This window comes from Vipera berus (genome assembly GCF_964194415.1).
Source record: "Vipera berus genome assembly, chromosome: 6".
Lineage (NCBI taxonomy): Eukaryota > Metazoa > Chordata > Lepidosauria > Squamata > Viperidae > Vipera > Vipera berus.
In genome coordinates this window covers 50,102,621-50,174,709 of record NC_138208.1, presented here as the reverse complement: position 1 = coordinate 50,174,709, position 72,089 = coordinate 50,102,621, and the positions used below count along the sequence as shown (strand labels likewise).

Sequence of the window (72,089 nt, the reverse complement as noted above, 5' to 3'; positions counted from 1 at the left end):
AACAGGGATATGATTTAATTCATACCTGAGTGGCCTAGTGCTTTTCCCTACTTTCTTCAGTTTAAGCCTAAACTTTGCAACGAGAAGCTCATGGTCTGAGCCACAGTCAGCTCCTGGTCTTGTTTTTACTGACTGTATAGAGCTTCTCCATCTTTGGCTGCAGAGCACATAGTCAATCTGATTTCTGTGTTGACCGTCTGGTGATGTCCATGTGTAGAGCCGTCTCTTGGGTTGTTGGAAAAGAGTGTTTGCTATCACCATTGTATTCTCTTGACAAAATTCTATCAGCCTGTGCCCTGCTTCATTTTGTACTCCAAGGCCAAACTTGCCTGTTATTCCGGTTATCTTTTGGCTTCCTACTTTAGCATTCCAATCCCCCATGATGATAAGGACATCATTTTTTGGTGTTAGTTCTATAAGGTGCTGTAGGGCGTCATAGAGCCGGTCAATTTCATCCTCTTCAGCACTGGTGGTTGGGGCATAGACTTGGACTACTGTGATATTGAATGGTTTGCCTTGGATTCGAACTGAGATCATTCTGTCATTTTGAGGATTGTATCCCAGTATTGCTTTTCCTACTCTTTTATTGACTATGAATCCCTCCATTTCTTCTGAGGGCTTCTTGCCAGCAGTAGCATACCTGATGGTCATCTGATTCACGCATTCCTGTCCATTTTAGTTCACTGATACCTAAGATGTCGATGTTCAGTCTTGTCATCTCGTTTGACCACGTCCAGCTTTCCTTGATTCATGGATCTTATATTCCAGGTTCCTATGGAGAAAAAATCTTTACAGCATTGGACTTTCCTTTCACCACCAGACACATCCACAGCTGAGTGTCCTTTCGGCTTTGACCCAGTCGCTTCATTCTTTCTGGCGCTACTAGTACTAGCCCTCTGCTCTTTCCCAGTAGCATATTGGATGCCTTCCAACCTGAGGGGCTCATCTTCCAGCATCATATCGTTTTGCCTTTTGGTATTCTCCATAGGGTTTTCATGGCAAAGATACTGGAGTGGGTTGCCATTTCCTTCTCCAATGGATCACGTTTTGTCTGAACTCTCTGCTATGACCTTTCCATCTTGGGTGGCCCTGTACGGCATAGCTCATAGCTTCATTGAATTATGCAAGCCCCTTCACCACGACAAGGCAGTAATCCATGAAGGGGAAATATTTAATTAAAGATATGTTAAATGTTTTTATAAATATCCTAGCTAGGGGGAGAGCTAAGATATTAGAATCTACGACTTTTTAGACTTCATTCCCTCCCAGCCTGTTTTACTCATTTCCATTTTATGAAAAAAAAGAACAATTCACTGAGAAGGATGAATTCACTGGAAAAAAGATTTAAATAGTTAAATCCTTTTTTGGACCAAATAGGATAATTTTCCATGTAGTTTCTTTAAAAATGTCACAAAGATATATATAGCAAATGAGTGCTAAAGTTCAAATGCATTAACAATGCCTGAAAGGGATTTGTTTCACCTGCATAAAATTTCTGAAAAAAGTGAAAAAGAGAAGCAATATATTCAGAGCGTGAAAGGGAATCTAAGTATTCTATACATATGCCATTATGTATTTCAGATACTGAAAGGAATTAAACAGTTGAATATGAACTCTGAAGCAGGTTACAAGTTGGCACAGAATAATTCTATAAGGGTTTTCACATGAGGGAAAAGAGTTTGAATCTCAAAAGCTTCACTTTCATTTTCTCACTGTGTGCTTGGAGCACAATTTATTCTTGAAAACTGTATAAAGTAAGAAAGTGGTTTAGGACAGATGTGATTTCTCAAGGAATTGAATTTGTAAAGCAATCTGAAGTACAACTGAGAAAGGATATATATCTTACAGTACCATAATGCATAATGTAAATTCTCACATTTTTCTTTTCCCCAGATGTATTCAATCAGAACTACCAATACTGGCCAAGGATAACAAAAAATGATTCTTCAAGATACTGGAAGAACTAATTTGGGCATGGCTGAGTTACAATATTCAACAGGGACTCTTCAACTTGTAAATCAACTATTATCCTTCATTAGCTAGAGTATACTGTGTTGATTTGTAATATGGTTTGTTTGATTTGCCACTGAACTTTGTGAAAGATATTACACATATTACCCTATCTGACAGTTTCATAATAAATCATGATTTTAAAAAAAATGATCGACATGACCTGAATTAGTTTTAATCTAAGATACTTTAGACCAGCGTTCCCCAATCTTTCTGGCTCTGCAGACTGGCGATGGCAGTAGGCAGTGGCAGCAGGGTGGAGGGGTTGCTTTTGAGCATACAACCTAATCTCAAAAATGTGCAAATGGAGCTGTGTGTGTTCATTTGCCGCTTGCGTGGCCCATTTCCCATTGGGCAATGGACCTTTACCGGTCCGTGGACCGGGGGTTAGTGACCCCTGTTTTAAACTAAAGGAAGGACAGCATAGGCTACTATAAATCTTTTGGAGAAATATAGATAACAGTTTTTATGTTATTTTAATTACTAAATTAAATAAAACAAGATCACTTCTTTAAAAAGACTGCATTTCTAGCCACACTTGAAATCATTTCTGATCTATTTTTGTTTCCCTTTTTCAATAAAACATTTTTGCTGTGTAAAAAACAATCAGATAATCCTGAAATAGTTACAGTCCATGATCTGGAAAAGGTGACTGCATCAAATGCTAATTGAGTTAATTAACTATAAATCATTGCTCTCACAAAATATTCTCACCAGCTGGACTATTAAAAATTATTTGCAACTGGAGGAATAAGTACTTTGCTTTGGAAAACAACTAATGACTATAGATTTTTACACTCATTTATCAGACATTGTGGTTAAAAGAAACAACACAAACTATGTAAAAATGTTTCAAAAGGAACCCTTTTATTAGATTCTCATTTCCTATCAAAGTAAAATAATTTCTCACCCACTATAATTATTAATATGACGTTTATATGAATTGAGCACAGAAAAGCATTATACTAAAACTATACTAATACTAAAACTGATATATCTTTTATTAATTCATTAACATTTTGAGAATATGTAGAAAACATTGAGGATTTGCTTAATTTTTCAATTACTACTTACCGTACAATATTTAATTTCACTAAATGACAGCATACTTTTAACACAGTAGCACTCTGTGAGTGTTGAGATTTTTTTTTTAAAAAAAATGATCAAATCTTGAAGAATGTCAGAAAACAGTATTTTAGATTCTGGCGACGAGTTCATAACTATATCATCCATTTGCTTTTATTTTGCTTTAAAGTAAAATAGAGAAAAATTCTCATTGTTCTCATGAGAAACGTACTGTATCTGTATACTTACTGTATACTTACTTACAAGTATATTTGGATGTATGTATAATGGTATGAAAGCACAAGATTTGTTGGAACCAGAACGTTTAGATTTACCCCCCCCCAAAAAAAACACCAAAAAACTACCCACAGAATTTTCTAAGTCAAAAGTGCAGAATAGCTAATTAATTGTAGAGAAGTAATTTAAACCTCTAATGCCTACTGAAAGGTCATAAGAATTCTTCAATTAGCCAAAACAGCACACAAAACAATGAATAGAATTTCTGATAATTCATTAGCTGGTACTATCAGGTTTAGACTTCTTCCCCTTCTCCCAACAGCCAGCTAAAATCTTGTTAATTATGGCACATTCCCCTAAAGTTTATCTTTTTTAAAAAAAATGTTACCATGATTTTGTGCTCTTTTTAAACAGCCATGTTATTTTTTTTAACATTTTTAATGTTTTTATATTATTGCTTTTATTGTATTTTAAGGTGCCCAGAGTCATTCCAATAGTGAGATGGGTAGCATATAAAATACATGAAATAAATAAAACAATGCTGTTTCCCAAAATGGAAATTTAAATGTATCATATCCAATATAGTTTGGGGTATTCCTCATATATGTCAAAGTACTTAGCCATCTTTAACAACTATTACAGTATCTCTTGTTATATTCTCTAACTATCAAATTAATTACCAAAATAACTCTTGTAGCAACTTTTCTGAGTAATCAGTTAAGAGGCACATACAGAAAATAAATGTCAGAAAAAGGGCTACCATAATCTTGGTGGTTGTTGTTGTTTTGCCTCTATAGACCAACACTGTTCTTTTGAGTACTCTTGATCATCAGGAAAGCAATATAAAAATACACATACTTCTTTTCAGAGGCACAGGTTTACACTTTGGGAAATAAAAAATTACTGAAATACATATGTTGAATAGTCTATTTAGAATTTTTTTAGGTTTATCTAGTTAACAGTGAAATGTATGGATCAATAAATTTCTCTGAATGTTACCTGGTAATTCAGAAAATAATCCAATTTAGTTTGGAAAGTGCTCAACAGCCTAATCCAAATTTGGATTTAAAATACAGAGGTTTGGGCCTCTTGCTTGCTTTCATTGCAAATCAACCTGCGTACTCACCGTTTCTGTCTGACAAAATTGGATGGAATGTCCAGTGTTATTCCATTCCTTATGCAGAAGTCTGTGAAATGTCAATAAAGTATAAAATCTTTTTGAATCAGTGGCCTTTACATTGTGACCTTTAATTAAAAAAAAAGTGGTGTATTTTCTGAAATTTATGGGCATTCTTGCCATGCTAAGAGGATCAAGGATTTAAGTTAAAAGTTTGAAGGGGGGATGTGCTACAAATGTTGTCCTTTTAAAGATGTTTGGTTTTTTCCCCTAGGCAACTCTTATAGAAATGTCAGTCACTTTCCCTAAGAGATTTATGAGATTAACCTAGTTTGCTAAAGCAAACAGAATATTCTTTTCTGATTGGTAGATTAATAATTCTACCAATTTTTAATAGGTAGATTAATAGTCTTTTCTTTTTCTCTTCCCCAGTGTAATTTATGTATTACAGAGTTTCATGTATGCCTTCCCTTAAAAATGAGATGAGAGCAAATTGGGATGTTGTTATAGAATTGCCTGTTGAAACTCAATAAAAACAAAGTAGCAGCTGAACCAGCACTAGTCTCTGCAACATCTTCAGACCCTCTTGGGAATTTTAATCTCTGACCTAGAGCATCTGAACTCCAAGGAGCACCACCACAACCAGATAGACTCGGACAGGTCTTTGTATAGTGGAGGAATTTTAAAAGACAAGGTCAAACTCTCAGGATGCAGAGAACCACTAACCTTGGTGAAAGAATACAATTACAGTTAGCAAAAAAAGAATTAAATCAGGAAGGGAAGAAGATATCAGAAATAAAAATTAACGTGATCCACACTGACTCTTTGCTACAAGATGGACAGAAAGAAAAAAAAATATTGTTGCCAAGATTTTGAGATTCTGTTACTGTAGACTGTAACAAGAAAGCAGAATTCCCGTATTTCTTGTCGAGTCTGCTTTCTGCCTATCTTGAGAAATTGACATGGGGAAAAATTATCTTGGAAATCAGAATAATGATAAACATGATGAATCTTGGAGGCCAGATCCTGGATCGTTCTTGCAGACAGACTTTCAAGCCCCACATGACTGTGCCATTTGCCTCAGATATACTGAATTTCACCTGGATCTCCTGCCAACCTAGCAGTTCGAAAGCATACAAATGCAAATAGATAAATAGGTACCACTTTAGTGGGAAGGTAACAGTGTTCCATGCACCTTTGGCGTATAGTCATGCCAGCTACATGACTACATGAAGTGTCTTCAGACAATGCTGGCTCCCTTGGCTAGGAAACAGAAAAGAGTATCACTCCCTAGAGTGAAACACGAATGGACAGGGGAAACTTTTACTTTTTAATAGTGATTTTTAAACTTTACATTCCTTATATCCCATATGGATGGGGAACAACAGATTTCAGCTGAACCCCAGTAAGATTGAGAAGCTGTGGGTGAACCTCTCTGTATCCAGGGCTTTATAAATTCAGTAGTAAGTATCTTACTGTCTTTGGATCCACATACTAAAGTGGGTAATTCTTTCTCTAATATTCTAGTATATCTTAGCTGTCAACCTTGGTTGACTCTTATCTCTCTTTCTCTCAATTCTGCAGTTCCCCAAAATATCAATGATTCCTCCAGGCAAGAAACTGGCAATTTTAAAAAACAAACAGTAAAGTTGCAAATGAGTTATGAGTGGAAATTTCTTTCTGGTGATGGTTTTTGTGTTGCCCAATTTGCACTACGTTATTGGAAAGTGTGGTATTACAGAATATACGATGGATGTGGGACATACAAAGCAGAAGGGCATGCTCATTTTAGTGCCACAAATACTATCAACTCTGAATTAGAACATCCTCTGATATATTACTTCAGCTTCCTTGTCCCAAGGCACCGACTGAAAAATGCTGGAAAAAAACATTCATTACAATTAGAAGCCAGAGCTATCAATCATGGACTATGTCTTTATCATTTCAATTTATACTCCATCTTTGAAGCCACTAATGGCCAATACCTTAATTATATGGATGAAAATAATGGTCAGATAAAATGTAGAAAACATCCTCTTACAGACAGTCTGGGGAGAAATATATCACATTCTGTTTCTGTCCCACTCTCCATTGTTATTCAGATTAGGATTTCAGCTGCTCTTCAATTTGGATAGTTCAAAGATTTTGTCAATGAACCCTATACAATATTAAACCCAGGATTTAGTTATACTCAATGAACAATTTTATTAATGAACTCTTAAGAGGATTGTGAAGAATTATACTGTAAAGAATTCCAAATCTGAAGGAAGAGCCTTCTCTGTGGGAGCGCCAGCCCTGTGGAACCAGCTCCCCCCTGAGCTTCGGATGGCCCAAGATCTCCAGTCCTTTCGCCGCGGCCTCAAAACACTCCTTTTCCACCTGGCTGACCTAGACTGACAGGGATTTTAATTATATTTACAATTCTAACTTTATTCTTTAATTTATTTTAATTTATTTCAAATTTTATTTTTTAATTTACTGTACAGAGACCTTTAAGTTTTGATGTTGTTAGCCGCCCTGAGTCCCTCGGGAGATAGGGCGGGATATAAATCCCATTAATAAATAAATAATAAATAAATGATTGGGAGTGGGATAATTTGCACATATGAAAACCTGAAAAATAAATTTTTAAAATAGTTTTGAATATCAACATGCATTTTATGTCCGTTATTCAACAGACTAGTTCCCAGAATTCTTTTCTTTAACATTCTGTTTATAGTTAATATGGTCATATAAAATATTACTTTGTATTTATTATAAGTAGTACAAAACAATGGTAAAGAAACAGTTGCTATGTCTGTACACAAAAAGAAAGAAAAAACTGTAAAATTACCACTGTTACAAACTGGTAACACTTATTTTTAGATTTACTGAAGAAATTTCATAAGAATTGTTTCCCAACGGCCCTGATAATAGTTCTGTAATTTAAACAGTGGTGATTTGGATGACCCATAGTCTTTTAAAGACCATTTAAAAATTCTAACAAAGCACATGAAAATACTAATACTGTCAGAATGTCCATTTGTAATCATACCTTCGTATGAGGGGTGGGGAGAAGGAATAGTAGTAAAGTGAAAATTCAATTTTGAATAGATTTGAGTCTACAGGTAGGAACATGAGTGAACAGCTAAGGGCACTATTTTCACAGGCTATATTTTATATGACTTCCTTAATCACAGTTGCTGAATGGATAAGACATCATGATAAGGCATCTCTATAATATTGAATAATGAAAGCTGTACAACAAATATTCAACCTAACAGACTATTTGGGAAGAGATCATTTGTTGTAGCTGAATGTCTGAAAAATGGGATTTTATTACTTGCATAAAATGTATGTAATATACCTTGTTGGGGAGAAAATCTGAAATTTAGACTTGGTCTATTGTATAAAAAGTTCACTGAAATGATTTACAAATGTGTCCCGAACATAAATACTGCATATTATAGTCACTGACCACAATATAAAAGTCAGCAATGGACAGAACAAAATAAGTTACAATTCATCAAAATATACCTAATTTTGTAAACAGTGTAACAAAATAACCTCTTTTCCAGCTCCTGAATCAATGTTCTAACTGTATTCTAAAATATACTCTTTTCAGAATTTTGTAATGTTTTGCTCCACAAAAATATGCAGATATTAATATTTATATTAATATTATATATTAAGGAGTACAGCCACATATCATTTAGTGGCGACCTCTTTTAGCAACCGTTCACAAATACAATGGTAATTTTGAAAAATATTTTTCCAACCAATCTGCACATTTCTGACCAAATTTTGTGAGCCTGACAACTAAAGCTTTAATGTGAAACTGTTAAGTTCTGGCCAGTTTCAGGCAGCAGCTGAGGATTCTAATGGACTAATTAAGGCACAGAGCTGAGCATGTTAACTTGAGGTTAACCCTTTTAACAGAGGTGCTGTGCTGGTGGGGAAAAAAGCAGCTGAGGAAGAGAGCGCTATACCGTGAGAGGGCAAAAAAGGGGAAAAAAATCATGTCAGGCACAGGAAACTCTTTGTGAGAACTTTATCTGAATGAGACAGGACATAAGAATATTTGATATCAATAGGAATGTTATATTGATACGAGGAAGACCAAGACTAGAATACCAATTTCTCAGCAACATATTTTAGAGGTCATATAGAACTCAGTTGCTTCGAAGCAACTTCAAATGTTTATGAATTTTATTCTGGAAGAAAAAATCATGAATCCAAAAGTGACTGACCCAGACTGAATCCTGCAACATTATCCTGGGACATGTATGCTTGGTTTTATTTATGAATTTTATGTATTTTTCAATGTTTTTCACTATTTCAGAATTTTAAAATTCATAAAAGAAATCAAATACATCCTTTCTGGCTGAGAAAGGTCCTGGGACTTTTGCGTTGTCAATTAATTTAGGCAACTTAGTCCTCAAACCTATTATTTAGATTATAGCCAACAAAATTTATCATGTAGTGTTCAGCTTTCATATACAACTGAAAAATAACCCCTTTATTAATTAAGGCACAGCTTTGGACTGTCACTGCTTTGGACTCAAATTCTAAACATTAGAATTATTTGTTCATTGCTTCCTAGATATTTTGAGATATTACTTGTGATGTTCCAAGTGAATAATGCTGCATTAGTTTGTTATTGCACAATGCCTTCATTCTGTACTCAGGAAAAATTCCACAGCCTAGTTTTCACAAACAGCAGTTCAACAGGCAATGCTGTGTCTACAGTAGTCCACACCACTTAAAGCTGCAGTGGGAAGCCAACATGATTAAATGAGCCTCTATACAAAAACAGTTCCCTGGATGTTGAGAAATTGTACTTCAGAGACAGCTTAGCTTATTCTTCAGTATGCCAATTCTTATCTACGTGCAAAGAATTAATTGAAGAGGGTTTAGTCATGTTTATTTCATTTCAGCATTGTTTTTAAAGAAGGCTACCTATGATGAAATGAATGATGTCTAACAATCTACAATTTCTAATTTTTATATATTCATCAGTGCCAATTATTACTTGATGTTACAATCCTCTGGTGATGATGATAATACTATGTCTGAAATTTCTTTCCATTCTTAAAATGTGAAGTATTTGGTCATGCTAAAGATTTATTGCACTCACTAGCTTACTAAACAAACTTGGGACTTCTGTCTGCAGGTAAAATGCTTTGCAAGTGTCAAGTTTAATTTTTTGTTTTATTCTCCTAAGAATCTTTGAACCCCATGTTTTGATGAAAACATGTAAATTCAATAATACTTAATACAAAGTATCTATGAAGATTCTTGGTGCTTTTTTATTTTTTGAAAAGGCAACCTGACTGATTTTTTGAGGAAGTTTCTTCCTAGAATAAATAAATAAATAAATCCAGTTTGCCTTTGCAAAAAATAAAAAGCAGTTTTGATTAATACAGAATACTTAAACACAATTTTTAAAGCTATGTCAATCTAACTTTGTTTCAAGTGAATACTTTATGTTAAAATGAGGCAGCAGCAGTTTTCATATACTAACTGATGCATAATTACCATTGCTGAGGACCCGTTTTTCAGGGGGGAAAAGGATTGTCGTTTTGAAGAGGTGCTGCTCTCAAGCATCCCAAAGTCTTCTGAATAATTTCGACATTACTAAATAGTACTATTTTCTTCAATAAAGATAAGGAAAACCTACATCACCTAGAGACCTAGCAGATTAAATCAACAGCACAAAGTTTTAGAACAGGGGTGTCAAACTGCTGGCCCGTGGGCCGCATGCATGATAACAAAACCACGCCCACCCCATTGCCGGGAATGGCAAAAAAGTCATGATACATCGTGACACATCGCATGACATTGCAAGTTTGACACCCCTGTTTTAGAAGATTCACTAAATATCATTAAAAAGAGCTTTCTCTGAAAATCCAGCTGCCTTCCTTTATTAATTTCACACTTTGAATTTAGCAATTTCATTATCATACTTCTGGGTCAATTTACAAAAGAAAAAAAAATCTTAACAAATGAAAACATCTATATTTTCCTTTTTCTGTATGAGGCTGTTTCCCTAAGAGTCTTTTTGCCATAAGAAAAAAGGTTATGATAGAAAACGCAATAGCAGAATTCTCTATCTTGGATTAATTACTTTTTAAATATAGACAATGGATTGCTCATTCTTTTGTCATGATATCATTATGTCAAACCACCAGACAAGAACTTTTTAAAGTCTTTCTCTCTCTCTGTATGTATGTATATGTATATGCTATGTATATATACGTAGCAAGTTATCATTTACATTAATAATTTTACATTTACATTAATAAAGTATTAGTATTTAAATCAGATTTTATGCATGGAAATAGTGAGTTCCCTGTTCTACATGAAATCTTGGAAAAATCCAATAAAATAAAAATAGCTGTGCACTTTCTCATTTACTTCCTGCTGACAAAAATCTGTAGGCTTGAGTTTATTCTTAAAATAAACATATATCAATTATAAATCCTCATGCATGCGGTCTGTAGAATCCAGTTATAGTTTAGTTCCTAACACGTAAATATTTTATCTAGCAAAATCTCAATGAATTTGCATTTCTTCCTTTGTTACCATGTGGTATACATCCCCACACATACTATTGCGTCAATTCACAGATTCTAACATTCAGCACTGAAAAGCTCTATGGAAACAACTATTACAGAAAGTAATGCATAAGATGTGTAACCATTACAGGGCAACTTCCTGATATTAAACCATAAAAATGTAAAGCATGTAGCAAGAACAATTAATTCAATGCCTCCACCCATCCCATCTTTCAGTGGCCATTCTATAAGCGAATGAATCAGTCTACACAATCTACTTGGTTCTTGTTATACAAATGTACCATTTCCCAATTATTTCAGTAACATAGTAAGACCAGTTTCTTGATAAAGTTCCACAGGTTAACAGAAAAAAAGTTTAATTACCAGAGCTCTGAGTATATGTATACATACCAAAATAAATTAAAGCAAATATTTTCCACTATTTACTTTTAAACAATTAATTTTAACATCTTTAACAAATCATAGTAATCCTCCATGAATTTAATTTTAACATACAAGAATAGAATACATATACAGAAAAGAGATTAGGAGAGTGAAAGAGACAGGAAGGGGAATTGGAATACGTTATTCCACGTAATGGTCCCAGGGGTAGAGAGTCTTCAGCAGTTTGCAGAAGAGAGTCCTGCACAGTATCACTAGCTGAGCACCAATGCATTGTGACCAGGTCAGCTAAGCAAACATAAACTCAACAAGCATGTGGTTTTCCAAACCCAGGGTCGCCCTGAAGTCAAGGGCTCAGATTCATTCAGAGAACAGGCATTTGTATCTTAATCTGATTCAAGAAAACCTGGGTGGCTCTTTCAGCCTGTTAAAGAGACTTGAAATTTGCCTCAAAGAACTTCTGAAGTAAGTGAAGACTGGCACAGTTGGAATCTCAGCTCCTGCATCTCCCATGATTTACTTCAGCCTAGAATAGAGATAAGATCTCAACATGAGATTTCTTTCACCCTAAGAAGGCTTTAAAAAGCAGGACTTTTCGACTAGGTTCCTCCAATGTAGACAAATCAGAGGGGCCGCTAAATTATCCCATTACCTAGCTCCAAAATAAAAAAGACCTCCTAGTTCTTAGAAAGATGCTTGGATAGTCGGGTGTGAGTCTCTCTTTTTGAGATTTGGTCCAGGGGCGCAGTTGGGCTTGCTGCTGGTGTACTTTTCGCCTAGTCGCGCAGCGGCAGCCCTGCCTGAGCTACTCGATGTCCTCTCTGGGTTGGTGGTTGAGTTCCCCAAGCTCATAGTCTTGGGTGACTTCAATCTACCATCCCTTGGAGGTTCATCTGAGTTAGCTCGGGAGTTCATGGCTTCCATGACGGCCATGGACCTGACGCAGGTAATTTCTGAACCAACTCATGAGGGAGGCCACACCCTTGACTTGGTTTTTTTATCTGGACGGTGGTTTGATGATCTTGGTGGGGGCTCTCCAATTATCATGCCCCTGTCATGGACCGATCATCACCTCCTGCGGCTGGTCTTCCGTTTTGCCACCCCCCGCCGTGGGGGTACGGAGCCAATTAGATGGTACCGCCCCAGGCGCTTAATGGATCCTGATAGGTTCCAGGCAGCGCTGGGGTCCGCACCTGCCTCCGTTGCTCACAACTCGGCGGATGCCCTAGTGGAAGCCTGGGAAAGGGCGGCCACTGAGGCACTTGACCAAGTTGTACCCTTGCGGCCCCTAACCCGGTGCAGATCCCAACGAGCTCCATGGTTTACTGCGGAGCTCCGGGAGATGAAGCGTCGGAGACGGGGCCTAGAGAGCTGTTGGAGGTCCAGCCAATCCGAATCCGACCGGTTGCGACTAAGAACCCATATTAGGTCTTATCTCGCAGCGATGAGGGTGGCGAGGTGTAATTACTTCTCTGCCCTCATCGCGTCTGCAGATAATCGCCTGGCCGCCCTGTTCAGGGTGACCCGCTCCCTCCTTAATCAGGAGGTGAGGGAGGAACCCTTGCAGGGTCGTGCCGAGGAGTTTGGTCAACATCTGTTGGATAAAATCGCTCGGATTCGGACCGGTCTGGACTCCAACTGGGCAGAGTCCGACGATCAGGACACGGGCGGTCTTGTCGATGTTATCTGGGAGGAGTTTGATTTTGTGACCCCTGAGGAAGTGGACAGGATTATGGGGAGGTTGAGCTCCACCACATGTTTATTGGACCCGTGCCCTTCTTGGCTGGTCTATGCAGCTCGGGAGGGGACACGAGGCTGGTTCCAGGCGGTTATATCGGCTTCTCTGAGTGAGGGTAATTTCCCCACCGTCTTGAAGGAGGCGGTGGTGAGACCTCTCCTCAAGAAGCCCGCCCTGGACCCAGCTGTATTGAATAACTTTCGTCCGGTCTCCAACCTTCGCTTTCTTGCGAAGGTTGTTGAGAGTGTGGTGGCGCATCAGCTCCCCCTGGTCCTGGATGAAGCGGATTATCTAGACCCGTCCCAATCGGGTTTCAGGCCCGGGTACAGCACGGAGACGGCATTGGTCGCTCTGGTGAATGATCTCTGGAGGGCCCGGGACAGGGGATATTCCTCTGTCCTAGTCCTATTAGACCTCTCGGCGGCTTTCGATACCATCGACCATGGTATCCTGCTGTGGCGTCTCAGGGCATTGGGAGTGGGAGGCACAGTTCTTCGGTGGTTCTCCTCCTATCTCCTGGGACGCTCGCAGTCGGTGTTGGCAGGGGGGCAGAGGTCGACCCCAAGGACTCTCGTTTGTGGAGTTCCTCAGGGGTCGGTCCTCTCGCCTCTCCTGTTCAACATCTATATGAAACCGCTGGGTGAGATCATTCGTGGTTTTGGAGTTGGGTATCATCAGTACGCCGATACCCAGCTTTTTATTTCGACCCCAAACCACCCCAGTGATGCCCTCGATGTGATGTCCCGTTGCCTGGAGGCGGTTCGGGTCTGGATGGGGAGGAACAGACTTCAGCTCAACCCTGACAAGACTGAGTGGCTGTGCATTCCGGCATCCCGGGACATTCAAAATATTCCATCTCTTTCTATGGGGGGTGAGCTTTTACCCCCCGTAGATAGGGCTCGCAACTTGGGAGTCCTCCTAGATTCACGGCTTACTCTGGAAGACCATATAGTGGCCGTGACTAGGGGGGCTTTCGCCCAGGTTCGCCTGGTGCGCCAGTTGCGGCCCTATCTAGACCAGGATGCCCTGTGTACGGTCACTCATGCGCTCGTGACCTCTCGTCTGGACTACTGCAATGCTCTTTACATGGGGCTTCCCTTGAAGACCACTCGGAGGCTCCAACTGGTACAGAATGCGGCCACAAGAGTTGTCTTGGGAGTTTCCCGGTACTCCCATGTTACACCTTTGCTCCGTGAGCTACATTGGTTACCAGTTGTCTTCCGGGAGAGGTTCAAGGTTCTAGTTATGGTCTTTAAGTCCCTACATGGCATGGGTCCGGAGTACCTTGGGGACCACCTGCTGCCGGCGTCAACTTCCCTCCGCCCCGTGCGTTCCCACAGAGAGGGCCTCCTCAGGGTGCCTCCGGTCAGAGAATGTCGGCTGGCGGCCCCCAGGGGGAGGGCCTTCTCTGTGGGCGCTCCGGCTTTATGGAACCAGCTGCCGGTCGAGCTCCGGATGGCACCGGACCTTCGCTCCTTCCGACGCGGTCTGAAGACCCACTTATTCGAACAAGCTGGCCTGGCCTGATGGGGGGATTTTAGGGTTTTTAATGGGTTTTTATATTGTATTGTTTTATTGGGCGATTATTTAATTCTTTTTTTAATTTTTGTATTCGCTATTTATATGTGCCCTGTTCACCGCCCTGAGTCCCTCGGGATAAGGGCGGTATATAAATTTAATAAAAAAAAATATTTACAAGATCATCCTCTTCTTTTTTCATTCACATTCACATTCATTTAGATTCATGGCATGGATTATATTTCTAATGCTATTAACCTTTCAATAGCATTACAACCTCTGGGCTACATGACTCTAGATGACTATTAGATGGAAGCAAAAATGTATAGAAAACTTCAATTCTTTTCTGTCAATTAATAATCATTTAGGGTTTTGCAACCAAGTTATGAAAGCATTTTCAGCAGAATGTCCAATGCTGCTTCCATCTCTCCAAAACTGATATTCCTGGTTAAACATCACCATATAACATCACTAGCATCAAACCTGATAAATAGTGATGTTTGCTAATGGAGGGATGGAGAATGAAAACAAGGCAAAGAGGATCGCTCATAAGAATTGTTCTCCAGTTATCCCATATCTCTCCAATGTCTACTAGGTTGTGACAGCTTTTCTTCCTATATAAGGCCAATGTGGTGCAATATTAAGATTGCAGAAGTAAGAGTAGAAACATCAGGAAGAATTTTAAAAGTGAAGATGGTAGCTGTGATCACGGGATCAAAGTCTGTGCTCCCTTTTTAAGTGAGTCACACATGCAACATACTATACATAAAGAGGTTGCAGGGCTTTAATCAATCATGCAACTGCAGCCACCATTTTGACTTTTTCAACACTTCCACCCCTCCAATAGATGCAAGTTTCTCAAGACAAGTTGAAAAGCAAAGCTTTTTGATCAAACTGGAATTATGACACTCCCTTTCCTAGCCATTGATATGCCATTTTCATCGTTTTAATTAGATGCGACAATCACAAATATTGTATATTATCTTTTTTTCATTATGTTTGCTGAATTTTTATGAAGGTATGGTATTTCTCTTCAGATATCTGCATATGGCAAGATGAATTGTTACATGTTATGATAAGCTAATAATTTATAATATATCAGCACTGGAAGGATAAACTTTATTTTTATATTTCATTTGTCATAATCTATAAATACATCAGTAATAAAAATACACAAATAATGGAATTCTTAATCATGCAATAGAGTTGTAAAAAACAAAACAAATTTACAATATTTTTTCCAAATTTTACTTTATCCTGCATGTGAAAAGTCTTTCTTCAAAGCCACAACTGCATAGCATCTGGGGGATTTTATGGGATCAAATAACTTTACCAGTCCAGACCAGGCAATGTTGTCCTGTAATATTTGATCAGATATTCGATCAGAAAACATCAAAAGGAGATTAACTTAATAGCAATACACTGAAATCTAAGGAAAATCTATGTTATAAATAAAACATGAACAATAATTAATCCCCTAATATAGATCAACTGGTACAAAGGCTGCATGAAAGAAACTTTTCAAAAATGGTTATTTCTGTTCTGCTAGACTCGATTTTTTTGCCCCCAAAGACTAACATGGCTTTCCTCCTACATAAACTTTGCATATGGAGAACCAAAACTGGAGACTCAATACAATAGTAGCAGTATAAAAATATGCACTGAAAAATAAAAACATCAACCAAAACGTCAATAATCTCAGATGAGAGAAGAAATAAAAACCTCTTGTTCAGAATTAAAGAATCATTAGAATAAAAAAAAGTTTACACCCCCAGGTTTGCATCCCACCAGGCTCAAGGTTGACTCAGCCTTCCATCCTTCCGAGGTAGGTAAAATGATGACCCAGATTGTTGGGGGCAATAAGCTGACTTTGTAATAATGCCGCTTGGGGGGGGCGAAAGCCCTAATAAGCAGGCATATACATAGAATGAAGGCTATTGCTAAGCACATTGATTTGTGCTTTAGATTGTAAGCCGCCCTGAGTCTTCGGAGAAGGGCGGGATATAAATAGGATTAAAAAAAAATCTATTACAGATTTTTCTGACAACTGTTGTTATACAACATCCTTTTCAGAACATTCTTTGCTGACAAAGATCGAAGACATTCTTCAGTGGGTTTGACAAAACTAAACTAGATTGTACCTATTCTACCTACATGTATCATATCACCTTTCCATGAATAAATAAAATGTCTTGATTACTTAGAAAAATAAGACAATACAATGTATTTGATGATTGTTAAAAAGAAAAGCAAAATCAGACTATCTTTGGAAAAGTCTAATGATCACCATTCATAATCTTAAATAATAAGACTGTAAAACCCTTTATTGGTTTTTCACTCAAGCCAATGGGAAATGTATCTTTTATATGCTACTGGAGTTAAATAATCATGAATCAAGTAGCATGAATCTTAAATAATCATGAATCAAATAAAATGAATCTTAAGTCAAATGTATCTGTCATAGACAGACACTGGGTTAATATTCAAGAAAGTATATTCTTTAATTCTAAATCCTTAACTTAGAGCAATCAGTAATTCACAAAATCATTTTACAGTCACTTAGTAAAAATTATCTAGGATCCACAAAGTATACAAATATTTTTCAAACATAAATATAAATTCTTAAAGAAAACAACAGTTGCACAAAAGTCATTTACTGTTTCAATTATTAATAATTAAATTTTCTATGTAGACAATATCACTTCATTACTAGTAATTTAATATGCAATTTAAAATACATAAAAACTTTATTACAGGAAATTTTCCCAAAATAAAAACATTTGCTAGTAATGATGGATATGATAGATTGGACTTCAAAATTTTGGCAAACACATGAAAACAATTATTCGTTTCTTTTAATATGAAGGAGACATAATTTGTTTCAAATACTTAAAAAAAACCTATAGCATGGATAAATCCACCAAGAATTACCTGTTCTTTGAGATAGCAGAGACGATCTAGAAGTATCAACCCCTCTATGCAAGGTCCTAGAACAACTTTCAGCTGAAAATTAAACTGAAAATTAAACTGAGTAACATTTCTAAAATGCACACTCAAGAACAAAGAAAAAAAACCCTACAACACAGATTTAGATCTTATTTAAATATGTAAAGGTAAACTCTCTTATTATCCCTTTACTTCAAGTATATTAATTATTAGAAACATAAGAATCAGCTCCAATCCAGTTCAGATTATTGATCTCGTTTGGATTGTTAGTTTAATTCATAAGACCAAGGCTATGTAAGAAATGGCTCTTAGAAATAGATAAAAGACAATATATTCTCAATTAGATTTGAAAAGCTTATTTGACTGGGAGATCAACTGAATGACTTTTTCATCAAACCTCTACAAAGGATACTAAGCAGGATTTTCGAAGTGGCTAGGCCAAAACAATTTTAACTGCTGTCAAAAAGATATATTTGGTAAAGCAGGGTTTGTTCATGACTAATTATTAACTATTTAATACAATCATGTAAATGTTGTACAATTATTTTGTGAATGCACATAAAAACTCTACGATATTTTTGTTTCATGAAAATTTCTGAAATCGTTTTTGGCATTTATCATTTTACTGCTGAAGAGAAAATTGCTACATTTTTCTACTGAACTATTGAAGAACATGCAAAATTTATCTTTTAAAAAACAATGTATTTATCTTGCCAATTCCATTTTATTGGACATCTTTTTAAAAAGGAGCATAATCTTGATCAAAATCTATGAAAGACATTATGATATTTGTTACTTAGTAGCTGTGAGGTATAACTCAGCATAAAAAAACACTTAAGTTTTTAGCAATTTTGTTAAAAGTTAAACAAAGTAATGTATTAAAAGGAATACAGAAATAACAAGGTGGGTCCAAAACCAGCCCAACATTTCTGACACTTATTTGAAAGGAAAAAAGAATCTTCATATGTTCTCAGTGAGTGTTTATAATTTTGGAAGAAAATATACTCCTAGTTAAAGGATATTTGGTTTGTTTCCTTTGCAGAAAATATCAAACACAAAATGACCTACTTCATCTTAAAATGTTAGCACAAGTATTATTCATGCCATGCCCTAGAAAAAATATTCCAATATTTCAATGTTACCATATTAAACGCTTCCAGTTCATTCATTCTGTGCTTGTATTTTTTAAAATATTCCAATATGAGGCTGTCTGAAATCTGCAACAGCAAGAACATTGATGATGGCAATTAACATTTGCCTGAGGCATATACTAAAATTATTTTTATAATTAAAACAGTTCAAAAACCAAAACAATTATTTTACAATCAACATTTTCTAATTTCTTATAATGGCTTCTCAAACTTTTTTCAAACACACATAACAATACGTAAGGAACTATATTTAAAATGTTCAAAAAACAGTCTGGTTTTAGTATCTGCATCTTTAAAACATACAGAAATTATTATAAATCAGTGCAACTTTATCAAGCCTTACCACAATATTCTCACATCACTATTTTTGAAAAAATCAGGTAATTTCTGAATATTCAATGAACATAGTAATAGTGATTTATCAACTGAATATGAAACAGTATAGCATGACTGTAAAAAAAGGAAATGCAATTTTAAGTCACATTAATAGAAGCATAGTTTCTTATTAAATACTTAAATCAACAATGTTTGGAAATCTGTGGCTAGACCTCAGTACCCAATTAGATTCAAGAAGCATGAACAGTGATAAAACTACCGTAGTTTCCGCCGTATAAGACTACTTTTTAACCCATGCAAATCTTCTCAAAAGTCAGGGGTCGTCTTATACCGGGTGCTGAAAATTTAGGGACAGGGCTGGCTGGAAAACCTGGAGCGGATCTCCCATTTAGTCTGCGCAGGGAAAGCGGGACCAATTGGAGAAGAAGCTGCAGTCTGTGATTTTTTACAGGCTGGGGTCTGGGCGTCTTTTCTTCTAAAGTTGAAGAGCAGCTGTAGTATATCCCAACTTGAAAGGCAGGTGGGGAAGGCAGCAGCCAGAGCAGCGGCTTAGCTCTAAGGACACATTTGACTCAGGAACTGGGCGGGCTGGCTGGAAAACCTGGAGCGGATCTCCCATTTGGTCTTTTTTTTAAAAAATCCCATTTATATCCTGCCCTTCTCCGAAGACTCAGGGTGGCTTACAATTTAAAGCACAAATCAATGTGCTTAGCAATAGCCTTCATTCTGTGTACATGCCTGTTTATTAGGGCTTTCACACACCCCCAAGCAGCATTATTACAAAGTCAGCTTATTGCCCCCAACAATCTGGGTCCTCATTTTACCTACCTTGGAAGGATGGAAAGCTGAGTCAACCTTGATCCTGGTGGGATGTGAACCTGCACTAATTGCAGGCAGCTGGTGTTACTTAAGGCACTGCACAGGGAAAGCTTTAGAGTGAATTAGGAAAAGTGAAAAAGTGAATTAGGAAAATAGGGAATGGTTGCTGGAATCAGGGGCTGCCACAAAGAAGAGGGAGTCAAGCTATTCTCCAAAGCACCTGAAAGCAGGACAAGAAGTAATGGATGGAAACTAATCAAGGAGAGAAGCAACCTAGAACTAAGGAGAAACTTCCTGACAGTTAGAACAATTAACCAGTGGAACAACCTGCCTCCAGAAGTGGTGAATGCTCCAACACTGGAAGTTTTTAAGAAGAGACTGGACAGCCATTTGTCTGAAATGGTATAGGGTTTCCTGCCTTAGCAGGGGGTTGGACTAGATGACCTCCAAGGTCCCTTCCAACTTCTTCTTCTTCTTCTTCTTCTTCTTCTTCTTCTTCTTCTTCTTCTTCTTCTTATTCTTATTATTATTATTATTATTATAGTTTAATCCACTTGCACTGTTTTATGTTTACATGTTTGATGACAAACAGCCTTATGTTTATAAGTGACAGTTTTCCTACTAAGCACCTGCATGTCATAAGCATTTGAATTAAAATTACCATATTAAAATAAAATCTGATGTTTTTTAATTTTTATTTGGTGTGCGTTGGAAGAGGGGTAGTCTTATACGGCGAGTATAGCCCAAACCCTATAATTTAACAGGAAATGTAGGGGGTCGTCTTATACGCCCAGTCGTCTTATACGCCGGAAAATACGGTAGCGCATGAAAGTGTTTGCTGTTTTAACCATTTACGGGTACTACCTTAGAGCATATACTATATATATGGTTATTTACATAGTTTTGAAACTCCTTTTCAATGAATAATTCAAAACTTAAAAAGTAAAAGCAAAGAATGAGCAAAAAGCTTTCATGTACTGATCCAATAATAACAGTCAAAGAATGTGCTGCTGTTCTGTCTCCGTATCTTAATTTGCACTGACTTTATCTGGAAATTATAATTTTAGCCAAATTTCTAGGTTAGAAGCAAATGATGGTTTACACCATCTATATTTTTAGATATAACTGATCTGCTAAAACATGGAGGCACAGAAAACAACTCACACAGGAAGGAAAAACATGATTACTGAATCGATTCTTCTTGGACATCCAAGAACTGTCCACTATGCCTAAAGTAGGAGATGCAAACGTCAATGATCTTTTCATGCAACTGTATAATACCTTCTGAAGAACTGAAGGAGAACCTTGTATCTCCAAATTACTAAAACTTTAGAATGTAAATACAAGGTTACATGCATTTTTTATCAAGGACTTGCCATACATATGTTCACATAAAAGAGGTCATCAACTCTTGACAGTGAAAAAATACCAATAATAAAAGTCCATGCTTATTTGATCTTGAATGTTTATCTGTCAGAGACATGTTCCTTCTTCTCCAACACCTTACTAAATTTTCAGTTTGCTTACTTTAAACTGATGTCTGTAGCTTGTCAGTTGATTCGTGTAGCTATTAACAGCTGTTACAACTGTCAGATTAAACTGAAATTTGGCACTAGGATCATTAATATTGCATGTGAGTTTATATTTAAAGTACAGTTATCCTTGAAATATTGCATAAATAAAAGATTTTACAACTATGCTATCAGCCTTTTATAATCACACTTGACAACTGAACTATACTGTCCTGTCCACAAATGCCTAATAAATATTTTTACTGAGATGCTTATTATAATTTAAGATTTAGATTACCTATTTGTATTAAAACTCAAGCTAATAAGAAGCAGGCAAACCAAATTTTAAACAGCTGCAAATAATTTCATACTAAAGTTTTCTTGATAATAGGTTCTGTTGAATATGACCAGGTTTACCTCTAAGTAAACTATTGCTAGAATTGCACCATTGCTATTGAAGAGAATTTCACCAGCAGAAACTGAAGGTTTGTTTTTTTTAAATTCAGCTGTTTCTCATTAATTAGTTCTAGAAATGTATATGAATGTGTATATAAAACACTATGCAGGACCCAGATTAAATAAAATAGATAAACAGTAATTCCTGCTGAAAGGCCAACTTGTATCTTATATATATAATAAAAGCCATTGTTACTGCTGAGTAAGCAGACAAATAAATGGAAGATAAAAATATTCTCCTCCCTGAGATTTCATCTATTCCCTGAATGTTCCTTTCTCAGATTTTGCCCTATGAGTTTTTACAGCTGACAAGATTTTTCCTTTCCTTTGCAGAGAAAAAGTTTCCTTCAAAAAGGCAGCTCCATTCCAATAAACAGAACAATTGTTTTAGAAGGCAACTATTTATTTAAGAAACCAAAATGCTCTGGAATACTGGACTCTTATCACTATTTAAACTAAATTATAAATAGCATCTCTCAGAATTTGATCACCTATGAGGAACTCAAATTATAGATATTTTCAGGGCTTTTTTGTCATAGAACGCTCAGAACTGAGTTCCGGCACCTTTTTTGGATAGAACCTTGTAGGGTAGGCAAGGCGGGTTGTATGACATGTGTGAGTTCCGGCACCTTTTTCTTTTACAAAAAAAGCACTGGATATTTTTTATTAGAGATAGTTTTAACATATAGTTTTTAAAAATGTCTAAGTAAATAAGATAACCAGAATAACAGGCAAGTTTGGCCTTGGATTACAAAATGAAGCAGGGCACAGGCTGATAGAATTTTGTCAAGAGAATACGATGGTGACAGCAAACACTCTTTTCCAACAACCCAAGAGACGGCTCTACACATGGACATCACCAGACGGTCAACACACAAATCAGATTGACTACGTGCTCTGCAGCCAAAGATGGAGAAGCTCTATACAGTCAGTAAAAACAAGACCAGGAGCTGACTGTGGCTCAGACCATGAGCTTCTCGTTGCAAAGTTTAGGCTTAAACTGAAGAAAGTAGGGAAAAGCACTAGGCCACTCAGGTATGAACTAAATCATATCCCTGACGAATATACAGTAGAGGTGACAAAAAGATTTAAGGAATTAGATCTGATAGACAGAGTGCCTGAAGAACTATGGACAGAGGTTCACAACATTGTACAAAAAGTAGCAACTAAAACCATCCCAAAGAAAAAGAAATGCAAAAAAGCAAAATGGCTGTCTGAGGAAGCTTTGCAAATAGCTGAGGAAAGGAGGGAAGGGACAGGAAGGAAGCGAAAGGCAAGGGAGAAAAAGAAAGATACAAAAAGAGAAAGAAAGAAATGGAGGTAGTGACAGATTTTATTTTCCTGGGCTCCAAGGTCACTGCAGATGGGGACTGTAGCCAAGAAATTAAAAGACGCTTGCTCCTGGGGAGGAAAGCCATGGCAAATCTAGACAGCACATTAAAAAGCAGAGACATCACCCTGTCAACAAAAGTGCGTATAGTCAAGGCTATGGTCTTCCCAGTGGCAATGTATGGCAGTGAAAGCTGGACCATAAAAAGGCTGAGCGCCAAAGAATTGAGGCCTTTGAACTCTGGTGCTGGAGAAGACTCCTGCGAGTCCCTTGGACTGCAAGGCGATCAAACCGGTCAGTCCTAGAGGAAATCAACCCTGATTGCTGTTTAGAAGGCCAGATCCTGAAGCTAAAACTCAAATACTTTGGCCACCTAATGAGAAGGAAGGACTCACTGGAGAAGAGCCTAATGCTGGGAAAGATCGAGGGCAATAGAAGAAGGGGACGACAGAGAATGAGGTGGCTGGATGGAGTCACTGAAGCAGTAGGCATGAGCTTAAATGGACTCCAGAAGATGGTAGAGGACAGGAAGGCCTGGAGGAACGTTGTCCATAGGGTCGCGATGAGTCGGACACGACTTCGCAACTAACAACAACAATATTTTGCATATCTCTTTTTTTAGTAGATCATGTTTTATTTCAGATTATGGTAGCAAAACTCATTCATATTACAGGCTGCTAAACTAAAAGAAACATAGGAATTTCCTGTTCTTCAAAATATCACACCTGTTTCTTACTTACTACTGCTTGTCAAAGTGAACTTACCTGTTTCCTTGTATTTGATATGGTCAATTGACGATAATAAAGTATACTACATTACTGTTACTACTACTACTACTACTGCTGCTACTACCACTGCCTCCTTGTGATTTCAAGAGAAGCAGAAAGACTTCAAACTGTATAAACAATATTGATAAATGCTTATTTAAATTTCCACTGAATTAGAAGACATGTTGCACTGGCATTGGGTATGCAATGTCCCAACATTTTTTGTAATTGCTGTTCTAGCATCATTTATCTATGACATTTTACTTAACTACAGTAGATTAAATGCAGAGTGGGAAAATATTCCTCAGATAAATATTAATCTGTTAGAAGTTGGCAATGACTATTATATGTAACTTAGATTTAATTTTCTGCATTTACAAAACTGTATTTTCTCCTTGATCTCAGCATAATTTATATTACCAAACAAATCACTGAAATAATTTGCAGTGTATTCACTATATGAATTTCAATTCACAACCAAATATTTACCTTTGATTCATCTAGTTCAAGCTTTTTCAAGGAAATTCTAACATAATCCAAAAATGAAGATGACTTAGAATATACTTTTCCAATATTACGATCACTGAAATGACAAATTATTTCTTTTGTTATTTTTGCAACATCACACAAACAGAGACACTCAGTCCATGAAGAACAATTCTGCAGTCTTTTGAAAAACTGTCTTGGCTTATCTTCCTCAGTCTGATTTACCAGAGATGTAAAATGGGCTGTAACTCACTGGCATCTAGTATGAAATTCTGGAGAATCATTGCCATTTTTACTCAGTACATGCTAGCTTCCTATCATTTTATGAGCTAGACTACAGATGTGCTGGCTAAAGGATTATAGGATGTATATATTAACACTACTGGAAACTTGGTTTGATGAAGGAAAGTCTAGAAAAGGTCTAGAGAAATGCAGAATGTCTACACTTGTACAATTAAGGGTTTAGAGAACTGGTTATGGTCTGTGGTCTGCTAACGTTTAGTTAAGAGACTACTTCTTCTCATTGACAAAGATATGTTATAAGTGGAATTTAATCAAAAACAAAAATAAAAAATTATGTATCATATGTAATGGCAATCAGGTGACTCAGGTGTTGTGAGGGTTATAAATAAGCTGTAAAGTTTTTTTTCCAGCAGTTGTAATTTTGAGCAATCACTGAATGAATGGTGAATAAGCAAGGACTATCTCTATTCTTAAACTCAATTCTCAGTCTGAAGTGATGACGACCGATCTTACAATTCTACAATTCAACCATGAGCCACATATATTCTCTTTTAGGGGGTACCATTGAATTAAAGCATATTTCAAAAGGTTAGCTTGCTGGCAAAGCTCAAGACAAATGTACAGGTAGATTTTTTTTTCAAATAGACAAAAATAGCTTTTCTTTTAATAAATGCACTGTTCTCAGATTTCAACATCAAAAGAATCAAATGTTCTGTTTCTATAACAATGTATAAAATTGTAGCACATTACTTTCTCTTGATACCATAACATTCTTCTACAATAACCTGCAGCACAGCCCGATAAAACAAAGATTCTGTAGGTAGCTAGAACAAATCAAAGAACAAGAAGTTAAATTGCAACCATATACCACAATTAAAACAGCAAAATTTATTAGCTATCTTCTAACACTATTTGTAGTCATTTCATCTAAAGTTACTAGGAGGTTTGTAATTATTAAAATAAAATATTGCTCTACTAATATATTGCTGCCAAGGGGAAAAATAAGCACAACCAGCAGAAAAGGTTCTGCAGAATTGAAAAGAAAGCTGTAAGAATAATAAAGCCACATTGATCAAATTATGCTAATAGATATTTAGGTTGGACCGCAGAGATGAGCCCATTTAATCTCCCTAAAATCAGGGGAAAAACACATTGTAAATAATTGTCTTTTTTTCTCCTTAATAACTTCATCTTTTCTCCTTGGTAAAAGCAGTACTATGTTTCTAAAAGCAACCCAAAGTATTGAAGAATATCTAGGAAAGATAATTTTTTAGCCTTTTTAAAATTCGGGGTCAAATTCATCCTGCATAAATTCCATCAAGATCTATAGTTTTGTAATTAGAACACAATGGTTTATATTATAAAACTGCTGAACTGAAGACTCAGTTTTTGTACATATTTCAAAATGGATGATAAATGATGTAGTACTTATTTAACTTCTCCATAAAATAAATTTAGCTGGCGATTTAAAAAGAAAGAATATTTAGAGTCCTGCCAATATCTAGCATTTGTAGCAAATCAAAGTAAATTCTTCCAAATTTTTACTATTGTTATATCTTCAGAAATGAAAGAATAATATCTAGGAAAAGTGATTTATTGGGGGTTTTGGCCAAGATTAAGAAACCATTTCAATCTAACCAGTCTGTTTCTGTTTAAATGTTGGAAAATGAATTAGATGATGAATAATCTAGCTTTAAATTAATTTTATCCCGGTCTAGAAAGAAACATTTTGTAACCATTCTTATGAAAACAGCAGCATCACATTATAAGAAAATACAGGCAGCTCCCTGGACAAGAATATTCATTTAAAGAAACAATTTATGAACTTTGACTACATTACAGGTAAAATATGAAAGAAGTCAAATGTAAATAATTCACTACATTTATGATATGCCCAACTAGAGGAAATTTCCCCATAGCAATAAGTATTCAGAACATAAAAAGCATCAATTTGCATGACAGTTTCCTTACCTTTTCCCAACTGCAAGGTTACAAAGAGTCACATGGAGAAAGACTGAAAGTATAAGCTGGTATGGAAAATTCTAAAGTAATTTAAGAAAGATATTACATCTCTAGGAAAAAATATAGGTGTTCCTATATTTGCTTTCTCCATGTAACTATATATCTATATTAATAAGCATGTGGAAGAACTTGTCAAAATAAGTGAGTCTGAACTATACTTCTTGCATAATCATTTGCACTTCAGGAACGAACCTGAGTTACTATACATATTGTATTTGAAGTTTTGGCTTCTTTTCTTAATAAAGACATGCACTATTATTCAACATGAAACTCTATAATCTTCTCAGAATGATTTATGTAGAAAGGATTCCTAGCCTGAGAGATTGGCAAACAGACACAAGATTGCTACAGAATAAGACATTCCAATGCAACATTATCAGATACATGTCCAATTTCAAAGATCTCAGAAACAGAGAAAATGATTGGAGAACTGCTTACAGGAAAGTCATGTATTTTTGTTGAATTATAAAACTATGAATTTTTAAAAGCAGTATAACATCTTTGTACTATAATTCCTTTATTGTTGAAAAATTAAAGTTTTTTTAAATGTTCAAAACAGTAATAATCAAATTATAATACTATGTTATCCTCAACCCAATTAATCAGGATTGGTTTTAAACATGGATGCTTCAATTAAATAAATCATTTATATTTATTTAATATATAGGCGTTCCTTGTTTAATGGTCACTTGTTCACTGTGGCCATTCAAACGTATGAGGCATTGAAAAAAATTGTCTCATATATGTACCTCACCATTTGCAATCTCCTTCTTTGCCCTGTTCCAACAAGCAAAGTCAACAGGAAAGGCAACAGGAAGTTGTAAATGACAAGCAAGTGGTGTCCTCACTTAATGACCAATGGTGATCTGCTTAATGATGGGAAGTAGGAGGGCCAGAATTTCTGTTGCTAAGTAATGTGATTAGATGACTTCATGCTTTATGACATGGTTTAGCAATGGGAATTTCCAGTTCTAAATACCATTGTTAAGTGAGGACTACCTCTATGTTCTTTTTATTTTAGTTACTCTTAATTAACTGAATAAAGTATATTTTATCGTAACAAAGGCCAGAAAATGTCATGGTGCTGATGATGCAAAATATCAATCTATCTCCAGTTCAGGTTTTACTGTTTGCCAGTTATTCCACTCTACCGTAGCAAATTACAAAGTTCAACATAAGGTCATGTGTTCAAAGTATTCAAACATTGAAAAAGTCATTAGAATGGTTAAACAGACATTACTTACCATCTGACCAACTGCAACTCGTTCTAGAGCCTTTAAAAAGAAATGAAAGTATTTATTCATTAAACTAAACTTTATAAGCAGACTTCATGAAAGAAAACTATTTTTTGACAAATTATACATTAAGATGCTTCTTGAAAAATGTAATCATGATATTTAAGAGTGTAATTATAATGATATTTGTATTTGTGTTGGTAATACAAATACGTGAACAAACTGAACACACTCTCTACAAAGAGTCAAGATGGTACCAAGCTGTTTATTTTATAATGTTTTTCCCAAATTTATGAATAATTAATTTTAGTCTCTCATAGTTTTCCTAATTCATATTCAGTAAAATCAAGTACATATATTTGGAACATATGACCTTAAAATGATAATGTAGTATGAAATATGCAATCATGAAATAAAAATTATTAAGTTAAAGCAGGATACCAATTCACTTCTGCAAAATAACAAAAGAATACATCAATGTATCCTCATTAATATATAAACTTAATAAAGTAGAACATCAATCCATAATCTAATATTAGATATTATCGCTGCAGGTCTCTAACCTAGTGACTCTAACTCTAACTCTAAATTCAGTTCATTCAATTATATTTATATTATATTTATTAAATTTTTATACCGCCCTTCTCCCAAAGGACTCAGGGTGGTGTACAGAGCAATAAACATTAAAAAACAAAGTACAAAAGTTAAAAACAATTAAATGATTTATGCCCGATATATACAATAGTTAAAACCATATTAAAACCCAACCCCAAACCCATCAGACCAGGCCGGCTTGCTCAAATAAATAGGTTTTTAGATTCCGCCGGAAGGAGCGAAGGTCGGGGGCCATCCGGAGCTCAACCGGCAAGCGGTTCCACAGGTCTGGCGCGCCCACAGAGAACGCCCTCCCCCTGGGGGCCACCAGTCGACATTCTCTGATCGGAGGCACCCTGAGGAGGCCCTCTCTGTGGGAGCGCACTGGACGGAGGGAAGTTGACGCCGGCCGCAGGTGCTGCCACAGGTAATCCGGACCCATGCCATGTAGGGCTTTGTAGGTCATTACCAGCACCTTGAATCTCACCCGGAGGGCAACCGGCAGCCAATGCAGCTCACGGAGCAAAGGTGTAACATGGGAGTATCGGGAGACTCCCAACACAACTTGCGCGGCTGCATTCTGCACCAGTTGAAGCCTCCGAGTGGTCTTATAAGGTTTAATTAATTAATTATAAGGTTTTCTTTCACACTTGAAACATAACACTCTGTTAGGAAGTTTCTTTTGGGCTTTAGTAACAAAAGCTACAAAACAGGGCTGTGCCTGATTTGCAAATGATTCTGAAGAATTGCTTTAAATTCTATGCAACTGTAAATTCAACGTTTTCTATAAATAAAAGCAGCTGCACTGTTTTCAGGTTTTTGTGCAATCCAGAAAAAATATATTTATTTTTCATTTCTTAAGATTTCCATGCAGCTTCATTATTGCAATCTAGGGGAAAATATTTATTAGTTATTTGATGCTACTCCATTTTAAATTAATTCTGAACAGTGATCAATGGAAAAAAATGCATTAGGAACAAATAAAAGTGAAACAAGCAGCAAGAAACTAAAACAGCAAGAAAGATGGTTTTGTCTTAAATGGTACTTTTTAAAGAAGTCAGGTCATTACTTGTATTGATTTTTTTAAAAAATCAGATGCTGATGTATGTACAAGATTAAGACCCTGAAGGCTTGAGCATTTTGCACTTAACTTTTGATCCAAACCAGATTGTGTCAGCTGGTGTCAGATTTTCACATGGAAAAAATATCCAAACTAGTATACTATGAATAGGAGCTTTTTCCTCTGTACATAACATGTGGTATATACAACATTATAAAATTCCTTACTTGTTTGACTAGATCCTCATTGGCATCCACACATTTGCTTGAAAAACAGCAACAGTTAATTGTCTGATTTATTTCACATCTAGACTCTTCTTATATGCACTTATTAGTTTTTATTATAAGCTTTTGTTTTCAAACTATTTTTAAATTTCCCTCTTGTAATTACATATAAAATATGAACAATGACAACTGAATGAATGTCAATGCCACTCAAATGCTGTATTTTACTGACAAATCTCATGAGATTATATGTTTACTTTCTGCAACTTTCCAATTAAAAACCTTACATGAACTGTTACAATTCAAACAGCTTTTACTCTTTAACACAATCTAACACAAAATGATACCAACTTCCTCCTTCCTATTTTCTCTACAGTGCCACGTTCATAGTGAGGGATAGGATACATATTAAAGACTGAAGAAATACATAATAATACCCTACTTTTTAATCTGGCAGAACAATACTCCTAAAACATTTGTTAAACTGTCTGTTGAGAGGCCAAAATAAGTGGAATTCAGCTATTGTTTCCCCCCAAAAAAATCCTTCAATGTAACCATACACAATGGTACATCAGTAAAAATTAGAATTTTTAAAATTCCAGCAAGTGTTATTAAGAAAATATATTTAGCCATTAGACAATTTGCAATTTGTTGGCTACAGAGAGAGATAAAATATTTTCTTTGAATGGGCAAAGCTACTGACAGTCTTTCCAAAAAGGATAGCTTTTAATTATCTTCCCAAAAATAGAGAAAGTCAAAAAAACAACAGGAATGCATATGAATATCCAGTCAGGCGATCCAGATGATCTCTCTTTAACAATCTTCTGCAATGAATACAAGATAAAACTCAGGAACTATTCTAAGACCGTGTTTCCCAAAATATGGTTCACAGCTTGGTACAAGTGCTTGTAAAAAAAAATCTTGTCCTTACAAAATATACCCATAACTGCTCTCTTTCCTCTCCAACCCCAGTGCTGCAGCCACAATCTTACAAGCACTTTGATCAGAGAAAAGGAACTTTGGACAGAGTTGGATTAAAGTCTTGAAACCATGTTTTATGGATACATAAAAACCGATTGGCCATTTTCTGCATGAATAATATAACAACAAAGTCAACAGAAAAGCTATAGTCCCTAAATATAACTATTTGGGAAGTCTTATTTTAGTAGATAATAGGTAGATACCTTAGCCAATCAAAATAACTTGACTATATTTAAAATTCTATGATTTCTGCCTTCTTTATTACATTTTCTTGTTTCTCAATACATTATTTTATATACCTTTAGCTTTGGCTTAGTTGGTTAAATAAGGTTTCTCATTAAAGTATTCCCCACATGAAAGACTGAATAAATGGGCAGCTTCTCTTGTATTTCAGAATTGCCACATGGCTTGTTACACATTTTAGGACTTTTGGCTATTCAAAGGCTACTTCCTTTCTGTTCTTCCCCAGGGTAGACTGAACAAGATGTCCTTGTTGGAAGCGGTAACAAATTTAAGAAGTTTACCAATGTGGTTACAAACCAATCCTGATCCCAGCTATAAAAATGTATAACTGAAATAGCAATAGCAGTTAGACTTATATATCCCTCCATAGTGCTTTCCAGCACTCTCTGGGAAGTTTACAATGTCAGCATATTGCCCCCCCAAAAAACCCTGGCCCCTCATTTAACTGAATTTGGAAGGATGGAAGGTTGAGATAAGGTTCGTGCTCCAGGCTGTGGGCAGAGTTGCCCTATTACTTTCTAACCATTTGTGCCACAAGGCTCTTATAAACAGGACTACAGCATCCCAAAATGCATTTTCTTTTCCTTCCAAAATCCAGTTTCTATGAATGTAAATATTAGGTCATACAAATTATTTCACAAATGAAGTATTTTTTAAATACTTTTTTTGGCCATGTTCTTCAGTTATCCATGTAGACACATGCTAAGAAGATTTGGGAGGGCCTCAAGGCAACTACACTGACACTTTGAGCCATATAGCTGCTTCACAGATTTGAAAATGTATCTGTGTGTGTGTGTGTGTGTGTGTGTGTGTGTGTGTGTGTGTGTGTGTGTGTGCATGTGGTGTGTGTGTTGTGTGTGTGTTCTTAATTTGCTTTACTGAATGATTTGCACAGTCCTGGCAAATATTTGCAAAATATGGCACCGTCTATGTTGAACAGAGAGATCTCAACCAGCTTGAAGAAACCTCCAAATTTTAAAAATGCTAAGAATGAGACAAGAAAAAAAACAGAAAAAAGAAAAAACTCTAGAAGATGGAGGAATATACTTAAAAACAAAGTACTAGGAACACTAAGATATGTATAAACTGAGAATACAGAACATAAATAAAACACTTTAACCAGATCCACAGAATTACTGTAAAAAATAAGTAAATTTTCTGTTCTAAGACTTTTTGTTCACTTTTTAGATAGGAATTGTTTGAGGAATACTCCACAACCCTTCAAATACCAATGCTGACAGGAGATCCTATTGAATCACACAAATTAATAATAGTTGAATTATCTGCCAAAAGAAATCAGAGCTGAAGAAGCTTCTTAGATGAGAAGCAACATGTCTTCAAAGAAAAACAAGAAAATCCAGTTGCCTCTTGAAAAAACACCTTTGGGACAACCATGACCTGGATGACTGAGAATTATTTCTTACATTACTAAACATATATTCCACATAAAGAAATGTGGAATGTATCCTACTCATTGTCATTATTAATTATATTTTTCTATTGTGCAAAAACAAGGTTAATGATAACATGGTTTCTCTGGGAAGGAATCCAATTTTTTAAAAAATGTAGAAGAGAACAATGTGAATAGAGGAGAAAAGGAATTTATCTTTATTCTGATCAGGCTACTGAAGGGGAAAAAAAAGATAAGTGCAAAGAAAGCAAGCCGCTTGAATGCACTTGCAAGAATTATGAAAACGGAGGCAGAGGATGAGCAAGTCAAAGGGGCAAAGATTGAAGTATATAAGAGGATCAGACAAGGATTAAATAAGCATTTATTTATAGGAAAGATGTTTCAAGACAGGATAGCATTGCAACCAGAAGCAGCGAAGCAAACCTAATCTCTGATTTGTTTAACATTCTGCTACCCCATTCTGATTTATAGTTAGCTTTCATGAAAATGCTAATGAATCATATTAATTTGAATCTAATCAGGGAGAGGATTTAAGTGTCAGAAGAACAGCCACTCAAAATAAATTTGCTTAAAAATCTGAATGCATTTCATGGTTTGTCACCATGCTATGATAATGTAAAATGCAAATGAATAAATATTACATATTAACTGTGTCCATTATACAGTGAGCAAACACAGTAGCCAACTGCATGTAGCCTAGCATATTTAGCAAACCCATTTATAATTTATAAAGTTCTTTATCTGATGCAAACCCAGAAAGTAAGATTAAGTAAACTATGGTTACCTAAATATTGGGTAACTGCATTATGGATATATAGTCATTCTATTAAAAAGACACCATAGATCTGATCATGCAGTGAAAAGGCCATATTACTATGCCAGCATTAGTACCAGTAAAGACTAATGAAAATAGCAATTGTACTGCATTTTACCGCTTTTTTTCTTTAATTCTTTTACATTGGCATTTCTCCTTCAAATTTAATAAAATATGTATTCAACTCAATATATTTTACAGTGTTCAGTGTTTCAAACTTAGAGACACAACATGCAAATTTATATTTTTATAAATGATCACTATTTTTGTTAAGTGATAATCAATACACCATGATCTATTACTCAACACATCTTGAAATTTGTGCCAAAGCTATGAATTTGCAAGTCAAACAGAAGCAGGAAAAAAAGAGGAATCCATACCAAACAGGCAGCCATTCTAGCATTACGGCCACAGAACCATCCCTCTTCTTTCAAATAGCGGCCCAAAGGGAAACCCCATATTCCCCGAATCCCTTCTGCAGAAAAAAGTAAAACAATTACATTGTTTCATCTTGTACATAACAATCCATAAATCCCTTTATGAACACCTATGTACCGTATTTTTCGGACCATAAGACGCACTTTTTTCCCCCAAAGTGGGGGGGGGGAAACAAGGGTGCGTCTTATGGTCCGAAGGTGATCCGTATGGCCAGCCCCAACCTCCGCAAGTGAAAGCAAGGGAGATTGCAATTGGCTACTGCAATCTCCCTGCGGCCCGGCTTTCTCTTGCAGAAGGCAGGCTGAAACGGAGCAAGGAATGCGAATCGGCCGATCTCGCGCTCCTGCATTCTCCTCCGCTCGGTTTCAGCTTCTCTTGCTACAAGAGAAAGCAGGCTGAAACAAAGCAAGGGAGATTCCCTCGCTCCGTTTCAGCCTGCCTTCTGCAAGAGAAAGCCGGGCCGCAGGGCTGCCTCCGTAGGTACTGCTCTAACGCGGAGAGGGAAGGACAAAGAGGGAGGGAAGGAAGAAAGAAGGAAGGAAGGAAAGAAGGAAGGGACAATGGGAGAGGGAGGGAGAGAGAGAGGGAGGAAGAGAAAAATAGAGAGAGAAAGAGGGAGAGAAGGAGAAAGAAAGAGAGAGGGAAAAAGAGGAAGAGGGAGAAATAGAGGGAAAGAGAAAAATAGAGAGGGAGAGAAAGAGGGAGAGAAAGAAGCAGAAAGAAAGGGAGGGAAATAGAGGGAGAGAGAGAAAGAGGGAGAGGGAAAGGGAGAGAAAGAAAGGGAGAGAGAGATAAGGAGAAAGAAAGAGGGAGGGAAATAGAGGAAGAGGGAGAAATAGAGGGAAAGAGAAAAATAGAGAGGGAGAAGGAGAAAGAAAGGGAGGGAAACAGGGAGAGAGGGAAAGAGGGAGAAATAGAGGGAAAGAGAAAAATAGGGAAAGAAGGAAAGGGAAAGAGAAAAAGAAGGAGAGGAGAAAGAAAGAGGGAGGGGGAGAGAGGGAGAGAAAGAGAAGGAGAGAAATTAAATTAGTAACATGATTGTTAAGTGAATCTGGTTTCCCCACTAACTTTGCTTGTCAGAAGGTTGCAAAAGGCGATCACATGACCCTGGAACAATGTGACCATCATAAATATGAATCGATTGCCAAGCATCAGAATGTAAATCACATGACCCTGGGGATGCTGCAACGGTCATAAGTGTGAAAAATGGTCATAAGTCACTTTTTTCAGTGTCGTAACTTTGAACGGTCACTAAGTGAATCATTGTAAGTCAAGGACTACCTGTACTTTATCATTTTTTTTCCTTTTTTAGGGGGGGGCATCAAGTTTTTGACACGTTGCTGGGTGACATTGCCTTGTCCTAAAAGTGGTACAATGGATGAAAAGGTTGAAAAGCCCTGTTTTAGTATACTGGTACTATTTGGTTCAGAATATATTTTTTCTTGTTTTCCTGCTCTAAAAACTGGGTGCGTCTTATGGTCAGGTGCGTCTTATGGTCCGAAAAATACGGTATGTGTTCACATCACCTAACCATAAAAAGCAATGACATTTTATGTTAATGAACTGTGAAAATGAAATTCTTGCAATGAGTTTAACAATCTGTAGTTTGAAGCAAGAAAACTGGGTTAATTAGTGATTTACAATATTATTTAAAATATGGGTGTAAGAATGCAACTTAAACTGATTAACAAAACATAGTGTATTAATAGAGATTATTTTTTAAGCTATTTAAGTTACTTGCTTATTTCAAATTTGTTAAAGCTACCCAAGTTCAATGAATTTGGATCTAACAGTCTGAACAAAATCATTTCATTCAGGAATTACATTTTAAAAGTGCCCGGGTGTGTGTTAAAGTTCCTTTCACACTTTTATGGGTGTTCCTCAATCTCAGGTTCTCTACTACAGGTCTGGAGAGTTTGAGAGTTCTGCACAGTATCTTAGCTCTTTCTAGCACTGCGCTCTTTTGGACAGAGAGCTCTGATGTCATTCCTGGGATCTGTTGGAGCCACTCTTCCAGTTTAGGAGTCACAGCCCTGAATGCTCCTACCATTATTGGGACCACTTTTGTGTTTAATTTCCACATCCTCCCTAGTTCCTCCTTCAGGCCCTGCTTTTTCTCCATCATCTCCTGCTCTTTCTTCCTGCTGTTGCTGTCCGTTGGCACTGCTACATCTATCACCACTGCTGAATTCTGATCTATTACCATGATTATCCAGATGATCGGGCCAGTACCTACCTATCAGTCTAGATCTGGAAGTCCCACGGGATCTTAACCCTGTTATTCTCTACAATCTTCTGTGGCATCTCTCATCTGGAGTTGGGAGGCTCTAGTCTAGCCCATGGACTGTGCAGATATTTCTCATGAGACAAAAGAGTCTGTCTATCTATCTTTTTTTTACTGAATTAAATGCTTCCTGTAACAGATTTTTTAATTCATCACATTATTCAAAATAATGATAAATTAAATTAATAAACAGAATATCTATTTTCTTTTTATCAACATACTTATGCTAGCCAAACAGGAAGGGATACTTAACTGAACTTGAGCATGTGAATTATTTCTTCTTGTTGCTTTACTTCAGCCTAGTAAGCTGCATATATCATAGACTGTGGTAAAAATCCTTGTTCACCTCACAAGTTGGGATCACTAATGATTTGTTTTTGTTTTAATGTTGCATAAAGACCGTCATTTGTGTTAAGCCATACACTATAACTAACAATGTGTAACTTATTACACAAATCATGGTGAAGTAAAATACAAATGACATAAAAATTATGGCAAAACAGGAAACAACCTAGACCGTCCTTCATGGGTTATTTTGCACACAGGCCTCCAACTTGATGGATAGATATTTAATAGCTATTTTGATGGAAGAAATCAGTGAAGGAGAAATTGCTTTTAAATCACAGCAGGGTACAGCATGTAAACATTGTGATAGAAAACTAGGATTGCATCTGTGTGACACAGTAAGCTAAATTTAATTCACACTTTTGAGTCTCTGGACTATTACCTTTAAGAAGCCAATAATAAAAAGTACCATTTAGCTGATGGAAAACATAAATGCATGTACAAACTCTTTCAGAAATACACAAATATGAAGTTAGGTTCTAATTATGAAAACAGATTTTGCAGTTCTACCTCAAAGACAGAAAATCCTTCATGAAAATATGGTATGATATTACATATAAAGTGAAATTAATAGAATATGCCCTCTACATGGGCTGTCCTTGAAGACCACTTGGTAGCTGCAGCTTATTCAGAATGCAGTGGTGTGGGAAGATGCCTCAATACGCCTATGTTACACTTGTGCTCTGTGAGCTGCACTAGTTCCCATTGTGAGATGTCTTTTGGTAATTAGCACTCATGACATTACCTAGTTTGGGTAATGAAATGTCTGTAACAAAACACCCAAACCCAGAAAGCACCAAGGACCCCTCATTTCAATCCTGAGCTGAAAATACTCCTTTATTAATTTCCACTGTCTTTTGGGTGGAATTCAAGGAGTTGTCACCTATAAAATCCACCATGGCATGTACTAAGGTTATATGTGGGGCTACTTGTCCTCTGTTGTTTGTTGCCTTCTACTAGATCCAAAAGGAGGTGCATGCTCCAGATCCTTTCAATTAAAAAAATGTCATCTTATGAGAAATCTGAAGCATGCCTTTTCTGTCACAACATCTGCCTTCTCGAACACCATCCATTTCCCCATCCAAACCAGACTGGTTTTCACTCTGCTTGCTTTGTGTAATGTATTGAAGACCTGGATGTGCTCCAGGGCCTGGGGGATGGGAAGGTTAGATGGTCCACTGAGAGGTCTTTGTCTATTGTTGGGTTCATCGTGGTGACCATTTTTTTTTATAATACTTATTGTTAGCCACCCACAGATGTATTTGAAAGATAGGTAGCCATATAAATTGATATAACAAGCAAGCAAGCAAATAAAGAAAACAATTTTTGGTCTGTTATGAATATATACAAGAGGGATATAATTCCTAATGCAATTTGTAGATTTTTTTTTTATTTTACACCATAGAAAAACATGAACATGTATTTCAAACTATATACATATTCCCAAAATTTTCTGTACTTTCTGAAATGTACAGTATTATACACATGCACTATTATCTCTGAACCTTTTAAATTTCTGTACATGTCTTTACAGCTATGTTGACTAGTGCTCATATTCTAAGCCAGTTTGGATGACATATTTGCAACTATAATATTTTACCACTCCTTAAAATGTCACATTATGAAGTTGAATTGCTTTAAAAAGGAAATTCTGTAAGCAGCAACAATGTTTTCAGAGACATATATGCATAAGTTACCATATAATGTATTACTCTGAGGTTGTTCTCTGTACCTTGCCAAGGGCATTCATTCTTTAAGAGAATGGAATTGTAATCATAATGAACAAACATGTTTTTTTATGGAGGTGAAGTAAAAAAAGCTGTCTCCACTACCATGTAAAAGTGTTTTGCATTAATAAGCCTACAACCGTTACAAAACTGAAAAAACCATTACAAACAGGAAAACCACAGGGCATTCAGAAGTAACTTCTCCACAAATCATAATTAAAAACAGGAGAAATTATTCAATGACAGGAAAAATGACAAGCATTTATTAATTCCATATACCCTTAAAAAGTCTTACCTTCATGCATTTCATGTTCCTCTGAAAGCAAATGGTAGCAACAACCTACACTGCAAACTGCCTTGATTTCAGGTACAGCATTAAATAGTCTCAATGTGCTTGGAGCAAGGTCACCACAAGTGTGCAGACCCACAACTACACAGTCCTAGAAACCAAAACAAAATTCAAACCAGGATATGAGGGTTAGATGAGCACATATGCTAATAATTATCATTGTACACAACATAACAATCTTGGACCAGGATCAGTAAATTATGAACCCTAGAAAAATTCTAGTCCCTTGAGCTTAAGAAGAGAAGTACATTACTATTCCATTTCTCTCTTATCCAGAGGTATAAAATAATGGAAAATTAAGTCCTTGGCGAGCCTCTGTCATAGTGAGAGGAAGATGGTCTGTTGACAGGATGAGAGCAGAATTTGGAATAGATCTGAATTAGTAAAGTCTGCCTACAGAAATCACTCTTCCCTCCCTCCATGTTGAACAGAGATTGCTTTAAAAAGCAGAGGGGAGGAGTTCTCCTGTTTCTGTTTTTTCCTCCCTATCACTTGTAGAGCAGAGATTGAAGAGTAAGGGATTACATGAGAATAAGCAGGCACACGATGGGGAATACACCAGGCTATTTGCATAGCATATTTAGCTTCCAGGCCCACAAAGCTTTTGATATGTATTCCCCATTTGTGTGTCCGACTGTCTTGAAATCCCTTCTTCTCCAATGAATGCAAATACAAACATTATTTGCAATTGTAATTGCTAAACGAGGACTGCCTGTATTACTTTTTATACGCAGATTCATTCCATCTTAAATGCATGTTTTACGCACTAAAACCTGATGTAAATCAAAAACAGTTAGATTTGCATATTGCGTGGAAGAATGTGATAGAACAGCAAGTTATCCTACTCCTAATGATAGAAGCTATAATTTGCTGAATTCTGTTAATTACATGGTAATTTATTTCTTGATTTTGTATCTGTCTTTCCAAATATTGTTAAGCTGTTTTCCCATTATGTCCAAAATGTAAGAATCTGAAGCAAGCACTTTGCTATATACAATTTTTGCAAACATATCACTAATAAAATTTATTTGTAATATTCATTGATTACATATCTTAATTTGTAATATTTTTTGTCATGATAAACTGAACTGCGTTCAAGTGTTGCCTCTTCCCATTGTCTCCATCTCCCTTTTTTGTCCCATTCATACACAAGTAGATTAAAATAATTTCTACAGGATTTAATTGTGTATACATTAGTATATTATGCTATAGTTATTCATATGAAACAATTAAAATTTGTATGAACATATTTCCAACAAAACTTTCTGACAAAAAAATGTAAATCATATCACATGAACACGGAACTGAGCTGGCTCCCAAATGTCCAAAATGCAGTTATGTGACTACAGGCATGGGGAGGGAGTGCCAGCGTTAGAACTGGGTTGTAAAGTACATTTTGGGAATTATGCCGTGCGCACACCTATGCGTGAGGAGCAACCTGCTGAAGGCGGACAGCGCAACAAGACGGAAAATGATCCAGCAGCCACTCTGATCCACTGCATGCGGACAAGTCAGGGGGGAAGGACATCACAGCGGGTGTATACAACGCCAGCCCAAGACATGCAGCCTATGATGATTGCGGGAGGGGGGCATTTGGAAGATGGAATAACAGTAGCATCACATGGCTGGATGCAGGGAGGGCAGGTTGAGAGGATAAAAAAGGCAGGTGAGGAGATACAACAACAAAGGGTAAGACTGACAGAGGTGGAAGGGGCAAAGAAAGGTACAACTGGAGAAAAGAAAGCAATAGGACTGAAACACACACAAGGAGAAGCGGGACAGCTAGGATATTTACGGTTAGTTAGGATGGGCGGCCCTATCACAAGATCAATGGGCAGGGTACTGAGTCAACAAGGTTTATAAACAAACTCCCCACCCCCTAGCATTTATCCTGATGACGCTGGCAGTGGACCAGCGAAAGCTAGGTTGTTTTAGGTTTGTAAACAGTTGTTTTTATTGTTTTTACTATTTTAACAATAAACAGCTGTTTTATATTCTTCCCGGAGTTCGAGAACTTCATATTGCTATACAGATATGCCCGGGATTCGTATTTTTATAGTTGTTAAGAGTGTGTGTATATATATATATATATATATATATATATATATATATATATATATATATATATATATATATATATATATATATATATATATATATATATATATATATATATATATACTGTATATATATATATATATATATATATATATATATATATATATATATATATAGAGAGAGAGAGAGAGAGAGAGAGAGAGAGAGAGAGACAGGTAACACATATAGCATATAATATAATATAAATGTTATATATAAATGCAAGTTTTCTATGCCACTTTTCAAGAACAATGGTATTCCTGTAAATACATTTTATCTTGTATCCCCTCTAAGCTCTTACAGAAAAGCAGTTTTAATTCAATATTTTTCAATTCACTTTAAAATCAGATTAAATAGCTGAAAAAAGAACAATAACCTCCAGATCTCCAACAATATTACACAGCTCTGTTTCTGCAGTTATGAACGATGTCAATGGAGAATATATGTTGGCCTCTTTTGACCGGCTGGCTTTGGCTTTCAAAGAAGTCACCTTCCTTTGTTCCTTCTCTTCTTCACAGAGCTTTCTGCAATTACTTCTGGATGAACAATCCACTTCTACAGCATCAGTAGGCAGAATATCTAGAAATACGTTTTCTGGTATATTGTTCTCAATGAGTTGTACCCGAACCTCAGGCTTGAGTTCATACTGATTTTTAATAATGCCTATATTAGGATCTGGGCTAATTTCAGCTGATTCATTACCAATGGCATCTGAAACAGCCACTTGGACCTGATTCTGAAGATTGTTATTAGTTCTTAACCACATTTCACTGGGGTTTGCGTTACATTTTTCCTTATCTTGTTCTGCATTTTTCTTGCCTTCTTTCAATGTCTGGTCTCTGACATTTGCTTCCACACGTCTCTGATAGGCTGTCCAGTGTTTTTTTAATTTCCTGTTTCTTTCATTAGCTCCACGGGTGTTTGTGTTTGAAGAATCAATTCCATAAACCTTTAGATTATATTGCAATGACAAGAAAGAGCTCAGGTAACCTTTTCCAGAACCCAAGTCAATTACCTAGAATGTAAATAATAAGATTTTTTTTAAAAAAAGTAGCAGATACCCCTTCTAAAACTTAGCATAAACATATTATGAAAGCAAGAGTTATTAAAAAGTGCAGTTATTTTTTTACATTTTGCCAGAGTTTTAACAGATGGCAATGTTTGGATGATAAGACTTTTTATTAATAAGGTATAAATGAGCTCCCTGCATTCATATTTTTAATCCTTTTTTGCATTTCACAGGAACAAGCCAGCAATATGAACTATAGAATCTTGTTTTATCTGATTACGGGAAATGATAGTCAATGGCAAGAAATGGAAGCCAAGACAAGCTTTGCATCGGGGCATCAGTCAGAAACTCTGCTGATCATTTTTGTGGAAGACCTGCAACATGACTAGATGAATAGAGGTATCCTTCTGGACTTATTGCAGGTGTTGGGTGTTACTGGTACTGATGTTATAGTGGTTCCTTGTCTTGCTGAATCAGTACTTATAATACTAGGAGGGCGGCAAGGAGACTGAGCTTCTGGTGTCTCTGATAGATGTGTTTTCATTCCATGCTTTTAATATAAAGGTAAAGGTAAAGGTTCCCCCGCACATGCATGCTAGTCGTTTCCGACTCTAGGGCCCGGTGCTCATCTCCGTTTCAAAGCCAAAGAGCCAGCGCTTGTCCGAGGACGTCTCCGTGGTCATGTGGCTGGCATGACTAGACGCTAAAGGCGCACGGAACGCTGTTACCTTCCCACCGTAGTGGTCCCTATTTTTCTACTTGCATTTTTACGTGCTTTCGAACTGCTAGGTTGGCAGAAGCTGGGACGAGTAACAGGCGCTCACTCTGCTACGCGGCACTCGGGATTCGACCCACCAAACTGCCGACCTTCTGATCGACAAGCTCAGCGTCCTAACCCACTGAACCATAGGAAGTGACTATCCATCACTTAGGGATAAGTAATCATCAGCAGGATGATGATACTCAGTTAAATTTCCCACGACCCTGACTCAATGCTAGGAAGCTATGAGTGACTGGATGAAATAAAAAATAATCCCAACACGATGAAATGATTTATTCATCACAAAACCATTTTTTCTTTTTCTTTAGATGGGATCTCTCTCCCCCTGAAGAAGCAGGTTTGTAACCTGAAGGTTCTTCTGAACTCAGAGTTCCTTCTAGAACAGCGAGCAAAAAGTGTGGCTAGGAAAATCTTTCCCCACTTTTGGTGACCATCATTGATGCTCTTTTCATCTCATGTTTGGATTGCTGTAATGCATTTTACTTGGGACTGCTTCTGCAAGGTATTCAAAAATTAAAATTAATGCAGAATGCAAAAGCAAGTTCAGTAAGTAACAGCCGTTTCAGGAGGATTAACCTGTATTGTGGACACTGCATTGACCAGAAATAAATTTCTGGATACGTATAAAAGTGCTGGTTAAGTGTTTTATGATTTGAGTTTTTATCTGCAGGACCATCTTATCCAAATGGAATCTGCCCATTCTGTACACAGGAGCCAAAAAAAGCATAGTAAAAATCCAATCCCAGTGTGCAGCTAGAGAGATGAGTTTAAAACAGGCCTTGATATTGCCCCAGCCCTCTGTAACAGCTTGTTCCTAAGGTCAGATTGGCCCCTTCTGTTTTAAAGTTTTGGAAATTAGTAAGGACAATTTTCTATTGAACATGGGGGGCAGAGGTGGAATACATTGAGCATGTAATCTCCCAGGCAAATTTTTAACTTTTTTTGTGATCCAAATCTGATAGCCCTACTCAAGTTTTATCTTAGAAACAAAGACCTGAGAAAAGAGAGAAAACCCATACGCCTTTGAACAAGTACTTTCTTGTTAAAATCCACAGAAAATACTATTATCTCCAAGTGAAAAAAACAAATTTATGGAATAGGTTCCAACAGTAATTGTGTATATTTTTGCTACACTGAACTTTTAAAAAAGTATTGATCAATTTCAGAGCAAAAAAAAACCAAACAAAATTTTATTGCAGACTATTTCTTTTTTTCATTTTTATTATTAGAGCTTGTGTTTTTAACTAATGAATCTTGACCAACCCATATTGGATCTTGCAACATTATTCTGGGACATGTATATTTGCTTTCATTCTTAAGAATCTCTATGGATTAGTCAACAAGAAGCCTGTTAACAAAGCATTTTTAAAAATTCCAGCACACTAGGCATGACTGGGATGTAGATGAGAAACACATCAGAGCTGACAATTTGTGAAATGTGAGATGACTAACATCCTCTTAGCATTTCCATGGCCTATCATGAGCTGACCTTTAGAATGGAGCAAGCTGATGTGCATCAGATTGACATGTGGCTTGTTCTACCCCAATTCCAGGCTATATAAATAATCTCTGGATATGACTGGATTCACTGAAGCCAAATATTTTCTCCCTTCTTTCTACATATCTTGTATATTAAAATGAGTGTTATGCTTCTTATCCTGCGATGAGAACACATTATTAAGCCTAGATCTGGAGGCATTAGTTTTACCACAGCAGTTATTCAAGAACTTTTTTTCTGATTTGTGTACACAACTAATTATCAGTCATTGCTTGATTTTAACTGCTTGACTTTTAGGCAGAGCCAAACAAGGACAATGTCAACTCCTACATGCTACAAAAGGTTTCTTAACAAGCAAGTCTTTGGTCTATCTAATATTTGGGCTTTATATGCACCTTTAATTGCAGAAAGACAAATTGTTATCCATCTCCTTTAAACATTCAGAACTGCCACTACATGCACAATATTGTGAAGCACTTTACTAGTAAAGCCCCAATAGATCTTATTCTATGGAGGGTTTTTTGCCACTTGGTAAAGATGGTTCTAATTTAACAAACATTTCTTACTTCCTAAATATATTCTAGGGACGCGGTGGCTCAGTGGGTTAGGATGCTGAGCTTGTTGAACAGAAGGTCGACAGTTTGGCGGGTCGAATCCCAAGTGCTGCGTAACAGAGTGAGCGCCTGTTACTCATCCCAGCTTCTGCCAACCTAGCAGTTCGAAAGCACGTAAACATGCAAGTAGAAAAATAGGGACCACTACGGTGGGAAGGTAACAGTGTTCCGTGTGCCTTTGGCGTCTAGTCATGCCGGCCACATGACCACGGAGGTGTCCTCGGACAAGCGCTGGCTCTTCGGCTTTGAAATGGAGATGAGCACCAGCCCCTAGAGTCGGAAACAACTAGCACGCCTGGAGGCGGTCCGGGTCTGGATGGGGAGGAACAGGCTTCGACTCAACCCTGACAAGACTGAGTGGCTGTTCGTGCCGGCATCCCGGGAAATTCCGATTATCCCATCATTGGCCATGGGGGGTGAGCTATTACCCCCCGTAGATAGGGCTCGCAACTTGGGGGTCCTTCTAGATTCACAGCTCTCTTTGGAAGAGCATATTGGAGCTGTGACTAGGGGGGCCTTTGCCCAGGTTCGCCTGGTGCGCCAGTTGCGGCCCTATCTAGACCGGGATGCCTTGCGCACGGTCACTCATGCGCTCGTGACCTCTCGTCTAGACTACTGTAATGCTCTCTACATGGGGCTGCCCTTGAGGTCCACCCGGAGACTCCAGCTGGTGCAGAATGCAGCCGCGCGAGTTATCTTGGGAGTTTCCCGATACTCCCATGTTACACCTCTGCTCCGCGAGCTGCATTGGCTACCGGTTGCTCTCCGGGTGAGGTTCAAGGTGTTAGTTATGACGTACAAAGCCCTTCATGGCATGGGTCCGGATTACCTACGGCAACACCTGCGACCGGCGTCAACGTCCCTCCGTCCAGTGCGCTCCCACAGAGAGGGCCTCCTCAGGGTGCCGCCGATCAAAGAATGCCGATTGGCGACCCCCAGGGGGAGAGCGTTCTCTGTGGGCGCGCCAGACCTTTGGAACAGCTTACCGGTTGAGCTCCGGACGGCCCCCGACCTTCGCTCCTTCCGGCGCGATCTTAAAACATTCTTTTTCGAACAAGCTGGCCTGGTCTGACAGGGTGGGGTTGGGTTTTTTAAAATTAGTTTTTAACTTAATATGTATTGATTTTATGGGCATGATGTTTAATTGGTTTTTAATGGTTTTTTAATTTTTGTATCTGATTTTTATTGTGTATTGCCCTGTTCACCGCCCTGAGTCCTTCGGGAGAAGGGCGGTATAGAAATCAAATTATTAAATTAAATTAATTAATTAAATGTGCGGGGGAACCTTTACTAAATATATTCTATTGTATTTGAAGTTTGTTTTAACTGGGGTCTCTGTTGATGTTCTTAAATGTGATTTGAAATGCTGTGAAATATGTTCAGTAGAGCAAAGGCACAAGAAGATTGAAACATTATTTTTATCACCAGATGATTGGGCTACGGTGCACTTTAGACCTACTCAGTTGTGCTAAAGACTATTAGAGTCATCTTTCACACAGAAATCAGAAAAGCAAAGTGCTATTCTATGAGGTTTAATTTTTATAATCTAGCAACATTGTATATTTTACATACCATCATACTTTGGGTAGAAAGATAAAGCTAAGGACAGTGTAAATCCTTTTGCTAAATAGAAATTTTTAGAAAGCATCTTTGAGATCACTATTGCTATAAACCAGGGGTGTCAAACTGCCGGCCTGTGGGATGGATGCGTCACATGGAAGCCGTGCCCACCTCAGCTCCAGCAAGGGAAAAAGTCATGATACGTCGTGACACGTCACATGATGCGGCGAGTTTGACACCCCTGCTATAAACAGTGTACTTCATTTTACAGATCTAAACTCTGTCTACATTTGGCATTTTCTTATATGGACTAAAACAATCTAATATAAAGTTGCCCTTTTACAGTTTATTAAAACAAAAGCAGTAATTAGTAAAACTAAAGAAATTGTGACTGTCTCAGACAGTGATCATTCAGTTATGACAACGATGAAAAAGTGATACCAATCTTCACATTTATAACCTTTGCAGGTCTGTAAAGCAAAAGAAAGCTGAAGTAAGATCAACCACATAGTCATGGTTTCAATCAGCAACCATATTGCTGAATGACCAAGTTGCTGGTTTCAACTGTGCTTGTTAAATTAGGACAAGCTGTACAAACACACTTATACTTTACTCTTTATCTTAACTTCCTGCAGATCAACAAACAATTAAGCCAAATATAATTTTCTTTAATTTAATTAAATTCAATTCACATTTAGTAAAAAATATCCCATTTCTAGCTTCTGATTCTTTGCATTGATTAACCCTGCTTGTTAAATGAAGAAAATGAAGAAGCAAACAAAGAAAAGCAAATCTAGAACAAAATCTAATTTGATATTATCATCTTCCCCAACAGGCAATAACATCTCCTCTAGCACATCCAAGCCTTTGAAAGAAATTCGACCCACAAGGGATAAAGTAATAAAGATTCTTACCTGATTTAAGCCATAATATTTTGCAATGCCATCTACTAAATCTGACATCAATTGCACTTCATGTGATTTCTTATCATTCATAAAATTATCTGTTTTCATTTCTACCTCTGATCAAAAAGAAACACACATTTAGCTTAAGAGTCTGGAGAAACATGTATCTCTAAAATATCGTTACATGTACATCTTATTTACAAACTATGGCTATGCCCCAATAAAAAAGTAAAAATGTTCTGAATCAATATCACAATGTATTTGCTATGCAATGGTTTCTGATTCTGACTTTTGGAGACTTTTGTTTCCAAAGATCTTAAATAATAATGCAGGCTCGCAAGATTCATGTTTACACTCCATCTGTGAGCCAGTCCAAAGATAAAATTACATATCATCGCTTGATTTGCCTTTATAGGCTAGAACATTCAGCCAGATGCCAACTCATATGAATACCATATTACTCCTTTGTCCTATGTAAGCGAAGGTCATTGGAGAGACAGGAAGAAAACAGAAGCAAAGATGACAGCATGATTCAAGTGCTGAGACGTCCCTCCCATTTGAGGCATATGAAAAATATACCGTATTTTCCGGCGTATAAGACGACTTTTGAACCCCTGAAAATCACCTCAAAAGTTGGGGGGTCGTCTTATACGCCGGGTCGTGTTATACGCCGGAAAAAAAAACCAAATCAGTCGAGCGTACCCGTTCTTGCAAAGCCGGGCTGCCGCGCGCAACCGAGCTATCTCCAGCGCGGCTCCAAAAAAAAAAAAAAAAATCCTAGGAGGAAAAAAACATTTTCTACCCGTCAAATAAAAATATAATGGCTCTCTCCTCTTCCCTTCCCCCGTTTCACATACCATTAAGCAGAGCCGAAAACCCCGTGCCCCTCCTGTTTAAAAAGCTTTGATCTTTGCAAATGACCTTAGCAAAACTTCTGCGCAGCAGATGTGGGAACAGCGGGGGCGTCTCATCCTTCTTCCCGCTCCGGATTGATCCCCGTCCCGCCGCCCCTCTTTCTCCAATTTGAGGCCGAAGCCAGTTTCTGAACCAAGAAAGGGGAGTTCAGTGCAAGGCGCCCCAGGATCGAGCTAAATTGCCGGTTAATGCAGAACGGAGAAGACAGGAAAAGTTCCCCAAGAGTTAGAGCAGGAAAGGCGAGGCAACCACTGACCAAGGGGATGGAAATCGTCCGAATCCACGCAAGCACTCCTCGCAACTGCTTCTTGCCCTGCTTCACCCTCCCCAAATGAAATTAAAACAACCTCTTACCGCCTCGCCCGAGACGCAGGCCGATAAGGCGACGGCGAGCACCATCCACACGTTCCACATTATTCCTGCGTTTGCAGCTCTCGCTGCGGCTGCTGCTGCGCGTGGGGCTGCTGGCCGTCCTGCAGGCGCTGGGCTATCCTGCCGCTGCGCGGGAGCGTCGGGCGGCTCTCCCCACGCGAAGGCGGCGCTGCCCATCGGCTCTTGTCCGTCGCAGAGGAGGCGAAGGCCCGACTGGCCCCGCCGGCCCTCCCGCTGCTCCCGCCGGCCCCCGAGGCGCAGCGTTTCCCGGGCGGCAGGCAGCGCCGGAGGGCAGCCGCCACCCCGCCACGGCTGGCGCCCCTCCTGCTTCTCCCCCCAGGCCTTGAACTTCTCCCATTCGGCGCAGGGCGGGGCAGCTCCGCCCACAGCCTCTTTTTCATGTGCCGCTTCCCTCTCACCGTCGGCCGAGGCGCGCTCGGCCCGGGCTCCTGATCCCTCTTCCCGGCCGGCTTCCCGCCCTGCCCCTCATGGAGCTGGACTGGGCGTGCAGCCTCTCGGTGTGGCTGCTTTTCCTGGGCAGCCTGGCGGTGCGGCTCCTGCGCTCGGACCTGTTGCTGAGCCGGCGGGTGCTGCTGCGCGTGGGGCTGCTGGCTGTCCTGCAGGCGCTGGGCCGTCCTGCCGCTGCCCCTCAGCGCCGCGCTCACGGTGGCTGCCTGCTGGCTCGTCTCGGCCAGCACCGCCCAGCAGAAGCGCATTCCCCGCGGGGGGGAGAGCGGTGCTGGTGACAGGTGAGTCCGGTGGGCACAAGGCCCTCCCCTCGGGCAGCGAGAGCTGCAAACGCAGGAATAATGTGGAACGTGTGGATGGTGCTCGCCGTCGCCTTATCGGCCTGCGTCTCGGGCGAGGCGGTAAGAGGTTGTTTTAATTTCATTTGGGGAGGGTGAAGCAGGGCAAGAAGCAGTTGCGAGGAGTGCTTGCATGGATTCGGACGATTTCCATCCCCTTGGTCAGTGGTTGCCTCGCCTTTCCTGCTCTAACTCTTGGGGAACTTTTCCTGTCTTCTCCGTTCTGCATTAACCGGCAATTTAGCTCGATCCTGGGGCGCCTTGCACTGAACTCCCCTTTCTTGGTTCAGAAACTGGCTTCGGCCTCAAATTGGAGAAAGAGGGGCGGCGGGACGGGGATCAATCCGGAGCGGGAGGAAGGATGAGACGCCCCCGCTGTTCCCACATCTGCTGCGCAGAAGTTTTGCTAAGGTCATTTGCAAAGATCAAAACTTTTTAAACAGGAGGGGCACGGGGTTTTCGGCTCTGCTTAATGGTATGTGAAACGGGGAAAGGGAAGAGGAGAGAGCCATTATAATTTTATTTGACGGGTAGAAAATGTTTTTTTCCTCCTGGGATTTTTTTTTTTGGTGGGGGGAGCAGACTTCTGAACTCGAGGGGCCTTAGTTTTTTGTAAAGACTATCGATAACTCTTGGGATACGTTTTTTATTTAAACAAAAAGCTGTCCGAAAATTGCAGATGGAAAGAGATGGGATAAGAACATCGAAAGACAGGACCATAAAAACAATCCTTTGAAAGGGGGGCGCGCGTGAGTGTTAGAGTGGTGATTTAACACTCCAGTTAAAACTGTCTAGCGTATTTTTCATTCAAACCTCTCCTTCATTACTTCAGTCTGTCGAATTCAATGGAGGACTCTAGGAGAACATGATACCATGGTGATTCTGAATGTGACAGTTTTGGATCTGTTTGCAAATCCAGTCTGGCATCACTGAGTTGTGTTTGATTGATCCAAACGGAATTTTGGATTATGACGGACAGGGAGGGCAGGGCATGTAAGTATTTTCCGGCGTATAAGACAAAAAACCTTGAAAAACTTCTTAAAAGTAGGGGGTCGTCTTATACGCCGGGTCGTCTTATACGCCGGAAAATACGGTATCTGTATTTGCTTAGAGCAAGAATATTCAGGGAATACTGAATATTTCTGGGAAAACAAAAGGGAATTCTTTCCAAAATAAGGAAAACTGTTTCTTTAATAAGGTATTAAAACTACTTCACATGGAGATATGTGATATAGAAACAGCTCTTATTCTGTTTGTCTGTCTATCACCATTTTTACAAATAACTCAAGGCAACAAATATACTTAATACTCCTTCCTCCTCCTATTTTCCCTACCACAACAGCCCTGTGGGGTTGGTTACACTGAGAGAGAGAGTGACTGGCCCATTATTCAGCTCACTTTCATGGCTAAGGTGGGATTTGATTTGGAAGAACATATCATTAATTTCATTTCTGCAGAATGCCTTGGCTAAAAGTCAACTGAAAATTTCTTAAACCAGTTTCTGTATTTAGATTTTTTTATTGATAGCAGAAAAGATTCTGTTAAAATATTGATTTTCAGTCCATAAATACTAGAAAAATGATTGCCCAAATTCAAAGCTCATTAAGAACTGAATATGTATATCATTTGAGGACTGGAGGCTACAACATATAAAAAATGACTGCAGTACTTGGGCATGTCTAATTTAATGAAGAGAAGGACTAGGGATGATTTGATAGCAGTGTTCCAATATCTAAGGGGCTGCCACAAAGAAGAGGGGCTCAGCCTAGTCTCCAAAGCACCTGAAGGCAGAACAAGAAGGAATGGACTAATCAAGGAGAACCAACTTAGAAATAAGGAGAAATTTCCTGACAGTTAGAACAATTAACCAGTGGACCAGCTTGCCTCCAGGGGTTGTGAATGCTCCAACACTGGATATTTTTAAGGAGAGATTGAACAAACATTTGTCTGAAATGGTAAAGAGTCTCCTGCTTGAGCAGGAAGTTGGACTAGAAGACCTCCAAAGTCCCTTTCAACTCTGTTATTCTGTGATTTTAAAATGTTCTTTCCAGAGACAAAAGGAATTAAAAATCAACATAGTATCTAAACCAGTGGTCTCCAACCTTTCTGGCTTTGCAGACCAGCAAGGGGGATGGGGGGGAAAGGGGATGGTTCCATATGTGAACACAGCTCCATTTGCACGTCGTTTAGTAGGCCACGGCCCAGGGGTTGGGGACCACTGCTCTAAGCAGTTTACAGAGTCAGCATATTGCCCCCAACAATCTGGGTCCTCATTTTACCAACTTGGAAAGATGGAAGGCTGAGTCAACCTTGAGCCAGGAAGAATTGAACTGCTGGCAATCAGCAGAATTAGCCTGCAATACTGCATTCTAACCACTGTACCACCATGGCTCCTAATAATTGGATTTTAAGGAAAAGGTTTTACAGGTATGAAAAACAATATAACATTATTAACTTACTTGATCTTGACTGCTGTTTTCTGTCCAATGTTTCGAGGATCTGTTCTAATGAGGTGCATACTCCAAGATTTGGCATTGAATAGTATTTAGCAGCTAATGCAAAAGCCTGGACATTAATCAGCCTCTGAGTATTTTTACAAAAAATGTTGTAAAATCCAGATTTATCTGTGTGGAAAGAATAGAAAACAGTTTATAATAATGGAAGTGGATGAAACAGGGCATCACAGAGCAATACTTTTCAATCAAGGTACCTGAAATAGGCTAACCTACTGCATGTGTTCAAAATCCGTGATCCATGATTCCCATAAAATTGAAATTTGATAAATTTTATAAAACATTTTATGACATATTGCAAAATAAAAAATACAATATAATTTCATATGGTCAGCTCCTGGTGCCTGTGCTACACAGTTCAACATGGGCTATTTTCAAGGGAGATACATTTCTGAATATCTTCCAGAATTTTTAAGAACTTTTCAAGTACATTAGTTCTGCCATTGTGAAGGCATTGAGGAATCTAGTAAAGAAATATCTATGAAACAATGACTCAATAGGACACAGGTTGTTACTTTCATACAGTTTATGTATTTTATGTACATTTATTAAATAGCAAGTCCTCTTTCAGATTTATGATGAAGCAGGAGATATAATCAATCCAATGAATGTCCTTGCTGTGTGTGAAGTGGAGCAGAATCAGTTGAAAACTTGAATACCAATGGAAGGCAAATATATAACAATTCTTTTGTAATTTTAGATTTATGAAAATCATGAGCAGAATTTTTAGTGAATTTTATTTGGATTTCTTTTTGCTTTCTAAAACAAATAGGACAAATGCTCAAGAACATTCAGTTTTAACTCATGAACAAAGTTTTCATTTCAATTTGGTATCTATAAGACTATGCAGCACATGAGATTCTAAATGCAAAAAATATAGTTCAAATGTACACAGGACGAGTGTACCAGTTGTCTGTAATAAACCACATTTTTTTTTCTTTTGGATTCAACACATAGCAAAAGCCGTAACACCTTTAGACTAAAACCGAAAACTAATCTAGAAACCGTACTGAAAATAATCTCCTAATAATGTGGAGATGTTTATTTTTCAGCTATAAGAAAAGAGAAAAAATGTTGGCTTCAAAAGACTACATAAATCAATTAGATGAGACTATCAATTACATTGAAAGAGAAATCAAAATATCTCAGTAATATTTAATACCTGAAATACTGTCCAGAAGCTTGGAAAAGTTGAAGATCAGTTCCTGAATTGTAAACAATACTAATACACTAAATAAAGCAGGGAGAGTATCATGGAGTATTAGCCTTTATTTATATGTATTAATTTATGTATTCCCTTTATTTTATTTTTTACGTAAATCTGATTCCCATTTTGCCAACCATAACGATGTAAGATGGGTAGGACCGAGAACAACTGACTGGCCCAAAGGTTCCCTCCAACAATGCCGATAGCTTTGCCTCAAAAAGTCATTTGAAATATATCACCATTCTTTATTAAATGTACTATGTGAATGGCTTATAATGCATGCTCGTTTGAGGAAATGGAACTGTATAAATTAGGACTGCAGGCATAATAAAACTAAGCAGGGTAGGGAAAGAGGGAGGGAGAGGATGAGAGAGGAAAAAAGAGAGAGCTTGCCTAGGGCAGAGGTAGGCAACCTTGGCTCTTTTATGACTCATGGACTTCAACTGCCAGAATTCCTGAGTCAGCATGGCTGACTCAGGAATTCTGGGAGTTGAAGTCAATGAGTCATAAAAGAGCCGAGGTTGGCCCTAGGGCAGGGGTAGGCAACCTCGGCTCTTTTATGACTCATGGACTTCAACTCCCAGAATTCCTGAGCCAGCCAAGCTGGCTCAGGAATTCTGGGAGTTGAAGTCCATGAGTCATAAAAGAGCCGAGGTTGCCTACCCCTGCCCTAGGGAAACTCCGAGTTCCCAAAAGCCCCGTTTCTCAACCTAGACAACGTGCTAGCGGAGGAATTGTGGCCCGCCTTTTAAGATGTCAAGGTTGAGAAACACTGCGCTAAAAGATGAGCGTTGTGACAGCAGAGCTATTTCAAATCCATTTCAAATCTTCGTAGAGCGAACAACCACGTCCCAATTCCAGGTGGTGAAGAAAGAAAAGATGAAGATGCCGGCAAAGCTGACGGAGACCGACCGGACAGACGGATGGACGGACGGACGGAGAGGAGGGAAAGAACTGGGCAGGAGCGAGACGGCTCTCGTCTCTTAAAGCTCTGACTCCGCCCCGCCCGGCGTTCTGGCTTGTCCCCGGACCGCGCGCGCCCTGAAGGCAGGTTCTATTCGAAGAGCTCAAGCCAGCGCCGGCAGCTTTCCAGATGGTGGCTCTTACCGGCGACATCCTCTAAGGGGCGCTGCGGAGTCGGCTCTTCCAGGAGGTGCTGCAACCTGTCTCCGCTCAGCGCGCCCAGCACCGTCTCGGGAGGAAGAGCTACGAACTTCTCCCAGAGCCCCCTCGTGTAGAACTCCACCGTGTGGGTCTGGCACAGCGGAAGTCCCCACCGGAGGAACTCTGCGACTGCCCGTAGTCGCTCGGTTACTGTCTCCGCGGAAGGCTCCGGAGGCAAGGGGTAATTCTCTCGGGAGGCGGCCGGCGGGGACTTCGGAGGACACCTGGACATGGTGAACCCCGCACAGAAACTGCGCGCCAATCATCGAGGAGAAAACGAAGGAATACCGATAGCTCAGCATCGATGGGGCTGGTTTTCGCCTCCTCCCTCCCTCCCTCCCTGCCTTCCGTGCTGGCTCGACCTTTCTTCCCAGGCAAAGTGAATCAAGTGCCGAACAAAGCTATTTCAACGTTCTTCCCAATTGGATACCCCTGCAGCTGAAAAGACGTCGGTGACACCTATTGATGACGTAGGCAACGTGCGACGAAACTGAATAGATCGCCTGATGGCGCCAGTTAGAAAGAATGGAGACTCTGCGAGCTTCAAGAAAGATGGAGGAAAGGAAAAAGCTCCGGCTGGTTTGATTCGGAAGCAGCCCCGGCGATGGGACACGCGTCAGTTTAGGGGAAGCCTGAAGGAGGGTATGAACCTCACAGCTGGGCGAGCCAAAGGGGAAAAGATGTTATGGTTTTTCTGCAGCGTGGTCTCTTGACGTCTTACTTTTTTTCCGTGACGCTAAGCTAGATATCAAAGATAGCCGATTTTGACTGGTCTCGAAAAAAAAAAGCAGAAACGGACCGGACTGAGAAATTAACAACGCGTAACCCGGAAGAGAACATATCATTTCTGCATTTTTACTATTTTGGGAAAAATGTAATATCGCTAGTTGGAGAACATTTTATTAATACAAGACTAGCCTATTACAACAAAGAGCAAGAGTCACACGGTTACATAAGATAGATAAGAGAATTTTGGGCATGCATATATATATATATGGGCAAAGGATTAAAAAAATAACTACTGATTTTTAAATTAGTGAGGGAAAGTACAGCCACAGAGAAAGACAGTTATATCCTATTTGTATAAAGACAAGTATGATTTTGTGTATCATATGTTAATAAAGAAAAATGATTTCTATATCATACGTTAAAGAAAAAACTTTACATGGGTGTACTTTTTCATATGATTCTAGCAGCTTTTATATATAACTTAGCCCAGGGATCCCCAAATCCTGGTCTGTGGCCCATTGGGAATGGGCTGCGGCCAGTCTGCAGAGCTGGAAAGTTGGGAACCGCTGACTTAGCCAAACCTCTAATTGTTATGTAACTAGCTGATATTGAATTTACAGATGGAAGAGATAAAGGGTTATGGTAATATGTATCCTTGAATCTAGTCCCATCTCAAGGTGTATACTTTGTAACCAGTTAATCACTACCAGATACAGATTGCTATACAGTTTTAAGTATCAGATTGGTGAGTGTTATATGTTGTGAAAGAAATACATTCATTTAAAAGTAATCTTTTTATCCTAAACTTTTAGGTCAAGGTTTTGCCATTTGGAGAAAACAAAAGATTCAACGTGACTACAAAAAGTTACTTAAAAAGGAAAGAAATGTGAATCCTCAGAGGAATGTTGGGTATACCGAAGATTATCCCGAACACCTGAAACATCTTTATTTAGCTGAAGAGGAAATGCTTCGGAAACAGCAGAAACCTAAATATAAACCAGTAGTACTTGAAGAGAAGGAGATTGTAACTTCAGAGTAAGAATGCTACTGTTCTTAGTAGTAAAATGGTTTCATTCTTTATAGTAATTTTATTAAAAATTAAAATTGCAACAATAAAAACTAATACAAACTAAAAAATAAAACAATAAAAGCAAAAATAGTGCAGAAAAGAAAAATGGGGAAAAATAGAGAAAGAAAAAAATATAGTAAAGAAAAATAACAGTAATGACTTCATTGCAACAAGTATAAACAGTTTTAGTAATTCATCACCCTCTCTTAAACAAATGATCTCATCCTCGAGTATCCCATCACTTACGTATAAACAAACCTTTAAAGCATTGTCATTCAGCCTTGATTTCAGCAAAAGTTCATTAGGGGTTGGCAGAGAGAACAACAACAACAGAACAGAGAGAACAATCTTGATCAAATAACCAACTTTATATTCTTTCCTAGCAATCTTTTTTATTCTGAATTTGTAAGTGTTCTTTAATGCAATCTTTAGTTCCTTCTAGAGTGTAACCTTCAAAATTCTATCATATTTTTAAAAGAATTTAAAACAAAAATATTTTTCACAGAGGATTCTTATAATTAATTCCAAAATCTTATTTCAAGTTTATCTGGACCCTTAGTGTATTTGTAGCTTTCCATAATCAAAGCTCTAATCACCCCTTTGCTGTTTATTTAAAAAAAAGTCCTTAAACTTATATTTAAAATTTCTTTTGCTAAGACTTGAAGGAAACACCCTGATTTGTCAATCCAAAAGATCCTAATAGTTCAAAAGCAGTTAACAATTTGTGAAAGTTATTAGAAAAGGGAGTATGTAAATCCAATGACCTTTTAAAGATACCGTGTTTCCCTGAAAATAAGACCCAGTCTTAATTTTTTTTTATTATTTTTGCTTCCAAAGAAGGCACCAGGTCTTATTTTTTGGGGGGGTGTCTTTTCCACGCACTTCGCTGCCACGGCACTGACAGCCCCACCCACTTCTGCAGCCAAAGGACCAGCTTCTGGAAAGGCCTCTGACTGTGAAATGCACACTGGGGGACCCCACAGAAGAAATGGGCCAGCGAGGCGAAGCAAGTATCAATCCATGGGAGGCCTGGCTACAATATTAAGCGAGTGCAAAGCACATGGGGCAGCTCTACCCCCCACCCCTGCCCTAGCTTGATTTTTAGGTGTACACCTCATCTCAAAACCAGGGCTTATTTTGGGAGTAGAGCTTATATTAGACCCACTCCCAAAAAAATCAAGCTAGGGCTTATTTTGGGGTAGGTCTTACATTTGGGGAAATACGGTATCAACCATGGTTTGAACAAGATTCCCTCATCTCCCATGGAAACTTGCTAGAGACTGGTGTCTTGGTCTCCTTGCAAGAAGCATTTGCCTGGAGCATTTGTGTGTAATCTCAAGCTCCCAAGAGGTAGTACAAAGAGCCAGTATACTTGCCAGGTCTTCATTCCACAAACATCAGCTATGCTTTTAGCAAGCCATCTTTACTTCACCATTTCTTCCCTGGAGGCCAATTTTAAAATTATTTCTAGCTCTGTTCCCCAGAAAAGTTACAATGATTAAATAAAGTACTGGCCTGAAGCAAATAATCTCAGGATCTTTTCCATTCATCCATTGCACAGGTTTTCATTAAGTGTATCAAAGTTCCCAACTGCTTAGATAATATAGTTCTGCTTAACCAAAGACATATTTTAATTGTCAGTATTCTTGTTTAACACAGGAGCAATGTGATTCAGAGAAAATGTAAAGCAAAAACTTCAAACCAGAAAGCAAAAGAGGATTATGAGAAAATAAAGATTGAACAAGACAAGAAAAAAGAAGTATGTAACTTAAATAAAATCATTGGTTTTAGGGCTATATCTTGGTGTGGTTTTAAATTTTATATAGGCAGTTTCTTACTGATTTCAATAATGCTGATCCCTTTTGAGTATGTATAGGACTATATAGTCTTAAAAACATGTTTATGTTTCATAAGTAGAAGTTTATATAGAAGAAACTGATGTCAACACTTGCATGCTAAATGAGAAGGACATTCAGAATGCGTGCTGATAGATGGTACTTTTTGTTATATACAGTATATAGTTGCAAAGATTGAAGCAGCATGTATAATATGAAAGAACTCTAAAGGAATGAAATAAGTACAGGTCTTAATGATTCCAGGTTTTTTTTTTAATTTCAGGCAGCCAAAAAAAAGAGAGAAGAAAGAGAACAAGCTCAAAAACTTTACAAACAGAAGAAAATGGAAACATACAAAATATTAAGTAAAAGGACTAGAAAAGGACAGCCAAATCTAAATTTACAAATGGAATATCTGCTTCAAAAAATTGAGCAAAAAGCATAACTTGTCACATTGTTTTAAATTACAGATACAAAAAAATTATAATATAAACTGGATACGGACTTTTTTCTGCAGTGGCCTACCCTTTCAATTTGTACTGTCAGCTCTTACTAAAGTTTATTAAATTATAATGGAAATATTTTTGCCAATATAGATCTGTTTGCAAGGATTTTAAAATTAAAATTACAATTTGAATAGTCTTATATGAAAATGATTTAGTTTTAAGAAATGCAGCTTAAGTTTTGGATGTACATTTGTGCTGTGATTTAAAAATTCCTTTTGCTTTAATGTAATTTCTGACTGGGCATGTATTGAACTGTATTGCTCGTTTTAGTACAACTGGTCTTCTGTTTACTTAAAGTTTGCAACACTTTGTTTTCCTCTGTTCTCTGTTTTCTTGTGCGTATATTCAAAAATTTAAATGACTATGAACAAAGTGTTGTTGGCATAACTTGATAAAATACAGAAATAGTTTGCCAAATATTATAGTGTAATTAATATAATAAACACGAGCATATAAACATGCTTACAGAAATATAACAGGATTAATTTTAAAAAAATATATGGGATTAATGGGATCTTGTTGGAACAGGGCAGGAAAATTTTGTGTATGTAATCTATAGATAGAGATAACATTCAACACTGAAAATTATAGTAAATGGTTTAAGAATATCTTCAGCAACCAGATGCAGGTCAATACTATTAAATACTTCATAAGCAATCTTCAAAGTACTAGCAGAGGTACTTTTTTATAATTTGTTCAAGAATTCTGTAATGAATTGCAATAATTTAACATGTACAGTTCTATGAAAAAGAAAGCACCTCCACCTTGAGTTCCATGCTTTACCTATCAGGATATAGTAAAAATAATCTGATCCTTAGCAGTTCTTAAAAATAGGTAAAAACAACATCAGATGAATACCAACAACACATGACATACTATATCATTTATTTTACAAAAAGCCAAAGTGGAGAATCCATGTGTTAAATACTATATACATTCTTGCTGCTTTCATAGGTATGAAGAGGTTAGAGCTGGGATTGCAATTTTTTCCCATCCCTTTGCAGGGTCTAGGATCTTTCGCCTCCCACCTTTGGCCACGCCTCCTTGAGCCTCCCGCCTCTGCCCATTTGCTTCCAGCGTTCTTCCTCAGCTGGCCCTCCCCTGCCCATTCTCCCTGGCCAATGGGCCCCTGGCCCACTGCCTCGCGCCCTTCAGCCCAGCCCATTCGCCGAGGCCCCCTTTGCCCCAGGCTTTTGGCCACACGGGACAGTTAGCCGCCAGTCAATTGGGTGGCAGGCAGAAGCCATGGTGCTGTGGGAGCAGCGTGCAATTGCTGATAGGGGATTGCAGGGTCTTGTGTGTGTGTGTGTGTGCAGCTTTTGCCGTTGAAGTGTGAGCAGGTTAAAAAGTTAAAACCTCGCAATGGTTTTCTTCCCATTTTTTTTGTAATTTTTTGCCTTGTTTTGCTCTTTTAAAAAGACCACGCACCCAATTTCCTCCCCCGCAAAGCTAGAAGCCGCACGCCATCACTGTTCGCCTGCAATGCCCCTCCAGAGCCCCTCTTTTTCCCTTTGAAGCAAGCAACCCCCCCCTTGTCTCCTCTCGTTCCTCCCTTCTGAATTAAAATGAGACGTCTTTACATACTGTATTTAACCTGCTAGAACAAAGGGGGGAAAGCCATCACGAGGCACTCTTCTGTTTTTAACCTTTTTTCCTTGCCATTTTTTGGAGTTTTCATCCTGCTTTCATGAGAGGGCAGCGTTTGCGAAGCCACCAGCCAAGCATGACACCCACCTGGGCTACGCTCTTCCCCATCCAAAGTTTTTGTTGTGAGCACTTCTGTTCAGGATTGGCAGCCAGGTTCTGTTCGTTTTTTTATTCCCACCACCAACACCTGTCTGCTGGATGTTTGCAGCAGGTTTTGGTCACTTCTGTCTGGGAGGTCACCCATGAAGCACGTTTGTTTTGGGGTGGATCCCCACATCTGTTGCTCAGCTTGCTTAAACTCTCTTCCTCCTCCTCACTAAAGCTCTCCTTTGTCTGCAACAGGGGGGGGGCAGGAAGACCCCTGCCAGGCCATGGATGATGGGGGTCTGCCCTCCGTGGAGTAGGGCCAGGGTTACTGCTCCCTGTCAATCAGGTTTGATTTCCTTCCTTTGCCCTCCCTCCCATCCTCTGAGCCCCTCACTCTTGGGAATTAGGATTGCTGGCGTCTCTTTCACCAGAGCCCTTCGTGCTGGGTAACTGTGGCCACCCAAGAGCTGTTTTAAAGCTAGGGAATGTTTGGGGGATAACCAACTAGCACCTGACATGGCCCCCATGCTCCCACTTCAACAGCAGAAGCCACACTCCCGCAAAGCCCCTGCAATCCTCTATCGGCAATCGTACACTACTCCCACAGCACCATGGCTTCTGCCTGCCACCCATCTGATTGTCTGGCGGCTGTCTCATATAGCCAAAAGCTTGGGACAAAGGGGGCCTCGGCGAATGGGCTGAGCCGAAGGGTGTGAGGTGGAGGGCCATGGAGAATGGGCAGGGGGGGGAGCCAAGGAGAAACGCTGGAAGCAAATATGCGGAGGTGGGAGGCTAGAGTAGAAGCAGGCATGGCCAAAGGTGGGAGCCTAAAGGTCCCATTTCACTCTTTGCACTTGAAGGAATTTACTGCCATGTTCAACTGTGCAGGGCTGCTCATCACCCACACCTGTTCTAGCACCAGAGCTTTCCTATTTTGAATTGGAAATGTATCCAAAACCAAAAGGAAAGATCTCTCCCCACCCTCTCTAATTCTCTCTGCTTTTCTTTAGAGAAGTCATTCATTTTACCTTAGTCTTCATAAATATCACACTATGCTATATGTCACCAAATGGAATGATAGGTTTCAGCCACAGTTGCCTAATATGGCTTTGGAAAATTGAGACTTTCGCAGAATGCTGTCCAGTAAGATCGTTATTTGCAACTTTCTCAGCTGACGTCCGAGTAAGTCAATGGGAGAAGGTGGATTTACTTAACAACTGTGATTCAGTTAACCATAAGTAATTGTAAAATTTGATGCAACTTACTTAATGACTGTTTCAGTAACAGAAGTTCTGGTCCCAATTGTGGTTGTTAGTCATTGACTACCTGTATGTTTGCTCCTTGAGTTATTTATAAAAATTACAGTTTTGGGATATGAATAAGTAAACAAAATAAATAGTTCTTTGGGGGGAAAATTCTGAGTAACTATACATTTGCTTAATTTTTTTTGTTAATTGCCTCTAAATAATAAGAGAACTAAAATATTTGCAATTGGAAGCAGAGCTCCAACTACTGTTGCAATATAACCATACATGCATTCAAGAAATTAATCCATCTTTTATTTTGGGATGTCTATGCAGGAATCAACAGAGTTCAGGCTTGTTAAATCAAGAAAACAGAATCAGGTACAGCATAGACACACTTAGGAAGAAACAACAGAATGTCTCTAAATTCTGAGGCAAAAATTTTACCTAGAGCTGAGCAGAGCCTAAAGCCCTTCCTAGGCCAAGCTTTCTTTATTTCACCAAATTTTAAAAGATTCAGAGGTATTTTGTATCTGCTATACTTTTTCTCATGTGTGTAATAGGTCAGAAGATTAGCCCAGTCCATCAGTATACTGTATCTATACAATACAATAACAACTACCTATTTTTGTAGAATTTTCATATGCCTGTGGAATCTTTTAATATTCACTGGCTACAGATATGTAATATGGATTGGCTGAGTTGACATGTTCGTCTGAATATTTATACTGTAAGGATTGTAATTTCTACTGTTACTGCTAAATACATTGTTTATGTATTGTGAGTATGATGTAAAATGATCAAAGCAATGGCTAGATATTTAATTTAAGACTTCATAAAAATGGTATAAATGTAACACTGATTTACCCCAATGCAGCAGGAGGAAATTGCTTCATCTTATTCCTATTTAAAATGTTCTTTTATCAAGAAAACCCCACTGGGTGGAAGTATGGAGCTGAATTTCACCAGCAAAAATGTGTTTGCACTCAGTAATTCAATGGAACTGATGTAATCAGATAAAAAGGTTTACTTGTTGTGTTTAAATATAGGAATTTTTAAGGAGTTTCCATTTAATAAACATGATATATTTTTAAAGGACTTCCTAAAATGGATATATCAAAGAGATATTTCTTCTCCAGATGCTTTATGCTTTAGGGAAATCATTGGAGCTATGCAATGTTTTTGATCTGATGTCAAAAATGTGCTTGGAGCATGAATGGGCAATTTTTTAAAAGCAGCCACATTTTAAAAGAATTGCAGACAAGTGTTATATTTGCATACCCACATGTCCTGAAACATTTTCTAGGAACCATACCTAGAAGCATTCCACAGCCCCCTTAAACCTAATTTACAGTAACAGAATAACATAGGAAATAGTACTGGGAGCAGTTTCCTTGGCAGTTTTCTTTCATTCTATTCTGTCTATGTTTACAGTGATGCTTTGCTCTGTTTAAGAAATTGCATAATTATTTTTGTCAAATAAATGCTTTCTAATAATTGAGTCATTTCAACAGCTAATACACCATAGCAAGTGTATTAGATGATAAGTATCTTAGTTGATCAATCATGGAATTCTGTGATTGCCACATTTTTTATTATATTCAAGGCCTGAATGGCCTTTTTAGCAATTATCTTTTCACAGTAGCCAGGGCTTTTTTTTCCTCATAGAACGCTCAGAATGGCGTTCCAGCATCTTTTTTTTTTTTAGAAAAAAAGCCCTGACAGTAGCCATGGCAAAATAAAGTAATATATGATTGCTGGAGAGCTTAACTGGAGAGGAAAGACGATAACAACTGCAAAGACTAAAGAACCAGTGACTAGACTGGTTCTTTAAAATGTCTCTGGAGAGGAAAAGATGGAAGATCGTCCACATGTGCTCTAGATCAGGGCTTTTCAACCAGTGGTACGCGTACCACTGGTGGTACATTAGCACCTGGCAGGTGGTACTCATATGACGGGTTGAAAAGCACTGTTAAAAAAAAGTGTAAAAAAAGTGTAAAAGTGTATGAGGTGAAGTGGCAGCAACACCACACAGGCCTGTGGGAGAGTCAGCTGGAGCTGCATGAGGTTTCATTGGGACTCTGCTGAGAGCCCAGGATCGGTGCACAGCTGCTCCAACTGATTGGCAGCGGCCTTGGGAGTGGCAGGCAGCCCCATGCAGTCTTAGGGCAGAGATTCAGCTGGAGTTGCATGAGGTTTGCCTGGGTTCTGCTGAGAGCCCAGGATCGGTGTGCACAGCTCCAGCTGATTGGCAGCAGCCTTGGGAGTGGCAGGCAGCCCCACACAGTCTTAGGGCGGAGATTCAGCTGGTGCTGCGTGAGGTTTGCCTGGGTTCTGCTGAGATCCCAGGATCAGCACATGCAGATCGGTGGCGAGTCTAGGATCTTTTGCCTTCTACCCTTGGCCACGCCTCCTTCTCCTTGAGCCTCCCACGTCAGCTCATTTGCCTCTAGCATTCCTCCTTGGAGCAGCATGCAATTGCTAATAGGTGATTGCAGGGGCTTTGGGGGAGGGTGCAGCTTCTGCAGTTGAAGTGGCAGCATGGGGGGAGTGTTGGGGTGCTAGCTGGCTATCTCCCCAAAGATTCTCTAACCCTAAAACAGTTCTTGGGTGGCAACAGTTACCCAGCACAAGGGGCTCAGGAGAAAGAGATGCCAGCAACGCTAGCTCCCAAGAATGAGGGGCCCAGAGGCAGCTACAAGCAGGGGAGGCAGGGAGGGAGGGAGGGGCAAAGAAAGGAAACCAAACCTGATTGCCAGGGAGCATAGTAACCCTGCCCCTACTCTGCAGAGGGCAGATCCCCATCATCCCCAGCCCAGCAGAAATCTTCCTGCTGCACCATTGCAGACAAAGGGGTGCTCCGGTGAGGAGGAGGAGGGGTTTAAGCAAGCTTAGAAACCAGAGTGGAAATCCCCCCCCAAAAAAACATGCTTCGTGGGTAACCTCCCAGCATGACCAAAACCTGCTGCATCCACATAGCAGACGGGGAGGGGAATAAAAACCAAGCAGCCCCCAACAGGACTGCCAGTCCTCAACAGAAATGCTCACGACAACAAAAACCTCGGAAAGTTGGAAGAGCGTGGCTGGGTGAGCAGGCGGGCATCTTGCTCAGATATGGCTTGGGGGGAGGGAAAGGGGGCAGCTTCACGCCCCGTAAACGCTACCCTCTCATGAAAGCAGGATGAAAACTCTGAAAAATGACAAGGAAGAAAGGTTAAAACAGAAGAGTGTCTTGTGATGGTTTGCTTCCCCACTTCCTTCTAGCAGTTTAAATGTGTAAAGACCACAAAAGAAAAAACTTGGCTTTCTTTCGTTGTAATTCAGAAGGGTGGATTCGGGGGTGTGTGTTGTTTCAAAGGAAGGGAAAGAGGGACTTTTCTGTGGGGGGGGGTGCACAGGCAAACGGTGATGGTGTGTGGCTTATGGCATGGGGGGCATGGTCTTTTTAAAAGAGCAAAACGAGGCAAAAAATAAAAATCCCCCACTCCACCCCCAAGAGCTGGATGCAGATGTGATCTTTTTTTTTCTTGTCCAGAAGAGACACTCTTCTCTTGGAACCTGGCACTGATCCTGGTGCTTCTGCTGAGCCCCGCAAAATCACTGATCAGCTGGGTCCCGGCGCTGATCCTGGGGCTTCTGCTGAGCCCTACAGAAGCGCTGATGAGCTGGAGCCTGGCGCTGATCCTGGGGCTTCTGCTGTGCCCTGACACCCCTGCAGAAGCACCAATCAGCTGTCAGGGCTCAGCAGAAGCCCCAGGATCAGGGAAGGAAGGAAGGAAGGAAGGAAGGAAGGAAGGAAGGAAGGAAGGAAGGAAGGAAGGAAGGAAGGAAGGAGATGGGAATGAGAAGGAGGGAGGGAGGCAGGGAGAGAAAAAGGAAGGAAGGAATCCCCCCCACAATAACCACAATGCTAATGCAGCCCTCAATGAAATTGAGTTTGACACCCCTGATGTCAAAGATTGTTAAGTGAATCTGGTTTCCCCATTGATTTTGCTTGTCAAAAGGTTGGAAAAGGGGATCACATTACCTTGAGACACTGTAGCCATCATAAATATGAATTAGTTGCCAAGTATCCGAATGTAGGTCACATGACCCTGGGAATGCTGAAATGTTACAAAAGTCTTACCTATAGTCTGGGCTTCAAGCCAAGTCTCTTTCAGACAATAAAAGGTAGTAATAATTAGGATTTTTTTTAAAAAAAACACCAAGATTTTTATAGTCTTTTTCCCCAATTTTACTTCTTTTTTGTAAGTAAAAACCAAAATCTTCAGTTAAAATAGGAAGTCTTTTAGTCCTCAAGTTTTGGAAAGATAGAAATCCAGTTAAAATCAGGTTATTGTTTCAACGTTTTAAAATTCCCCTGGATAGTCAGTCACCTCTGTTATTAGAGGGTGGGATAGATTTTTCCCTTCCCTCTGTCCACAGGGGGGGAAAATACTTTGGGCAGCATATACAGGTGGAAAAAATAGTTAGGATTGAAGAGAGGTTCAGATCCCACCCAGTCTGCTTTATAGGTGCCTGGTGGTAAGTTTGACCTCGGCTATCTGCAGCCTGGTGGCAAGCCATATTTCTATAGCTGGTCTTTTGTCCACTGGTTTGAAGTGCTATGCCGGATTGAGCAGAAGGGCTACCACCCTCCCATGATCGCCCCTATAGGGCGACTTTCGACCCTTTCCAGGGTTCCCCAGTGATGCAAAATCGGACGTGGAAGACGGAGCTTGCCTTCCAAATGTCTGCGTTGGCAAACCAGAATTTGATACAGAGGCATTTTTAGCGTATATAATATTGTAAGCTGTTATCCCAAGTCCTTGAGATAAAAAGAAAAATGTACACCAAGCAATGTGTGGAAGATTAATCTCATAGATTGTCTTTTGAAAAAAAAATAGATATTCTGTAACTGACCACATCCTTCATCATTAGCAATTAATGCCACTCATGAAGTTGTGTTTTGTCAACCATGTGAGGTAGTACAGACAAAAGTACACCTAGAAGTATTAGCTCTACTGCATTGTAAGGTTACATTAACATAATCTTGCAAGCCTGAAATACATTTCTCCCTTGTGGCTTTTTATAACCAAATAACTAGCAAGAGTCCCTTTTGAGATGTTTGCCATGCCCACATTTCTTCTGCAGTCAAAGTGATCTCATGTTTGACCATGGCCCTGGTTGCGACTCTTCCCACTGTCTCCCATAGTCATTTCCACACATTATTACATGATAGTATACAGTATGTGCTGAATAAAACGGGCTATTAACTACTCATGCTGCCATTTTCTACAGCAAGATGCTTCTGAATACTCTTCAAAGGCAGCCCCGTACAGAGTGCATTGCAGTAGTCCAGATGGAAGGTCATGTGGGCATAAATAAATGTTAAGATTCCACAATACTTCATTGTTCTTAGCAATGAATATAATTTACACTATAACTGTAATGGAGGAGAATATTTGTGATAAATTATTTGATAAAATTTGAAACAAAGCTGTGCTTTGCATAGATTTCTTATATTCATTGCTCACATAATACACTTGGGAGTTGTAGAGAGAAAGGCTGATAAACTTGGCATTGTCTTTAAATCAAAAGTTATTGATTGCTGAACAGTGTGCTCCATTGTCTGTTAGTAATGTGGAGCTGCTTCTGAGCTCTTGCCAAGTCTTTGTTGCTGGGCAACAGCATTTGCCCCTACAGTTAAACATTTATAGCATGTATGTATGGATTGAAAACAAGAATGACATGGAAGGAAAACCATTCTGTTCATTGTTCTTAACTGTTTACTAACTAAGCATGATGACTTGCATAATTAGGGCATGCACAAAATTTGATGAGGAACAAATTATTCTGAGATTCTGAGTCACACAAACTGCAAGCTATGAAAAATCTAATAATGGTTATCAATAGCAAGTAGTCTCCTCCTCCTCCTCCTCTCCCCTTTTTTGCCTTGAAGTGTTAGCTGTTTGAAGAACATGTTTCTGAGAGACTCAACATACAGTAGTAATCGTGGTAATGTTTAGGGGTTTTGCCATATTTTACCTTAAAAGTTGCTTTAGTTTGGGGGGCGGGGAACCTAGAGGGGCATGGCAAAATGCAGCATAAGCCTCCAGCTCAATCTTGATATTCACAAATGAATTTTGCTTCCTGTAGTCCTCAAAAGCATTATTAGAAAATAAAAATGATAAATCTATGTTTGTAAATATAATACAAAGACAATAGAGAACATTTATTTATTTTTTTATTTTAATTCCATTTATATCCCGCCCTTCTCCGAAGACTCAGGGCGGCTTACAAGCTTAGCAGTAGCCTTCATTCTGTGTATATGCCTGTTTATTAGGGCTTTCACACACACACCCCAAGCGGCATTATTACAAAGTCAGCTTATTGCCCCCAACAATCTGGGTCCTCATTTTACCTACCTCGGAAGGATGGAAGGCTGAGTCAACCTTGAGCCTGGTGGGACTCGAACCTGCACTAATTGCAGGCAGCTGGTGTTACTTAAGGAGGCATTAGCCCACTGCTCCACCAAGGCTCTATATGAGGGAGGCTAAAACATATAAGGAACAGTTGCTGGAATTGGGTATGTCTACTGTAGTTCAATGAAGAGAAGGGCGAGGGGTGACATGATAGCAGTTTTCCAATATCTCAGGGGCTGCCACAAAGAAGAGGGAGTCAAGCTATTCTCCAGAGCACCTGAAGGCAAGACAAGAAGCAACAGATGGAAACTAATCAAGGAGAGAAGCAACCTAGAACTAAGGAGAAACTTCCTGACAGAACAGTTAGAACAATTAACCAGTGGAACAACATGCCTCCAGAAGTGGTGAATGCTCCAACACTGGAAGTTTTTAAGAAGAGATTGGACAGCCATTTGTCTGCAATGGTATAGGGTTTCCTGCCTGAGCAGGGTATTGGACTAGATGGCTTCCAAGGCCCCTTCCAACATTATTATTATTATTATTATTATTATTATTATTATTATTAGTAGTAGTAGTAGTAGTAGTAGTAGTAGTAGTAGTAGTAGTAGTATCATCATCATCATCATCATCATTATTTGCAAAGAGTGATAGGAGCATCTGTACAAGGAGAGGAGATAGCTATTTTGTGATGATGATGTACCATGGAAGCCATTTCATGGTCCTCTGAGGGTATTTCATCAATAGGACCTCAACATACCATTAAAACAAATAAACTGCCTTAATGTAGACTATACGGATCACAGGAAAGACATTTAGTAAAAACTAAATTATTAAGACTGGCTATTTTTATTTGTTAAATAAATTTATATGGCCACCCAACTCACAAGAGGTTACTCCAGGAGGTTTTGTTGTTGTTGTTAGTTGTGAAGTCGTGTCCGACCCATTGTGATCCCATGGACAACGTTCATCCAGGTCTTCCTGTCATCTACCATCTTCTGGAATCCATTTAAGCTCACACCTACTGCTTCAGTGACTCCATCCAGCCACCTCATTCTCTGTCGTCCCTTTCTTCTATTGCCATCAATCTTTCTCAGCATTAGGCTCTTCTCCAGTGAGTCCTTCCTTCTCATTAGGTGGCCAAACTATTTGAGTTTCAACTTCAGGATCTGGCCTTCTAAAGAGCAGTCAGGGTTGATTTCCTCTAGGACTGACCGGTTTGAATGCCTTGCAGTCCAAGGGACTTGCAGGAGTCTTCTTCAGCACCATAGTTCAAAGGGCTCAATTCTTTGGCGCTCTTTCACAGCCATACATTGCAACTGGGAAAACCATAGCCTTGACTATTCACACTTTAGTTGGCAGTGAGATGTCTCTGCTCTTTAGTGTGCTGTCTAGATTTGTCATGGCTTTCCTCCCCAGGAGCAAGCATCTTTTAATTTCTTGTTTGCAATCTCCATTTGCGGTGATCTTGGAGCCCAGGAAAATAAAATCTGTCACTACCTCCATTTCTTCCCCATCTGTTTGGTAGGAATTGAGAGGGCTGGATGCCATGATCTTGGTTTTCTTAATGTTAAGTTTCAAGCCAACTTTTGCAATCTCCTTCTTCACCCGCAACAAGATTTCTCCCAACAATCTTAATTCCAACTTTTGATTCATCTAGCCTAGTTGTAAACCAGGAGGTTTACAACATTAAAAAAACATTGTAGCAACAACACAATCAGATCAATCACTTGATGGACTCTGTTTTCATTCATGGTCCTCACGCCCATTACAAAACCATGTCTTTAGGACCCTTCAGAATAGCAACAAGCTGGAGGCCAATTGTACCTCTAGGGGAATGATGTTCCATAGAGAAGGGGCCAACAAAGAGGAGAACCTGAGCTAACAGAATGTTGTTAGTTTGATCATGTTGTACCTCCTTCCACTTCTTATACTCCAGTGAATTATGCAAATGTCTGTGCCTGAGTTACTTCTGAATATTATCTTACTTGGCAGGACTTAAAAAAATGCTTCAGCCTCTTTTATCGAGTTAATGCTTTTTTGGGTATTTTTCTCAAGGTCTTACTTGGTACAGGTATTTACTCTTTGCATATTTATTCTCTCTATATATTTACTCTCTACCTACCTTTTCTCTACATATACTCTGCACATATACTGAGTCATATGTAAATTAAAGGGTTAATTGGAATTGATTGTAAAGGAGAAGTTCTGGATTCAGTAACATTTTAGTTTGTTCATGCCTGTCTCCAATTAAAACATTTGCTATGATCAGTCTCTGCCTGAGATCATGGATTTCTGCACTTACAACCATAATAAACAATTTTGAATAAAATGAAATATCAGACATAGTACACCCATTATATTATATTGTAATATTGTTTATTTCATTAAGACTTAGTATGTTATATTGTTTTTTTAAAAAAAAACTAAGAAATTTTGGTTTACTACAACATGTGGTCTAGATAACATTAAACTTGGTATATAATAACTTTTATAGTTCTATTCCCAAGTGTCTGTATAGCTTAATCTGTTTATACTTAGCTATTATATGTGATTGTGGAAACTAAACACATGTACATAGGCATGAGTAAGGAATATGTCAAACAAGAAAAAATCTTCTTAAGAAGAACTAAGACACAAGTTAATATACTTCTTTGGAGAAAAATGCAACAAAGTTCAAACTTTGCAGGGCTATCTTTTCCTGAAAAGCAGCTATCATCATATTCCAGTACTGCATTACAGCATGCTTTTAAATCAGAATTTACAAAACAATTTGTGATGCAACTTAGATGGATATTTCTGAGTTAACAGTAGGAACTTTTATTGTGAGAAGAAGAAAAAAGAAAAACCCTATTATGAATCCATCTTGTAGGCTGAAACTTATGCCTCATAAAAAATCCACAAGAGGAGACTTCCAGTTTTGCATCATAGTGGCAAGACCAAGGAATTGCAGAGGTCCACATCCCATGGCTGGTTTTGCTCTGCCTGGGGACCCTAAATGGATCTAATGTCATCCCGGAGAGGCAAGAAGGAGGGGCACCCCGATGATCACAGAACAATGGCAGTCAATCTGTTTGATCCAGGGGAAGCCCTCCAACCCAACAGGAGAAAGGCTAGCTGCACTCTAGTGACTAGCCCAAGCTACTGGCATTCAAAAGTCCAAAATCACCAACTAAGAACAACTGTGAATAGGATGTTGGAGCTGGGTGAGAATACTGATCTTCTCTATTTTGAAACTGATTTTCTGGAAAAGATCCCCAAGAAGCAAAAAAAAAATCCTCCAAAAGTGAGAAGGAAGGGGACTATCACACCACCCTTCCATAGGCAGAAGTGGTGATTTAATTTTTATGGGGGACAGAAATGCATTGAAATGAACTAATGTAAAGCTATAATTTGCATAAAACTGAAAATTATGGAAATTGTTAAGATTTTCTACTTAAAAGAATATTGACAGAATTTCAAGAAAATAATCATTTCATTTTAAAAGCTGGAAAATAACCAGACACTGACATCTAGTGGTGGAACAGAGTATAAAAATATAGCTGTCTTGCCTCAGAAACTGGCAAGACCCCCAGAAACAGAGCACTTTTATCCCTTTGATCCTCAAGGACTCTTAGCCAAACAGAGAACAGCTGGGAATAGAGGAAAGGAAATACACTGGGCTATCTATTGCAGAATGAGAAATACAAATTGTTATGAAAACTACTGACCTTCTTGGATTATAAATACTTACTGAGCTGTGATATTTAAGTTTAAGAATCGTCTGCAAAGAAAGAAAAACTTTGACCTTTTGGCTATTCTCCTAGGGGGAAAATTACTGGATGATTTTTAAATGACTGAACATTTTGGACTGTTTATAAAGATAAGAGTATAGTGTTTTGACTTTAAGAAAGGCTGGTTTGATGAAAATGGGGGTTGCATATACAACTAAAAGTGGCAAGAAACCACACGTAATAGTCTTTTCTAAAATCCCCAGTCTGGAACATCAGAGATCTGCAGGAGAAATACTTCAAGATTAAGACAAATATTTTTGAGGAGGAAATGTACACTATATTGCAACTAATTCAAACAATAATGGCTTCAAATCATAAAGAGATTAAAAATAACTTTGATGATTTTTATGTAAGCTCACAATTAAAAAATTCTCAGAAAATGGTGATAAAGAATGAACAAACAAATTAGATAATAGAACAAAAACTAGGAAAAATGATTCAAAGATGGAGGTTACAAATGAATAAAACCACAATTTAACACAGACAAAGAAAAATTTACAAGATCTTGCTATAATATTGGAAACAGAAAAGGACATTTCATTTTTCAGAACATCAAAATAAACCTGAAGACAAGAAGAAGATTTGACAAAATGGACTATAGAGCTGTCAGGAGAACCACTAGAGTCTAGGAGACAAAAAATGGAAAGAGAAATTGAGGGAGAAGAAAAGTGGAAGCATGTTAACGAGTATAAATGGGTGAAACTCCTCCTCAAAAACACCTTACTCAATTTGTCTTTCCCATTCTTAACACCACCTATAAAAATATAGGAAGAATTATATGGCAAGCTGAACACACTGACTTGGAAAGTCGCTAGGCAAGAGAAGACGGGGAGATTCAAGAGAGAGAATTTGACTTATCAGGTGGAGTACTACATGACTAAACACTTGTTTAAATATAGTTAAAATCATAGTTAAATTTTGGATATGAATGGGTTCTATAGTAAGAGATGTGATTTATAAGT

At 38.5% G+C, this 72,089-nt stretch overlaps 2 protein-coding genes across 4 annotated transcripts; one reads left to right on the top strand and one right to left on the bottom strand.

The window, feature by feature from the left end:
• Positions 1-15,721: 15,721 nt before the first annotated feature.
• On the bottom strand, positions 15,722-54,068 carry METTL25 (methyltransferase like 25; the record flags this gene model as incomplete). Of its 2 annotated transcripts, none has more annotated exons than XM_081330455.1 (12): positions 15,722-15,980; positions 17,555-17,638; positions 18,712-18,786; positions 24,429-24,522; positions 25,419-25,492; positions 27,935-27,964; positions 33,633-33,727; positions 38,342-38,486; positions 40,869-41,507; positions 46,869-46,975; positions 51,412-51,576; positions 53,780-54,068. In XM_081330455.1, 12 exons carry the CDS (start codon positions 54,066-54,068, stop codon positions 15,876-15,878), a joined length of 1,902 nt encoding a protein of 633 aa, XP_081186581.1. In that variant the 3' UTR covers positions 15,722-15,875. The 2 variants fall into 2 exon arrangements, with proteins under 2 accessions (XP_081186581.1, XP_081186582.1); XM_081330456.1 differs by having other exon boundaries at positions 17,555-17,626.
• A 200-nt stretch (positions 54,069-54,268) lies between these two features.
• CCDC59 (coiled-coil domain containing 59) lies at positions 54,269-58,284 on the top strand. 2 transcript variants are annotated; one of them, XM_081330457.1, is made up of 4 exons: positions 54,269-54,478; positions 55,378-55,600; positions 57,294-57,393; positions 57,753-58,284. In XM_081330457.1, exons 1-4 carry the CDS (start codon positions 54,343-54,345, stop codon positions 57,912-57,914), a joined length of 621 nt encoding a protein of 206 aa, XP_081186583.1. In that variant the 5' UTR covers positions 54,269-54,342; the 3' UTR covers positions 57,915-58,284. The 2 variants fall into 2 exon arrangements, with proteins under 2 accessions (XP_081186583.1, XP_081186584.1); XM_081330458.1 differs by having other exon boundaries at positions 57,734-58,284.
• The last annotated feature ends 13,805 nt before the right edge of the window (positions 58,285-72,089 follow it).

Excerpts from the sequence above, each read along its gene's own strand:
- CCDC59 (XM_081330457.1), top strand. The coding sequence starts at position 54,343 with ATGGCGCCAGTTAGAAAGAATGGAGACTCTGCGAGCTTCAAGAAAGAT. Across the intron at positions 54,479-55,377 it reads TAGGGGAAGCCTGAAGGAGG|GTCAAGGTTTTGCCATTTGG; the intron begins GTATGAACCTCA and ends CTAAACTTTTAG. Across the intron at positions 55,601-57,293 it reads AAGGAGATTGTAACTTCAGA|GAGCAATGTGATTCAGAGAA; the intron begins GTAAGAATGCTA and ends TGTTTAACACAG.